Source organism: Pecten maximus, chromosome 9 (genome assembly GCF_902652985.1).
Source record: "Pecten maximus chromosome 9, xPecMax1.1, whole genome shotgun sequence".
Lineage (NCBI taxonomy): Eukaryota > Metazoa > Mollusca > Bivalvia > Pectinida > Pectinidae > Pecten > Pecten maximus.
Window position 1 is genome coordinate 24,661,484 of NC_047023.1, and position 60,948 is coordinate 24,722,431.

The following is a 60,948-nucleotide window of genomic DNA, read 5'->3' on the forward strand; positions in this document are numbered from 1 at the left end:
AGACCGATGGACATACAGACATTTTCTCTTTTACAAGACATTATGTCTATCAAACAACATCAACATTTAAGTAATGAGCAAAATTCTCTCATCATTTCCTGGAGATTCACTGACATAATATTTACCATTAAATTTTCCGATTTATGATCCCCAAATTGCACAATAGATTCTGTGAATGTTAATATCCTACAAATAAATGAAAGGGAAATACTGAGCTGAGTACACCGTTAACGGGAGCTAGTACCGAGTGTTAACATTGTTGTCAGGTAAGTGGGTTTCCTATATACGGGTAACGTTACAGATAACGAAAATGGTTTCTTATTTCGTATCCCCGATCATAACATTCATATCTTAATGTGTTTACGCGTGACCGCTGGTCAATATCCGTCTATAAAGACACGACCAGCGCTGGTCAATGTCCGTCTATAAAGACACGACCACCGCTGGTCAATATCCGTCTGTAAAGACACGACCACCGCTGGTCAATATCCGTCGATAAAGACACGGACACCGCTGGTCAATATCCGTCTATAAAGAAACGGACACCGCTGGTCAATATCCGTCTGTAAAGACACGACCACCGCTGGTCAATATCCGTCTGTAAAGACACGGACACCGCTGGTCAATATCCGTCTATAAAGACACCACCACCGCTGGTCAATATCCGTCTGTAAAGACACGACCACCGCTGGTCAATATCCGTCTAAAAAGACACGACCACCGCTGGTCAATATCTGTCTATAAAGACACGACCACCGCTGGTCAACCGTCTATAAAGACACGACCACCGCTGGTCAATATCCGTCTAAAAAGACACGACCACCGCTGGTCAATATCCGTCTATAAAGACACGACCACCGCTGGTCAATATCCGTCTATAAAGACACGACCACCGCTGGCCAATATCCGTCTAAAAAGACACGACCACCGCTGGTCAATATCCGTCTATAAAGACACGACCACCGCTGGTCAATATCCGTCTATAAAGACACTACCACCGCTGGTCAATATCCGTCTATAAAGACGCGGACACCGCTGGTCAATATAAGTCATATTTCAGGTTGCAACATCGCAATTTTGCAATTAATTGTCTATATTTATAAGTCATAAAAGAGAAGACGTAGTGTTCAGTTTTCACACAGTATTCAAAACTTACGTAGACCTGTACGTGGTTTTTTTTCACGTTGACACGTCCCGAATCGTTCCACAGTTCTAGGTACCACGTTTTATTGTCTTCTGGAATTATTGCTTGTTTTGCCACAGGTCCTAGCCTCGTCTGTCAATACATCCAATATATAATCATTATATATTGGATGTATTGACAGACGAGGCTAGGAGTCCTTGAGACATCAGTGTATAACAAGAAATATCTTTAAAAAGATAAACTTCATAGTTTGAATGCTGGTGGTTATAATATAAAACTGCTGGTGAAATAAATGAACGAACTAATGTGTTTCCGCACAGATAACAAAGTTATATCAGTTTGAATCATTTTTGGTGATAATAAGGCTGCATTTGAATTAGGAATATAATTTTATTAGTGTGTCATTTGAAAAGATACATCCACTTATTCAGATTGCATTCAATCTTAACTTTGTTTCGTTTTTAACTGCATATCTGCATTTTGCATTGACCGCTACATTGACCAATCACATATTTCATCTTGACCAGTAACGCCACCTGTCGCGTCATATCCGGACAAAAAGAATATTATACGGGTATGCCGAAAAATAACTCGGCGCATTTATATTTATAGCGAGAATTGTCACGGAGCCGAGAACGAGGCTATACCAACGTGCACTGCACATAAACTACACACATGGCCATTGTTTACATATCGAGCATACGTGAACTTTGTCTAAGAATGCTTTCATTTAAACATATTAACAGAATATTCGCGTAATACCCAGGTAACTGAACAAAATAAACAAACATAGTTTACATTTAAATACTTAATTTTAAAATGTAGCAATATGCATACAACAAAACATCGATAAAATCTTAAATCGGTGAAGTTGACAATGTCCAAAAGCTAACCAGCAATCCAATAGACGTCCGGAAAAATCTGAATTCGAGTCTATTCCTTTTTTTCTTCTCTCGTTATAAGTTCCAACGAATCATTTCCTTTCCTAAGGAAATACTCGGATTTTGCCGATTCCACACACTTTCTGGCAGAATCTGTCTGTGTTTCCGCAGTTCCACGCTTGCGCCGGCGTTCCGCCATTTTTTATGAACTGTGAAACCCGCCGTTGCATTGTGGGACTAATTTTCAGAGAAACTTGGTCCGGCAGCCACAGTTATTATTTTTGGGAATTCCCCGCATACTTTCATAAATACACATTTTCTTTCTGTTTCTGATTCACGATAATCTGTCAGGTATGTATCAAGTCCGAAAACTGTAAAAAGCTCAAAATGTAAACATTGATACATGTATATGTTTCTTCGTGAGTATGTGGCTTTAAAGATGACCAGCCCATGGTCCTGGAGTAGGCTTTTATCTGCCAATATGCTTATCAACTTCTTGGACTGCAGGCATGTTATCATTTTTTTAATTGAACCGAAGTCATATTCGTTTATGCGGAAAACCCTATTCGTCACTTTTTGAAGTGTAACCTTTCAGGGATATACGTGGTGTGGAAGCCTTTGTCAAGGCTCGTCTGAAATAACATAAACTCACTAGGTCCCTCCTGATCTCATCAACACAAATGTAAATTCACAAGACATCAGAAATGACCAGGACATCCTGGTCCACTGAATAAGCATAAGGATGACATAAAAACGACACGAGTTATCCTTCTTCTGCTAGCGTAGAGTTTAAATCTTTATTGAAAAGTCAACCCCAATCTAAAACATTGTCTTTTTCATCGTCACTTCAACTGTGAAAAAAAATTAAACCAACTTTGAATGTTGATTTTTTTCTATCGTTAAACAAGTTAAGAACTCCTCTAAGATCTGCAACGCTATTATATCCAACTGTATTTTAAAACATGTTGATAGTAAATTAGTTTATATTATGTAGCCACCTACATACATATTTTTATATTTTTTAGGATGCGTTCAATAGTTCAACGCAAATTACATTCCAAATCGGCGATGGGTCAATAATGGTTGCGTTCATTACGAGGGCTATCTTAGTATCGTGTATGTCCTCCATCCATTACGAGGGCTGTCTTAGTATCGTGTATGTCCTCCATCCATTACGAGGGCTGTCTTAGTATCGTGTATGTCCTCCATCCATTACGAGGGCTATCTTAGTATCGTGTATATCCTCCGTTCATTACCAGGGCTATCTTAGTATCGTGTATGTCCTCCGTCCATTACGAGGGCTGTCTTAGTATCGTGTATGTCCTCCGTCCATTACGAGGGCTATCTTAGTATCGTGTATGTCCTCCGTTCATTACGAGGGCTATCTTAGTATCGTGTATGTCCTCCGTCCATTACGAGGGCTATCTTAGTATCGTGTATGTCCTCCGTCCATTACGAGGGCTATCTTAGTATCGTGTATGTCCTCCGTCCATTACGAGGGCTATCTTAGTATCGTGTATGTCCTCCGTCCATTACGAGGGCTGTCTTAGTATCGTGTATGTCCTCCGTCCATTACGAGGGCTATCTTAGTATCGTGTATGTCCTCCGTCCATTACGAGGGCTATCTTAGTATCGTGTATGTCCTCCGTCCATTACGAGGGCTATCTTAGTATCGTGTATGTCCTCCGTTCGCGTTGATCACAGCGTTGATTCTCTTCCTCATGGACCTTTTGGTCCGTTGGATGATGTTCCTTGGAATGTTCCGCCACTCATCGTGGAGAGCCCTTTCCAGTTCTGCAGGTGTTCTCGGTGGGTTTTGACGATGACGTACACGGCGGTTTAAGTTATCCCAGATGTGTTATTGGGTTTAATTTCAGGGATTTCAATGGTCACGGCAACACATTAATGTTATTGGTTCTGAGAAAGTTCTGTGTTACTCGCGCAGTGTGTGGGGGTAGCATTGTCTTGCAGTCACGTCAAATTAAACCATGACGTGTGAAATATGGTATAACCTCTTGGTTCAGCACCTCATCACATTACCTTGCTACAGTTAGATTTCCTCGAATTGTTATCAGACCTGTTTTGTCGTTGTGTCTGAGGCCTCCCCAAGCCATAGCATTTCCCCTTCCCCAACGGTAGAACTGCTGAAAAAAATCTAAATCATTTTCGTGGTTTTTTTGTTGATAATCATCTTATAAACGTAATACAAGTATCTTTTTTTTCATTTTGGACAAAACTACATTTTTTTCATATGTATACTTACTTTTGTACCTCCGTATATATTAAACACAAATGCAGTTTATAAAAAGGTCCAACTAACAGGAAACTATAAACTATCTACCATATGTATGTCCGTCCGTGAACTCGTTTTCGGAGCATAGCTTGTACGTCTCGTAGATTACTGTGAACTTTTTATTCAGAGAAACTTGACCTTCATAAACTTGTCGTTTTTTTCACCTCCATCAGACGAAACTTTTCAACGTTGTGTGCATCACATAGTTTACGACTTTAAAGATGTTTGTGTTGGAACACATTAAGAAGAGAATTTGTTACTTTAAGGGGCAAATTATAATGATCTATATTTTGACCCTTGACCTTCATTCTTCCAGAATTAAGTTAACTTTAATTCTATGGACTTTGGCGTTTGAGTCCATCCTCGTTTGGACTGAAGCTCAACAGTCGTACCAAAGCATTGAATTACCACTTAGTAAGTAAACTGGACAGGAACCAGTAGCTTGAGAGAAGAAAAAGCAAAACTCTAAACGAGATCAGTACATGTACAAAAAATATAGCGGCCACGTATTGTCTCCAACTAGAGGTCACAGAAACATATTCTCAACTCTGCAGAGGGTCTCAAATTAGTTGCCTCCGACGTGGGTAACAACAGGGATTAACATTGTATTGTCTTGCCGTTGCCACAATCGGTATGAGTCCACCATCTGGGAGGGACCGCGATGGTCAAGTGGTTAAGGTGTCACCCTTTATCACTAGCCCTCCACCTCTGGGTTGCGAGTTCGAAACCCACGTGAGGCAGTTGCATAGTACTGACCGTAGGCCGGTGTTTTTTCTCCGGATACTCCGGCTTTCCTCCACCTGCAAAACCCAACACTTCCTTAGATAACCCTGGCTGTTAATGGGACGTTAAATTTAATAAATCAAACCAAACCAAACCGACATCTTGGAATTCACATTAGTCGCCTCCGACGTGGATTGCAGAAGTTATGTCCATTGTTGTGTCATTCTGGTACAATATTCGGTCTTCTGTCTTCAGTCAGTCACTGTCAACTGCGATTAAAAATGGAGAATATCATTAAGGACAGTAATGTTTCGGATATGTCTGACGCATTTTCATCTTTTAATCGGCAAGTCTCAAAATTGCATGGAAGCTATTTTGTTCTTGTAGTTCTGCAAGTAAACAACGAACTAACCTATCAAATGTGAGAAACATACCTCTACAAATTGAATTTAAAAATGTTAAATCCAGGAGGATAAACCAGTCTTAAATCTGAATGTGTATAAACATATTAGCATCAATAAAAAAAAGGTCGGAAAAAAAATCAAAATGTCCAAATCCAAGATGGCCAATATGAACTAACCAGATGCAGATGCCTGTGATCCGATCAATAGGCCTTCACATACTGGTAAAAGCTGAGAGATAAGATGGAGGACTTAACGAGAAATAGCCATAACAAACAGCCAAAATCAAACATGGCCATCTGTCGAACGAATTGTTTATCTGACCAATCTTAAAACTGAACCTTCATATAAATTTTGAGAAAGCGATAACAAGAAGGGCGATTTAAACAGCCCCACGTTTGATGCCAAATCTTTAAACTATGTATGCTTATAAAAAGTATACAGTGCAACCATTAGAAATGAGTTTTCGAAGCGAATGTGACATCAATTCAGTTTTTTTTGTATACAATTTACTTCTCATCCAAGAAGAGCCATGCCAGTTCTTTATACATCAAGTTCCATTTGCAAATGGATTTTAGACATAACATCTCTTTACAATTTCTGGAGTGTAGAAAGGAAATCCCAAACGGATCTGGGCGCCCAACAGTATATATGTTGAATGGGTGGATGTAAGTTTAACATTTCTGTACTTTTCTCCTCTTTACTCCCAATACTTATCTAGCTGTTCTGACGTCATTTGATATGAAATATGATCTGATACATGTATTTGCAGAAAAAAAGTTTTTATCACGATAATCAACTTTAACTGTCAAAATCCAAGATGACACCCTGTTTCCCATTTTGTTTTTTCCCATCAGTCTCTAAATCGATCACGCACAACTAGGGTACCAGGAGAATCTAGAAATGAAGTATGATAATTATTATTCCACTACTTTTTGGGAAAAAGCGATGACAACTTCAACTGTCTCAATAGTAGACGTCTCTCAGCATTTTTTTCCCATAAAAGTCTCAAAATCAAGGAATCAAGGGTTTGAGTGGATATGACATCAAAATTCTATACAAACTTTTAGTCAAAATCGAAGATGGCCATCAATCGGCCATTTTTTAACCAGGCTATAAATGAAACGGGTGCATGTGGGGTTCGGGGAAAGCTAGATATAATGCTTGAGAAATATTTCTCCATTACTTCTCAAGAAACAAGAGGCCTGTATTGCTCACATGGTTGTTTCAGAGATTGTGGCAAAACATTTTTCTTTAATATTTAGCTTTATGGTTCCAAAGATGATTAAATGCAATTAAGTTGAAAAGCATTCAGTATTGATAACCAATTTTGACTTCCTTTATTAGATTTAGATTAGATTTTATTACATTTAAAGATGAACCATATCCAGTTCAATGTCCTCAATTTTTTATTCTAACAGAAAAAAAAAAATTAAAGTTTCCTCTTTAGCCCCTATGGTCAGCCCCGTCATTGGACAACTTTGAATCCCCCACAACATAGGGATGCTTCCAGTTAAATATGAGCAATACCAGTACATAGTTCTAGAGCAGTTATTAATAGTAACAAAGGCAACAGACAGCCATCTGTTGACATCCGACCAAATATCTCAGTAAATCCCTAACTCTATGACCCTGGATAAAGAGGCTATTTTTGGCCATACCCAGCAAACCATATCACCTAATTCCCCACTCTTTTTTTAATCGCTTCGTCCATATGGAAGGATATTTAAATGAAAGAGAGACGATGGATCTTGTCCAATGGTATGATATGGCAAAATTCAAGTTCTGAACGGCTGAGAAAATGAGAGAGAAACAAGTTCTATATTCACTGAATCAATTTTGCTTCTTTATTCAATGATACATGTGTACAGTTTCATATAAAGCATACTTTGTCAAAAGCATGCTAGCTGATATATTCTCAAGAAATCTCATATCACAGTTATGTAAAATATTTAGAATTAACGAATCAATGAAACAAAATCAACCATATACCTAGATTGTGAACCCTTTCAGTATATTTTGTACGAGATCACACAGGCATGGCACCAATGCTTCATACCAAAATAATATTTTTGTGGCAATACTATCCAAGTTTTACTCCTGTGGGGGACACTGCTATGTCTGTGGACAGGACAGACTCGCCACTACATGCTCCTACACTGGAGTAGGAATTTGATCAGGACAAATGGGCTAATAATCACACTGTTTAAAAACACAATGTTGAATATTTAGACAAAATGAATATTTGAGTATGTCTTGTACATACAGACTGCTTCATGGAAGTGAGGATAACAGTTTAAGGGAATGTAAGGCATAAATTAAAATATAGGGGCATGTCATGTATGTGTGTAACCTTGCATCAGGTATGTGGTTAAGGTTAAGTTTAACGTCCCATCAACATCTAAGTTCATTTAAAGATGGTAGGTATGTGGGAACTACAACATGTATATACATACGAAGACCTGACATTATTTTTCCCTATTTCTACTTGAAATCTGAAGGGTAATTTAATGTATTCAATGTATGTCAAATAAACATGCAAACACAAGAGTCTAAAGTAACTATGGGCAATCAAAACCATTCAAAGTGAAAGACCTTTCTTTATCTTGCAAAATTGTTTTGCAGGAGAAAATCATAATGAAAGCAGGAAATATTTGCATAATGTTGGAGAAATAGAATATTTGCCACGTTGTTCTATTAACTATTTTTCTTCTGCAACATATGTATTTCTTTTCTATTAAGCATATTTGCAGACCAGTAATCCTATTATATATATGTACTACGTATATATATCTTGTTTCAGCTTCTTGTTGCTTTAATTTACCGGACATTCTCTGTGTGTACACATTTCCAATAGCTCAATACTTTTAAACTGATGATTTTTTAACTACATTATAGTGTAATAAGATTTCTTGTAATAACTTCAGCAAGTCTACATATAAACGTATTTCTTTTTTTTCTGACAATGAGTCTACATAATTCGAAGGTCACAGCACACCAATTGCATATGGAATATGCATCATCATGCAGCTGGGCATTAAAAAGTTAACACTCAAATTATTACAGTTCAGTGTAATTATCACTTTCCTCTAATTATTTTTGCAAAATATATATGTACTGTTTTATTTAATCAAGTATATTTTCAGACCAGTAATCTCAAAGTACTAGTAAATTAAGCATGTTTCTCTAATGATCTACTATAGTAATGACTCTGGTGATATGCTTTCGATAGCTTTGGAATGATTTTTTTAGATATGGCATATTTTGGCATTACCATGTATATTTCAATAAACATGGTGTTCTGAAGAATACATGTTTCCAAGAATACTGCACTATAAAAATAGAACTGAGTTTTTGATAAAGGGGCGTTAACTCTTCCCTGAAACCAATAACATCGGTGGCAAGACCTATTACTACGTATAAAACACTTTCTGTCTTTTCAACATTTCAATAAGTACATGCAACAGAACTTATGAGAGAACCAAATATTCTATCATTAATATATAACTCTGGTGTACATTGATGTCCAATAATCATAAAAACAGAGGCATCTTTTCTCAGTTTAGATATCACTGAAGTAAAATATCCTACATATTGATGTCAAAACAAAATACGAATTCTACAAATACATCCGAAACGGGGATAAAATTTGGTATAATTACCAATACAAACACAACCTGTAAGAAGACTGGCAGAAAGTTATTGCCTTTACCCTTAAAATAGCTCAAGAATCAACAAAATGTAGAAATATATGTGGTTTGTTATAGTACCATGTTTACTTATATCATTAATTACTACCAGACATGAAATATTTTCTATCAGATAAATATGTAGTATATTTCCTACACTTGTTAATGGAATCTGCTGCAGATTGGAGAAACTAGTGTCAAATAAGGGTAAATTATCATTCTTTCCAAAATCAGGCATGTAGTAATGTACTTTATGGCACAAGTCTCAAAAGAAAACAGACTGAAAACCTTAAAACAAACCAAAACAACAAAATCTTGAAGGATATTTTTGACAACTTTACTTTATATTTTGAGATTTCAAGGAAAGATTCCTTCTTAGCTAGGTCAAGAGCTGTTGTGTGCAGCTTTGTGTGTCATACAGTACATTTATTCTAATGAAGCAAACTGAATTTGTTTACCTATCAATCAATTTCCTCCAAACAATTATATCCGTGTATGTTTGGTTGCACTAGTGACCAACTACCTCAACTCCTATTTGATTAATGATGAAAAAATTTGTCTGTGTAATAACAAAACAAATACTTCTGTAATCTTCAGTGAGTAGTCTATACAAAAAATGTCCCAACTGAAATATTTGCTGGTTGATACTTATACTTTTATGAGATTGGACATTGAAACAGACAATAGATTTTAAGAGTAACCTGTATGCCCGGTTTTTTTTTTTATAGATTTTCAGCATATGCTGGTTCAATATATATGTGTATCATATTGTTTTTGGAAGAATAACTTTCAATTTCTTTCAACTTAAAACACAAAACATGTTATAGTTTTAGGTGGTTTTGGTTACTTTGGTCAGAGATTGGGATCACTAGACAAATAGATAGGGCAGTACTTTTCAAGGTATGCTGGTGTCACTAGAGGGTACGTCAGTCTGTCCGATTCCAAGACAAATTTGACAATCGAAAACATTATACCATTATATAGGCCATTGTGTCCTGGTTAAACAGTCACAGTATTGTGGACGGTGTATCCTGGTTACACAGTCACAGTATTGTGGACGGTGTATCCTGGTTACACAGTCACAGTATTGTGGACGGTGTATCCTGGTTACACAGTCACAGTATTGTGGACGGTGTATCCTGGTTACACAGACACAGTATTGTGGACAATGTATCCTGGTTACACAGTCACAGTATTGTGGACAGTGTATCCTGGTTACAGTCACAGTATTGTGGACAGTGTATCCTGGTTACACAGACAAAGTATTGTGGACGGTGTATCCTGGTTACAGTCACAGTATTGTGGACAGTGTATCCTGGTTACAGTCACAGTATTGTGGACGATGTATCCTGGTTACACAGACAAAGTATTGTGGACGGTGTATCCTGGTTACACAGACACAGTATTGTGGACAATGTATCCTGGTTACACAGTCACAGTGTTGTGGACGGTGTATCCTGGTTACAGTCACAGTATTGTGGACAGTGTATCCTGGTTACAGTCACAGTATTGTGTACGGTGTATCCTGGTTAAACAGTCACAGTATTGTGAACGGTGTATCCTGGTTACAGTCACAGTATTGTGGGCGGTGTATCCTGGTTACAGTCACAGTATTGTGGACGATGTATCCTGGTTACACAGACAAAGTATTGTGGACGGTGTATCCTGGTTACAGTCACAGTATTGTGGACGGTGTATCCTGGTTACACAGTCAACAGTATTGTGGACGATGTATCCTGGTTACAGTCACAGTATTGTGGACGGTGTATCCTGGTTACACTTTCATAGTTTTTTTGACTGACCAATCAAATATGGTACATCCTATTTCAAATAATAAAGAAATTAAAGGTGACAGGAGAATTTCATATTGCAAAGAAAGTATATTGCTTTGGAATTAAATTCATATTAGCTCTTGAACCAGAATGGTTAACTTTTGCTCCAGTTAATTAAAGGCCCTTGTCAAACTTGTTTTCTACTGAAGTTAGTAACTAATGTATTCAAAATGACCATGCAATTGCATTTATAATTATATAATGTGTAATAATAGAATGATAGAAAAAATCACAGATAAGGTACCAATGCTCAGATACTGTCTCCATATATAATAATAAATCTTATTTTGTTGCTTACATTGCAAAGTACAATGTACAAAGTGTATATTCTATTCAATAAATTCATAGTTTTAAGATCAAATTATTCAGTTTTAACAGAATAGACATCATGCCTTTTCCTTTATTATCAGACAGATCAGCATGTTTATTTTATTCATCAAATATATATATATATATCTTTAATAGTGTTCAATCTCTAATTAATGACATTGTTTTGTTTTGCAGAATACATAGAACACTGACCTATCAGTAGTACAAGAGCCTGCCCGAGTTCCCTTTATACCTCACACACATGATCATATATATAGAACCCTAATTACATTGTTAGTAACAGAAATGCATGACCTAAGGAACAGTTATTGCACATCTTTATATCTTTGTAACAGGACATGACATCACAAATGAATTAAGTGTCAGACTTCCAGAAAATCTGCAGACAGTACGGAGAGACCAGAAAGACAAAAATTGTAGACTTCCAGACAATCTTCAGACACAATGGACAGACCAGGCAAAGTTCTAGACTCCCAGACAATCTCCAGACACAATGGACAGACCAGACAAAGTTCTAGACTTCCAGACAATCTCCAGACAGTATGGACAGACCAGACAAAGTTCTAGACTTCCAAAATATCTCCAGAAAATATTGACAGACAATGTTTCAGACTTTCAGATAATCTCCAGGCAGATAAAGTTTCAGACTTTCAGGCAATCTTCACACAGTGTGGACAGACAGATAAGTTTCAGACTTTCTTCAGGCAGATAAAGTTTCAGACTTTCCTACAATCTCCATATCGTATGGTCAGACAGATAAAAGTTTCAGACTTTCTGACAATCTCCATACAGTATGGACAGATTGATAAAGTTTCAGACTTTCTGACAATCTCCATACAGTATGGACAGACAGATAAAGTTTCAGACTTTCCGACAATCTCCATATAGTATGGTCAGACAGATAAAAGTTTCAGACTTTCCTACAATCTCCATACAGTGTTGACAGATAGATAAAGTTTCAGACTTTCAGACAATCTCTGGACAGTATGGACAGACACACAATCTCTGGACAGTGTATGGACAGACAGATTAAGTTCAGACTTTCCGACAACCTCCAGACACAGTATGGACAGACAAACTGGACTGACAGACATTATGCAGTGATTTTCTTAACATTAAACACAAATGAATCAGCCATCGTTCCATCTTTGAAAATATTTTCCTTATAAACTGTATTGATATCACCACATATGTATACATTCATTCCAGTTGATTTCTCATCCTATCAGTAGGACATTCAAGTGATCATCAAATAAAAACTTCCTATCAACTGAATAACTGGAAAGATTAAGAAATCATCTAACAAAACAAAGTCCTATACCAGTGTACTTAGTTATGACAATGAGCTCACAATTATTAGGGAATCCTATACAGACCGAAATGATCAAGAAAACATATAAGGGAACAGACATCTGTATTTGGTATGTATGTGTGCAAACAGTTGTAATTCAGCTCATAATTATATCAAAAAACAAATACATACATACACACATTTTGATGTACATCAAAATGTGTATATATATGTAAACTTAAATGTGTCATTATTATACAATAATCAAGCATTCTGTGCAAATCTACAAAACATGTTTGTGTGAATCTCGTATTCTCTTGATCTGGTTAGTCGCTAGGGTAGGTTTATCATAACTTCAGCATGTCCTTTAAAACCTGGACCCAAACTAGGATTAATCCTAGAAATATTAAAATCTGTTTAGCAAGAGGGTGGAGTGTATAATCCAAGCAGTTGCATGTGAAGACAATTGTGCAAAGCTTTATTATCACCCAATCCATCATGTAGCTCAACAGAACTACTTGGTTATAACTGGTGAATATATACCTAACATATGTGTGGAGTATCCAGACACGTACATTGTATATTAACATGTCAGCTGTGTATCAATTTTTAAATGCAAGATAAAAATGTACAATTTAAATTTGAATACCAACTTTTAGCTTTTATTCAACTCATTATCCAGTTCTATACAAAAAGCTATATCTTTAATGAGTTTGTAATTTTGCCAATAATTACTAGTTTTCAGGTTTTTTTCTAAAGATCATTAATATCACTATATGTATAGTCTAGATATCAGTAAGTTTCAAAATCATATTACAAATATGTTAATAAGTTCACCATTATTAAACCAACATTTTCCTATCTGCATCTTAATGAAATAATTATATATAAGAGGCATATATAAATATTCATATATGGACAAGGATTTTAAGCATGATTGCTTATCAAAAATTCACATGCATAATAGTTTGTGTAATGACTTCAAATTGATCTTTAACAAGCATGCTAACACCTTTTATAAGGTGGTACAGGTATACTGCATTGTGACTAAATGGCAGCTGTGTTGTTTGATTTCATTCTAATACCCTGGTATATATTTATAGAGTTTTTGAGAATTAATGCAATCACTTTCAGATTTAAAACTGTCTTTGCACTTTTCATATTTGCTATATAAATTATCAAACTTCTCTGCATTAACAAACAATAATCACAGATCTCTTGACATCATGAAACTAAGCATAAATCTGACTTAGATCTATAGGTTTTTTCTGTTAGTAAGATATGGTTTCCATGAAGTGCATGCACTCTTTAATTAAAGTTGAAAAGATATCCCAACAAGCAAATCAAAATTAACATTCACAATATAATAAAGGACTGCTTCACAAAAGAGGCACCTACAGCATACACTGTCCTGTATGTACTTTACATATAACAAATTTATTAAATTATCAAATATTTTCCATGGACAAATTGTAAGTACAGAATGCATATCAAATGCCCAAAATCATTTAACCCAAATTATTCTGAAAAAATTATCTATATAGATGTTATAATTTCAGGTTTTCATAATCAGTAAATTAACAAAATATCAATTACTACATTATTATTAATTTTAAGTTGTGTCATTAATTTACATACAAGGCATTTCTAAACAAACATTTTATTTGATTCTTATATTAATTATATAAAAGCGTGAAATGTAATGATTCCATATTTAATCAGTTGTTTGCACTATGATATTGCATTCATGTAAATAATCCTGCTTTCAAATATTAACTATATATATACGTTTGACCGGAGGTGTAGCTTATATAGTTGCATGTCCTTTATAGCACTCGCCGCACTGGAGACAATGCAACTCAGTACCTTTTTTGTGAAACATAATCCCAAATTGGTTATCAACCATCAACATTCATAAAACATGCATAAATAATATATATCTATATATATTTTCATAACTAAACTTAAACAACACTCCACATCATCAATGCATCTCGATGAAAGACTCCAACTTAAGGGGAATATGTCCTTTGTAAGGTATGCTACATTTCACAATCTTCCGAGCAGCTAAACATTGTAAAGTCAAGAAATTGAGAGGCGAAACTATGTCATTTATAGACATGCCGCGTATCAACTGCATAGGTGTCTTTCTGTCCAGGTTACAGGCATCCAGATGCGCTCCTTTTCTCAACAAGGTGCGGATCACTTCGGACTTACATGGCCGATTACTGGCAGCAACATGCAATGGCGAGTTTCTTTCCACGTCCACAGCATCCACATTTGCACCAACCTCAATCAGTAGCTGTGAAACGTCGGAGCTAGGGAAAGAACACACAGGGTATCGCCCAACATTGGTTGTCTCCCTTGAGCAGGCCAAATGAAGAGGCGTGTAGCCTTTGGAGCCTCTGGGTTCCATACGTACTAGTCTGTATACAAGTTCCTTGAATTTGTGTTCATCTTCACGATCCATTTCCTTCTTCAATCTACACATAAGACACAGAAGATGCATGATAATGACCAGCAGTCTGTTGAAGTGACTTGTATCTCTCTCGCTGACCGCGACCTTATTGAGCTGGTCTCGTCCCTTCTCTAGTTCATTGACAGCACGCAGCAGAACAGCCATGATGTCTACAAAACTGACAGGATGAGCTGGTCTGTTTCTCCACTCGGTGGTCATGAATGAGAAAAGTTCTGCAAAAGACAAGAAACTACTCTGTGTCATTGGACTGAGAGCTTCCAAGACATTCTGTTGCATGTCAAGAGCATACATCCACAACATTATGCACCGGTCAAAATTCCCCATATCTGCGTACAAGGCCCCTCTGTATCTGATGTAGTAGGAAGTATCAGGGTGGGCAGGACCTAATATCCGTTCACGTACCAGTAAAGCTTGCATTCTCATGTCATCTGGATCTGATATCAGATCATCCAATTGATCTAAAGACGTAACCTCTTTTGCATTTTCATATGCTGCTATATCAAATTTCAATCTAGGTTTTGGCAACGGAGCATTGGTGTCCGAGAAACGAACTTCCATAGCTTGTCTCCAAAACTCTATGGCACCCAACATGTCTCTCTTCTTATCAACATATGTAGCTCCTAGCAGTTCTAATGCATTTATTTTTTCTTGTTTATCACATATAGGCCTGGTTATCAAAAACTCTACAATCTTTGAAAACCCTGCCACACTCGCTGCTAGCAGAGGCGTCATCCCATAGGCATCCTTCTCCATGGTAGCATTGTACTTGAGAAGTAATTTCATGATGTCAAGACTTCCAGACTCGGCACAGTCATGCAAAGCTGTATTACCTGGAAGTGTAAAGAAATATCTTTGATAGTTGACTAAATAAATGAACATAACAAATTACTATGTATCAGGTACTGTTCTACAGCTCTAGCACATGTACCATGTAGATTTCAACCTATCAATATCACATCGTTCCTGTTAAATATCATATGATAAGCCCAGGTTTTCCTGGTTTTAATCACACAATCATGACTGTTAATACTGATAATACCAGGTACTTGGGTTGGGGTGGGGTGGTGAGAAATACAGAGAAACAACTTTTACAATATAGATTAAATTATAATATAATTAGGTAAAGGGATCGTGTTATACAGGAACTGGAGGAGGTCATGTACTGTCAAAGACATATTATAATGATCACCCTTCATATTAAATTCTTTTAATTTTACTTAAAATGGCCTTTTTAGTCATCATTTATAGTCTTAGTAATTTATGCTACATAAGTTAAGAATGTCACAACATGTACAATACATGAGTGAAGTTATAATTATAATCCAATGTAGACTTAATTTTATTAGTATCACAGACAGAAAATATTTCTGATACAGTGGGCTGTAGGTCTTTGATACTATATAAATAAAGATTAGTATTACTATGATATAAGTCAGGCTGCAGTTGATGATTATACTGTCGGCACGTTTTAGCACTCTGCTGGGGGAGAGTAGGTACACTGGAATTGGCACCTTACCAATGTATCTACGTACAGTACAATTAAATCATGACTCGTGAAGTTTATCTAACCTGGAAGTGTAGATCATCATAACAAACTAGTTTTTATTGGAAAGTATATATATAACTCATTATTAATATGTTCAAATGATGGTGTCCATGTTCCTTTCCAATTAGCCTTGGAGTCCAGACTGAGAAACGAATAGACTGCATATATACTTGGAATGTGTTTCATAACAGCAGACTTGGCACATTTTTTAACATGTATATGTTTGTATGTGTCAATTAATGCTTTCAGTTGACCTTTTGATTCACATTTAGCAGTTTCCAAAGTCAAAATCCCTATTTCAGTAAAAGCAACGTCAATGCATTTTGTATAAAATATTTATGATGCCAAGTGTCTATGTTCCTGAAAACTTTGTTAATTACTAGCAAATCTATTTATATGATTTACAAGATTATAACAAGTTCAATAAATCTACTTTGACATAACCACGAGTTGAAGATTCTGTTTCTCACACGAACAGGTCACAATAGTTTTATCACATGCATATATATATATGTCTTACAATATTTTAGACATGGCTGTTTTGTTTTTAATTTATGTGATTAAAAAAGGTTTCAAAACTGTTACATGAATCTACCTGCACCAAGACAAAATTATATACTAGTACTAGTAGGAGCAGAAACTTGCAGTGTGCAAGGCCTGTATATTACAATATCTATTTTGTCTGCATTCAAAACTTATTGAGAAAAAATTTCGTCTGACAATTTCACATGATTTTCTTATTGGAATACTAATGTCCTTCGGCCAAACGACTCACACCTGATCATAACCTGACATTTGTCCACTAAAATGTCAAATGTCCAGATCATGCTCAAGTTTTCAGCGTCCTTTTTAACTGGTGTAACTTTATGTAATTACACATCTATTTTTTATTACACTATTAGTATCAGGATGTTAGAACTTAATTTACCTTTCACACTCTTTCTATTCACATCAGCACCCAATTCAAGTAAATACTGAGCAATTTCTTTGTGCCCTTTATAACAGGAAATCATCAAGCATGTGTGGCCATGTCTGTTTGCGATTTCGATGTTGGCTTTATGCTCAACCAGAAATTTCACTATCTCAAAATGACCATCGAAACAAGCAGCCCTGAGTGGTGTTGAGTTTGTAAACGTTGTTTTGTTAACTCCTGCTTTTTTCTCCACCAAATGTTCTACAATTTGGAGATGGCCTGCCGCAGCAGCACACCATAGAGGGGGTGCACCCTCGATCGTTTCCCCATCGAACGTCACAGACCCCACTTGTTCGTTGTCAACCTTACACGTATTGATGAGATACTTCACGACATCCAGATGACCATTTCTACACGCCATGATCAGAGGAGTAGCTCCATTTGTCTTAGCATGGACAAGTTTTGCCACCTCTTCTTTCGACTTATGGTCGAGAAATATTTTAAGTCTGTTGAGCTTGCCGTCCCTGGCGGCGTTATATACAACACTTCGGTACTCCATAGCCTTCGTGGGAAGGCAGTGAATGTTTCTACATCATTGTCTTGGCTTCGTGGATCACAATAACTGTAAAGTTTGGGGAAAATATATACGTGAAATCATCGTTATTCATTCCAATATGGCGTCTGACGTCTGCGGTGGCGCTTCTAATACACACGTAAGAACGACAACTCTCAGATCTAAATTTAGGTCTGACACACAACTAATATAATATAAGTACCAGGACTCTTTTTGGTCTCTTTCATCGAATATTACAACATGTCTTTTATACCGCATTCATTGTTATTCGTAATAAAAAGTGTTTGACGTGTTGCATGGAGGCCGATAATTCACTCAGAAAACTTCGGATTAGGACACATATTATTTGTCTGTATTCTTAAGAACTTTTTTTTGCTTTTAAATTAAGTAGTTTAGTTTAAACATATTTTATTGTATCAAATATATACAATAGGATTGGGCACAAGTTTTCCAACTTATATCAAGCCCTTTCCATACAATATTTTATAACACATACAAAATATACAAGATGACATTAACAATAAAATAATTATTTAGTGTGGAAGTGTGGATAAGGGAAGGGTAAGGATGGGGTGTAAGAAGGTGCAAGTATGTGAAAAGAATGTGACAATCTCCTTCATCTTAATTCTTTTATGAAATAATTTAGACATTTCCACTAGTAATTGAAACATTTTTTTTTTATTTAAGACTGCGTGAATGATTTTTCTCGACCCAGATGGCACAAGTACACAATCCACTACTCGTAACTTTCGGCTTATCAATGTTCATCATATCCCCTGCCACGGTTTTCTTTCGCTTTGGTCTTTCCTTTCCTTCCGATAGAAGGTAAAATAAGTAAAGTTAAGTTAAGTTAAGTTAAATTATGTTAAGTTAAGTTAAGTTAAGTTTATTTCCAGTAAAGGATTAAATAATCCTCATCATTGGACAAAAAATCACACAATACAAGTACATGTACTATACACAATATATAATATATGTAATATATAACATAAATTGTGTAATATATATTGTTCAGTTTCAATTACCATTGCACATATTTGAAAATAGGATCTGATTAAGGGTAGGGATGGAGAGACAATGATTGAATATCAGTTTTAATTCCATTCAAATAAAATTATATAAAAGTCATAACCCCGAATTGTATACCACTTGAACTGAAAGTTAATGAGCCTAACGGTGATTTCTATTATATAATACATAGCGTATATATAATTAATTATTACTCCAGTAAGTGTTTCTAATAAAACGTCCAATGGCAAACGGTATAATTTCACAAGAAATTTCACGTTAATTCATAACTGTTTCTTATACATAACGCAGCTAAACTCAGTGGAGAAATGTTTTGAAATATTTTGTGTCGGTTTTGCGCTGTGAAAAAATAAACATCTTTCTCTCTTTACAATTTTCAGTGTCATTCCAAATTAATTAGTTTTACAAGTTCCTATGACCCAGAATGTCATAGAAACGCGCCAATTAAGCCCCTGTTGGGCATCGTCTGAGACACACGCAGTTGGGATGTATTTCGTGTATCGATCCACTGACTAAACTATCTACATATGGTTTCCTTCGTTACCTTTAATGCCATTCATTGAGTGATTCAAACATATTTTATTGTCAAAAAGTACAAAGGGATTGGGCACAAGTTTTTGCAACTTATCAACGCCCTTTCACAAAACAATAGGCAAAATTACAATATTTGACAAAATAAAGACTAAAGGTCACCAATTCAATATTTTTGTAACATCTTTGTAACATTGCTCGCCGATTTGTCAAAAGGCAGGAAGTACAGAACAAACAAATAGCATGCATTTTAGAATCTATTACTTGTTTTTATAAACTGATGCACATTTCTGAATATGATTAAATTAATGTCTACAGGCAGATGAACATTTCCACATAGGAGTAACTGTAAGTTTATAGCTGCATCGATATCTACATTTCGAAGACTAAGAAAAAGTAATTGCCTCTGTATATCATAATTTGGACACACAAAGAAAAAATGAAAGGCATTTTCACAGGGGTTACCTCAAATACATTCAGCATTTTCTACCAGGTTAAAACGAAATAAGTCATATTTGAGAGAACTGTTTTGATACCTTAATTTAGTATGAATTACATACATTTTCCTATCACCAAAACCATAATAACTGGGAGGTTTTAATTTATTTATATCTGGTGTAATAGCATTTTTGAAAATGCTCAAGCTAGGAGAAGATATAATATTATGATCTAGTTCGTTCCATAGACGAAGAGTTGAAGGTAAAAAGAATGAATTTGTATTAGAAAGCCTATAGTTAGAAATAACAAAATTATTTCTATTTCTCAATGCATAAGGGGTGTTTTGACCAACTGATTGGGGCACTAGAATATTTAAAAAATCTGGAGTTATATTAATTATTGCGATAAAATATAAGGTTCACCCGAACCACACAATAAAATCAAAACTCAGTCGGAGTAAAACAAATTTATTGAAATAAAATAATTAAACAGTTCGGTCAGAACCATTTCAGCAACTTTAAAATATATTTTATTCAGTATTCAATCATATTGCACATACATATGAATTAAATGGGAAAGAAAGCTTAGGTGTAGTATGAATTCCTTTTTATTCATGTTTAGTACATGGTTTAACGAACTTGAATTTCTGTCCCCACTAAAAGCCAAACTACTTAGGTTTGTTGTGGTATTACATAACACAGTACATGTAGGTATACCTTTGTCGTATGTCAGTTGATCTAGGTACAGGCTTCCACTTTACTTTAATCTGTCTCTCTACATATAACCAATTTCTTATAATCATTTTGCATAATATGTATTTGTCTCATACACATGATATTTGCCGAATATTGATAACTAATTTCTCCTAGACCTTCATTATTATTACATACATTTGGAGGTGTTGGTTTTGTACAAAAGACGCAATAAAACCTGCTCAAGAGAAGAAAACGTTGGGTTTTTTTTCCTGCTCACAGACAGTGAATGTGAAGTACGCTAAACAATCTGTTGGAGAAAAGACTTTAAGATTTTGTTATGGTCCGCATTCAGTTCACGTTATGGTCCGCATTCAGTTCACGTTTCCATATTATGGAACACCCGAAATTCTGATCACGTGGTATGATTTGACATTCCTTTATGAACTGTATATGTGTATATATTATAGTAACTATATAATATAAATAAATATATATAAACCGATTTTTTTAACGCGATCTGTACCGAGGCGGACAACCCGGACACAGTCTACATACTACGTCAGACGGATGTCAGACTTCCTAAACAGTATCAGTTTATCATAATGAGGAAGTTTCATGTATGGACAGTTATTACACGGTCAAAACATTTGATTTTATTATGGTAGTTATCGATCAAGGCTAGAGGATAAAAAAAACAGACGGTACTGACACAGAAACGGAACCGTAATTCTAACTAAAAACAACAGCGAGTACTGATACAAAAACTGAACCGTAATTGATACAAAAACGGAGCAGTAATTCTAACTAAAACAAAAGCGAAAACTGACAAAAAAAAAAAAAAACGGAACCGTAATTCTAACTAACAAACAACAGAGGGTACTCACACAGAAACGAAACCGTACATGTAGTTCTAAATAAAAATCGATATAAAGAGCACGAAACACGGAAGTTAAGGTACAGATTTGTATTGAGACCACTGAATAAGTATTGGAACAACAAGACCAGGCGTTCCGGAAGAGTAAACGATTCATTAACGATACCCACCATACAAATCTAGGTCAAAACCTGGTAAATGCCACATTCTCAAGGAATATTAGGACTGATTTCGTATCACACAAGGACTGTCTGTTCTTTTCACAATATCAGGTGTGGTGTAAGGATAAGACCTAATTTGAAATGCCACAAATTAATATGCAAAGCTGACAAAGTCGGAAATGTATTGAAATATTACAATTTATTACAAATCATAACAAAATACTAAGTAGGTTTATTCTTTCAAAGCAATAAATTGTTAAAAATCTTTTTGTATTTTCAAGAATATAGCAAAACTCTGCAAACTACTTCTTATATATGCGTTATCATTTCCAGGACATCGTGGAGCGGCCTTCAAGTGTGAACCAATCAAATTGCATTGAACCACGTGATTAAAAATAGTCCCGGTCAAAGGTCACCGTGTCAACCAATCAAGACGCATTAAGAGTTTATTCCGCGTCTGGTATAAACTGAATGTTATTCAACGTTGTTATGATTATTTCATGCCTTGAGAGTTAAATAACACCCATCTAGTGTGATAAAAAGAATATTTCCGAATGAAATCATGACGTTGACAATAAAATATTAACGTGGTTTTTCATCGACTTACAACTCTCAAAACCATGTACACGTAGTCAACATTTGTCAAGGAAATCTATCTCGAAACGGAAAGTTCACGCTTTTCATACAGCTGACTTGTGACCTGTCCCTACTGGTTACGTTTGATGTACGACAAATAAAAGAAATGTTATGAAACTTATGTTATCGGACTAGCTGTTGTAATGAGATCGAGGTCAGTGGCTGATTTCAAGTTCTACAGGGTTTGGTTTGGTTTGTTTTTGTTTAACGTCCTATTAACAGCCAAAGTCATTTAAGGACGTGCCAGGTTTAGGAGGTGGAGGAAAGCCACCGGCCTACGGTCAGTACCTGGCAACTGTCCCACGTAGGTTTCGAACTCGCAACCCAGAGGTGGAGGGCTAGGGATAAAGTGTCAGGACACTTTAACCACTCGCCCACCGTGGCCCCTGTTCTACAGGGTATATCCTATCAACATAATTGTCCACTGTGGAAAACATATTTTTAGAATTATGCATGATCACGTTAAATCATTAACTTATGGTGGAGATGGGGATGGGGGGTGGGATTGTAGGTATTGGGTGGGTATGGGGATCGGAGTGTAGGTGTCGGTGGGGTTGGGTGGGAAATGGGTTTGGAGTGTAGGTGTCGATGGGATTGAGTGGGTATGGGGATCGGAGTGTAGGTTTCGGTGAAGTTGGGTGGGTATATGGGGATCGGAGTGTAGGAGTGGGTGGGGTTTGGTGGTGATGGGGATCGGAGTGTAGGTGTCGGTGGGGTTGGGTGGGTACATGTATATGGGGATCGTAGTGTAGGAGTGGGTGGGGTTGGGTGGGTATGGGGATCGGAGTGTAGGAGTGGGTGGGGTTGGGTGGGTATGGGGATCGGAGTGTAGGTGTCGGTGGGGTTTGGTGGTGATGGGGATCGGAGTGTAGGTGTCGGTGGGGTTAGGTGGGTATGGGGATCGGAGTGTAGGAGTGGGTCGGTTGGGTGGGGACGGAGATTGTAGTGTGGGTATGGGAGGGGTTGGGTGGGGATGGGGATGAGAGTGTGGGTGGGGTGGGGATGGGGATGAGAGCGTAGGATGGGTGGGGTTTTGGTGGGGTGGGGATGGGGAATGGATTGTAAGTGTCGGTGGGATTTGATGGGTATGGGGATTGGAGTGTAGGTGTGGGTGGGGTTGAGGATTGGAGTGTGTGTGTGGGTGGGGATGAGCGGGAATGGGGATGAGAGCGTAGATATGGGTGGGGTGGGTGGGGGTGGGGATGAGAGCGTAGGTGTTGGTAGGGTCGTTGGTGATGGGGAATGGATTGTAAGTGTCGGTGGGGTTGGACGGGTATGGAGATTGGAGTGTAGGTATGGATGGGGTGGTTGGGGGTGGTGATTGGAGTGTGGGTGGGGTTGGGTAGGGATGAGGATAGGAACGTAGGAGTGGGTGTAGGTGTCAGTGGGGCAGGGTGCGGATGGGAATCGGAGTGTAGGTATTGGTGGAGTTGGTTGGGATGGAGTGTAGGAGTGGGTGGAGTAGGCGGGTATTGGGATTTGAGTGTAAGTGTGGGTTGGATTGGTGGGGGTGGGGATCGGAGCGTAGGTAGGGTTGGGTGGGGATGAGGATCGAAGCGTAGGTGTGGGTGGGGATGGGGAATGGATTGTAAGTGTCGGTTGGTTGGATGGGTATGGGGATGGGAGTGTAGGTGTCGGTGGGGTTGGGTGGGTACATGTATATGGGGATCGTAGTGTAGGTATTGGTGGGGTTGGTTGGGGTGGAGATTGGGAGTGGGTGGGGTTAGGTGTGGATTTGGGATTTTAGTGTAGATGTGGGTTGAGGATAGGGTTGGATAGAGTGGGTTTGGGATAAGTTTGAGGGTGGATGGGTGGGGTGGGGTAGAGTGGGGTGGGGATGGGTTGGAGTGTGGATGGGTGGGGTTGGGTAGAGTCGGGTTGGGGTTGGATAGAGTGGGGTGGGGATGGGTTGGAGGGTGGATGGGTGGGTTATATCTATTATGTCGAGCCGGTTCTCGTTTTACTTGTATTGCCAGTAAACATGAGTGGTTATATAACGAATATCGTACATACCATTAAACATTATTGTTAATATACATACAATACGGCATTTAAATGCACAAACACAATTGTGCTCAAAATGTCTCTCGCACAGGTCAAGTCTTGTTTAAGGGGGATTAAACTTGTAAATGACTGTTATTACCTCAGGGACGGTGCATACAGTACTAAAAGTGGATGTTACATGCGAGGATCTCGATTTGTTTCACACGTGTCTAACCTCGAGGATCGACGAACCTACCATCAACCTAGCAATTAATTAGTTACCGCATTAATTAACATTCCTTTATTACGAGTTCAGTTTGTTTAACTAGGGATTGAAATTAATATAACACAAACAAAGCTTTGTCGAATCTCGTTATCTCGAGGTCAGTGAGGGTATTGGGAGGAAATCCCAAAAAAACTTCGAGATTTCCGGAGTATTCGAGGTAACCGAACGTATTTTATATCGAATTGTACTGCAGGAATTGAATCTTTACTTCGACTCAAACAGGATGTTCCAGTTACCAGAGTTCAAGATAACGATACTTGACTGTATGACCTAACCCAAATACTGGGACAAGTTTTAAATCGCAGAGACAGTCCCATTGTATGTAACCTCGATATGATGTCAAACCGGCACACCATCTGGAATGAATAACTCGATCAAGGATACAATATACTAGACTGTGTAGTGTACGGGGCCGAATGTTAAAGTGCTTAGGACATCGCCTAGTACATACTAGGTATACCACACGTGCCTTAACCTATTCCGTGTCAGGATCTATTAATGAGACTTACAGGAGGATAAACCGTAACGAACGTAATTAACTCCCTGGTCAAATCACGTAAGATGTATCTACAAAAACGCACGATATATTTTCATCGACCAACAATCTAAACAATAGCTGACCGTACGAGTAAACAAAACAGGACGATATGAGCTTCCCCACCACCTCCTCACTGATATGAGATCGAGTACGAACCCAAAGTCAGTGCGATTCTGGTACGTATATATACTTAATGTCTATTTGTGTTGTTGTTTACAAAGAGAAAATTGATATCTACACTTGTTCACTGTCTACATATACAAACAGCGAGTGATGATGATCTAGTCATGACAGAGGCTAGGCCAACTCACGTGCGTAAGTACATAGTATATATACATGTACTGAAGTGTATTCCCAGAGTGATATTTTGATACAAAACACGTTTATTTATAATTTAAGAGTGAGTGTATAACAACAAATATCTGTTTACTTGTCGCACCATGTATACTGTACGAAAAAAAGAAACCCAAAACATTCTAGACAAAAAAAACTATGAACAACAATAAGTATTGTGTGTACTTACACACAGCTATTAATAGAAACGATCACTATTTTCTAGTACATGTGCATGCAAGATATGTACTAAACACAGATGCCCCATTATCTACAGAGTAATAGTCTAGACTTTGATGTAATATCGTGGCATGTATTTGCCAAATATGCTTATTACAATATCTATCCGAAAGACGACTCTTTATATTATCAGAAACATGCTCTACGTTATTATTTTAGGGCGTATATAATTTTAAAACACCATCCTCTGCTCATTACAAAGTTTACATACATGCTATGGCGTCTGCATATATATATTCATACAAAGAAACTCTTTTTATCTGATTATAGTATGCACTTTTATTGTCGGAAAGACTGATGAAAAAAAGAGAAATTTCAGAAAAATAGAGAGTAAATATATGCTAACATGGTCGGTGGTTGGTTGTTTGATCTCGTGGTCCCGTGTGTCAGGCAACGTATACGATGTACATGTACTACAGTTATAGATTAAGGGCTGCAAAAGTTCAACGGTCGGGGTAATTGTATAATTCCTCGGGCTAACGTCGTACAGCGTTGCCAGGCTGTGATATTTGTAGGGGATACGATACCATTGACCTGTGAAATATGACAACAGTGCATGATAATATTGACCTTTCTCTCTAAGTCCCGGGACCGTCACAGGATATCAACCTAACCGCCTGTTTAGTGCCTAAAATATCATTATCCCGTATCCATGACCTTTGCCAGCAGATTCGATTTCATATCGACATACAGTACAGTGTTGGACAATAAACCAAACCCTCATCCATTTTCTGTGTTTTATGCTGCTAATTTGGTTAGACGTACTTGAGTACACGAAGTATTGATTTCGAATTTGTGATTAGGTGTAATACGACTCTATAATTTGTGTAAAACGCCTAATTTGTTATTAAGGTGTATAACGTCTAATTTGTGTAAAACGCCTAATTTGTTATTAAGGTGTATAACGTCTAATTTGTGATTAAGGTGTTAAGGTGTATAACGTCTAATTTGTGATTAAGGTGTGTAATGCCTTTAGTGTTAAGGTGTATAACGTCTAATTTGTGTAAAACGCCTAATTTGTTATTAAGGTGTATAACGTCTAATTTGTGATTAAGGTGTTAAGGTGTATAACGTCTAATTTGTTATTAAGGTGTATAACGCCTAATTTGTTATCAAGGTGTATAACGTCTAATTTGTTATTAAGGTGTATAACGTCTAATTTGTGATTAAGGTGTATAACGCCTAATTTGTTATTAAGGTGTATAACGCCTAATTTGTCATTAAGGTGTATAACGCCTAATTTGTCATTAAGGTGTATAACGCCTAATTTGTGATTAAGGTGTAAAACGTCTAATTTGTCATTAAGGTGTGTAACGTCTAATTTGTGATTAAGGTGTACAGTCAAACCCGATTATGACAAATTTCTAGGGACCCCTCAAATGCATTCGTCCTATACGGTTTTCCTATTATGTGGTGTTGTATACACAAGTTACATTTTTAACGTCTAATTTCACTCTATTGTAATATATACGACAGTTCGAGAAATGGCGACCGAGTTAGAAGGTTGACTGTAATTACAATTGAAAGTTCAAGGACCTGGATTAGTGTACGGCTGCGGAGCTGGATATTAGAGTCATTTCCTTCCTGTGAAATTATGTCAAGTTACACACACTAAGATGGTGAAATTATTCTAATTGTTTGGTTGTAGGGAATGCCCTGTTTGAAATATGATCGGATGTCGTTGGTCAATTTGAGCTCATAATACAGTATACTACATATATACCTTTATAATTACATCAGAATCTACGATAGCCGACGTAAGTAGCAGTCTACATGTACAAAATTGTAGGTTTATATACAGGGGTTCGTTAAAATGATATGATGTATGAGATGGCTTGTAGGGATATATATATATATATATGTGTGTTCGACCCATCTAATACATCAAATCCTTTGTGACGAACCCCTGTGGCCCATATTAACTCGTTTTATATCGAGACAAAATAAAAACCGACGAATACTAGATACCAGTCAGTATGTGACTTAAAAGATAGCTACTTCCGGGTGACGGATTTTAAGGAAAGTCCAGGAGTGCAACCTTGTGACCGGGACAGCCCTTTTCCCGCTGGAAAGGCATGGGGATAACTGCTGCGACACAATTAGTCAGCTAAAATCAGCTGTAATAGCCGACTTCAGAAATGACCGGTCACTGACAGATAATCGGAAGGGATATAGGAGATACCTGGTCACTATTCTAGGAGATTAAATCTTGTTACGTTTTGATTATATTACAACTCTTATTGAGAAAATCCATCAAATAGCACACTGTTGTTCGGGTAGAGATCATGGCGATACCAATACAGGTAACAACGCGAATGGTTCAATCATTGACATTTATAGCTATAAATTGAGTACAATTCAAGTACAAACCCCACCCTGTATTAATAACAATAAAGTGCCCAAGATAAGTCTTTTTAATCTTTATCTTATCATTATTATTATTGCCATCAGAGCTAACTCCGTACACCCCGTATATTCCCACTCAACCAACGACATTGCACATGTGCTTGGAGTAAAAAAATCCTGTATTGCATATGTGTACTATATGAGTCTCGTATTACTATGTAAAATAATGTAGATGTAATACGAGGCTGATATATATATGTATGCATGTAGTACACATCATTTTTTACCCCAAGCACCTGTGATACATTGTACGCATTCCATATATTATAGATATAGAACTGAAAGGCTGTACATATTTCGTTACTTATTTATAACATTTGATATAATATGATGGCGTCATTTTATACATGTATTACACTACTAAGTACAGTACTGTATGCTGACGCCACCCCAGTAACAAATCATTGCCGACCTTGTACTTCCATAATTTTTATATTGTCTGCAGCGGAAACGCAATTTCAATATCGCGCTGTATTCTATGTTCATGAACTGGTCCTTTGACAACTTTCAATTCCGAAAATTTAACTTGCTGTATGATGGTTTCCGTGTACATGATAGGGCGTATCTGTAAAATCGTACATCTATAGAGAGACTGATGGAGATCGGGCCCCACATCTATAGAGAGAGTGATGGAGATCAGGCCCCACATCTATAGAGAGACTGATGGAGATCGGGCTCCACATCTATAGAGAGACTGATGGAGATCGGGTCCCACATCTATATAGACTGATGGAGATCGGGCCCCACATCTATAGAGACTGATGGAGATCGGGCCCCACATCTATATAGAGACTGATGGAGATCCGGCCCCACATCTATAGAGACTGATGGAGATCGGGCCCTACATCTATATAGAGACTGATGGAGATCGGGCCCCACATCTATAGAGACTGACGGAGATCGGGCCCCACATCTATAGAGAGACTGATGGAGATCGGGCCCCACATCTACAGAGAGACTGATGGAGATCGGGCCCAACATCTATAGAGAGACTGATGGAGATCAGGCCCCACATCTACAGAGAGACTGATGGAGATCGGGCCCCACATCTATAGAGAGACTGATGGATATCGGGCCCCACATCTATAGAGAGACTGATGGAGATCGGGCCCCACATCTATAGAGAGACTGATGGAGATCGGGCCCCACATCTATAGAGAGACTGATGGAGATCAGGCCCCACATCTATAGAGAGACTGATGGAGATCGGGCCCCACATCTATATAGAGAGACTGGTGGAGATCGGGCCCACATCTATAGAGAGACTGATGGATATCGGGCCCACATCTATAGAGAGACTGATGGAGATCGGGCCCACATCTATAGAGAGACTGATGGAGATCGGGCCCAACATCTATAGAGAGAGACTGGTGGAGATTGGGCCCCACATCTATAGAGACTGATGGAGATCGGGCCCCACATCTATAGAGAGACTTATGGAGATCGGGCCCCAAATCTATATAGAGACTGATGGAGATCGGACCCCATATCTATAGAGAGACTGATGGAGATCGGGCCCACATCTATATAGAGACTGATGGAGATCGGGCCCCACATCTATAGAGAGACTGATGGAGATCGGGCCCCACATCTATAGAGAGACTTATGGAGATCGGGCCCCACATCTATAGAGAGACTGATGGAGATCGGGCCCCACATCTATAGAGAGACTGATGGAGATCGGGCCCCACATCTATAGAGAGACTGATGGAGATCAGGCCCCACATCTATAGAGAGACTGATGGAGATCGGGCCCCACATCTATAGAGAAACTGACGGAGATCAGGCCCCATATTTATAGAGATACTGATGGAGATCAGGCCCCATATCTATAGAGAGAGTGATGGAGATCGGGCCCCACATCTATAGAGAGACTGATGGAGATCGGGCCCCACATCTATAGAGAGACTGATGGAGATCGGGCCCTACATCTATATAGAGAGACTGGTGGAGATCGGGCCCCACATCTATAGAGACTGATGGAGATCATGCCACACATCTATAGAGAGACTGATGGAGATCGGGCCCCACATCTATAGAGAGACTGATGGAGATCGGGCCCCACATCTATATAGAGAGACTGGTGGAGATCGGGCCCCACATCTATAGAGACTGATGGAGATCATGCCACACATCTATAGAGAGACTGATGGAGATCGGGCCCCACATCTATAGAGAGACTGATGGAGATCGGGCCCCACATCTATAGAGAGACTGATGGAGATCGGGCCCCACATCTATAGACAGAGACTGGTGGAGATCGGGCCCCACATCTATAGAGACTGATGGAGATCGGGCCCACATCTATAGATAGACTGATGGAGATCGGGCCCCACATCTATAGAGACTGATGGAGATCGGGCCCCACATCTATAGAGAGACTGATGGAGATCGGGCCCCACATCTATAGAGAGACTGATGGAGATCGGGCCCACATCTATAGAGACTGATGGAGATCATGCCACACATCTATAGAGAGACTGATGGAGATCGGGCCCCACATCTATAGAGACTGATGGAGATCATGCCACACATCTATAGAGAGACTTATGGAGATCGGGCCCCACATCTATAGAGAGACTGAATGAGATCTGGCCCCACATCTATAGAGAGACTGATGGAGATCAGGCCCCACATCTATAGAAAGACTGATGGAGATCGGGCCCCACATCTATATAGAGAGACTGATGGAGATCGGGCCCCACATCTATAGAGAGACTGATGGAGATCGGGCCCCACATCTATAGAGAGACTGAATGAGATCTGGCCCCACATCTATAGAGAGACTGATGGAGATCGGGCCCACATCTATAGAGACTGATGGAGATCATGCCACACATCTATATAGAGACTGATGGAGATCGGGCCCCACATCTATAGAGAGACTGATGGAGATCGGGCCCCACATCTATAGAGAGACTGATGGAGATCGGTCCCCACATCTATAGAGACTGATGGAGATCGGGCCCCACATCTATAGAGACTGATGGAGATCAGGCCCCACATCTATATAGAGACTGATGGAGATCGGGCCCCAGGCTCCTGTGCTGTAATCGATTAGTAAACAGTCCTGTATCAAACATAGAAGGCCATCTTACGACGTAAAGCCGTGGGGATACATAAAGTGGATTTAGACTCTGTACAGTATTCCAACATCGTATCCCTTATATATATTTTACTATGAGTTGTCTTTACCGATATATGTGGGGGGGGAAAGTAGTCAGTCAACGGGGAAAAAATCTAGACAGTATCCTGTAATATTTACTGTATTCGGGTTTCGGTGCTATAACTGCCCCGCCACTGGTACCGAGTACAAAGTTATGAAATCCCTGATGTCTGATCATATCTCGTAATGACTGCTGACTATAACCAATATCCGCTTTTAGTCGTTATATATACTGTGCAAAGGCGCCTGCATCTGGTTTTAGTATTACTCCTACAACTACTGTATCAAAGTGTGACAAAAGTTTGAAGGTTGAGTTAGGTTTACAATCCTTAGATATCCATGTATGTTATTCTTTTTACATATAACAAGGATTTAATGGCTAGAAAATGGACCAAAAGCGGCGTATTTGCCGACAATGCATAGACAATGGAACGGAAGTAGGTTATATATTTTAGAACGGGTTCGAAACGGGATATCTGATTGGTCGACAGCTCTGTAATTAATACTCAGCCATTATTGTCGACCAATCAGACCGTCCGTTTTAAAACAGCTCTAAGATAAATAGCCTACTTCCATTCCACAGTCGATTCTTGTCCTTCGAAAGGGACATTAATTCGGGGTCCGGTGTACGGTTGGTCACGCCGTGCGCGTTTAAGATCCTCTGCTGGTATTCGAACAAGAGTAGGCTATACTAATTGCTAGCCGCCACAGAGTATAGGTACATATAGGTCTAGATTAGGATAATGTAGGCATTAAGGCAATTCAGTGACAGTCCTAATTTTTTTAATTTTATATATATATATATATATATTTAAGACATAGAGATAATCGTCTGTCCCTCCCATATTAGATCATTTGGCGATGACGAAATGCGGAACATTGCTCCCTAGTAGTGCCCCGACCCACCCCTTTCCCCCTTAGTGTCCTAGGCACGGTTATAACCGGAACAAGGACGTTAAGCCCCATCAATCAATCAATCAATCACAGTCGATTCATCGTCCGATTTTCAAGTGTTACACCTGGTTGAAATACTAACCAGCTGCTGTCGCTTGTGGTTTATGTAATCCCACTAGTAGCTGATGACTACATTTGTATATCCGCTTTTAGTCGTTAATTATGATATTTGTTGCCCCTCTAGTGGATGCTGACTATCTGGTTTTTGTGTTCGCTATGATTGTTATCCCATCGGTAGGGCTATATATATAGCTACCTATGAGCACGTTTCGCTATTCCAATGCGATGACTTCGTCCAAAAGGGGATGGAACCCCATCTATGAGCTGTTAATAGTACTGAAAGAAATCCGGGGGATGTTTTCTTTCCCAACGGACGGAGAACAGAGGATCCCCCGTTCGTTCCACAAGGAGATTATTCGGAGAGTTAGATACAGATCTCGGGAGACAGAAACCTTTTCATGATAGTGCGGTCTGGGTACAAATTATCAACCGACGATCCATATATATATATATATATGTAATGTATCCTTTGATCGGAACAACGATGGATGACATATTGTCTGAGAGGACAACTAAAATGGTGAATGGAAATGGTTTGAATGTATGGTTTACAGTATTATAGAAGTATATTCATAAGGCAATAGGCAAATACATCAGCAATAACTATACAGGTACATGTATATTACTCACTGGACTAACAATGACAATGGTACAGTAGTGGACTAACATTATAACAATGGTACAGTAGTGGACTAACAATGACAATGGTACAGTAATGGACTAACATTATAACAATGGTACAGTAGTGGACTAACATTATGACAATGGTACAGTAGTGGACTAACATTATAACAATGGTACAGTAGTGGACTAACAATGACAATGGTACAGTAGTGGACTAACATTATAACAATGGTACAGACGTGGACTAACATTATGACAATGGTACAGTAGTGGACTAACATTATAACAATGGTACAGTAGTGGACTAACATTATGCCAATGGTACAGTAGTGGACTAACATTATAACAATGGTACAGTAGTGGACTAACATTATAACAATGGTACAGTAGTGGACTAACAGTATAACAATGGTACAGTAGTGGACTAACATTATAACAATGGTACAGACGTGGACTAACATTATGACAATGGTACAGTAGTGGACTAACAATCACAATGGTACAGTAGTGGACTAACAATGACAATGGTACAGTAGTGGACTAACAATGACAATGGTACAGTAGTGGACTAACATTATAACAATGGTACAGTAGTGGACTAACATTATAACAATGGTACAGTAGTGGACTAACATTATAACAATGGTACAGTAGTGGACTAACAATGACAATGGTACAGTAGTGGACTAACATTATGAGAATGGTACAGTAGTGGACTAATATTATAACAATGGTACAGTAGTGGACTAACATTATAACAATGATACAGTAGTGGACTAACATTATAACAATGGTACAGTAGTGGACTAACACACAATGGTACAGTAGTGGACTAACATTATAACAATGGTACAGTAGTGGACTAACATTATGACAATGGTACAGTAGTGGACTAACATTATAACAATGATACAGTAGTGGACTAACATTATAACAATGGTACAGTAGTGGACTAACATTATGAGAATGGTACAGTAGTGTATTGTATTTAGATATATATTATGCTGATAACATACACAAAAGTCAACCATCATCATCAGTCTTTATTTTCCCCTTTACAGAGATATATTTTACATGAAAATTGGCAATAAATACTTTATTGGAAAAAAAGAGAGAATTTTAAACATAACAATCAATTAGCAATTAGATATTTTTGGTAGCACAGTCTGTATAATTACAAATTCAACACAAGCGATATTGTATTTAGATATTTATTATGCTGATAATATACGTATACAAAAGTCAGTGACAATGTGCTGTTCGTTTGTGTTTCCCTCATACTTCATCGACATATGGAGTTCGGGAGTTTTACTTTTCAGAGCATTTTATTCTATTCTCATCCGGGAAGTTTCGTCCGATTGGTCTGTAAAATCATATACGTTTAGGGGAAAAACCTACTAGCATTATGAGAACAAGCAACGCTGACAAAGAACCCTGTGTCGATATTCATAAAAGAGCTTCTATGTGTTGTTGGTTCGATATTGTGCGACACAAAAACAGGAGTATCATTGTTCAGACACAACATCAAAATGACATTTAGTTTGGCAGAATAATTGAATTACTGTGAAATGTAAGTCCATATATTGGTGATCTAATTTATATTATATCGATGGACAGTCCAACTTTGTCAAATGTACAGAGAACTAAACATAGCGGACGATTATCACAGCATTCTAATATACACGTGAGACACGCTGTTACTGTGCTGGGCCGGACAGGTCTCTAAAATTATAAGATAAACTGACCATTGTCCGTGTCAACAAGTATACGTGTAGATTATTGTCTATGTTTAAAAAAAAAAGCAGGAAAAAATATGTATATGAAACGCGCGAAGGGACCTTCTGTCTTTTGTATGTCGATCTATTGTTTCATTTTGTGACGTCATTTCATCATTATTTCATGACGACACGGTATCATTTACAGACTAAAACTGTGAATGCATGACGGGAAAATACTTAAATCTACGTATATTTACTAAGCTAACAATTCATTTTTATAATAGTCGATTTGAGCTGGATGTTAATCCAAATTCAAATTCATTTTTTCTCTTTTCACATACTGATATGATGTATAAAGAAAAAACATATTTACAATATAATATATATACAATTATAGTAGTGTTCGTAGTTGATACACAGCACTGTTCAAAACAAAACATTTTCATTTTTATCAAGGAGGAGAGAATCACGTTATTAATTAGACGGAATACAACGTATCGTTACCTGAAGGCGAACTATTTTGCTAAGAAATATCATTACATTGTATCATTGTTTATATAACATCGGTTAATTTGCTAAAACGAAACAAAACATACATGTCTGGTTTTTATTGTGTGCCCATTTTAGTGTCACCACAATAGAATATGGCTCATTGGGAATTTTGACTGAAGAGTGAACGCTTTGATTTGAACGTATTTTATAATGTGCACGTTAAAAACCTATACGTACGTCTTCTTCCGTAGAGTATTATAAGGGTAATGTACAAATAACCTGCAAATACGATACGTAAATTAGTTTATTAGTATTAAACTGTCTTCTTTAGAAATTTGTCCAACAATTCTCATAGGATTGCAGACAGATTAATCATAATTATTTATAAAGCGCGTTGTTCAATTTGTCTGCAGTCCTATGAGAATTATAGGACAATTTTTTTCCTTAGAAAGGCACTTTAATACTTAAATTTCCTTTCAAAGTTTTAAAAGTTTTTGTTATATCTAGTCTGTAAGAATGTTTTCCAATTCCAAAGTCAAATTTCGCGCTGTCAATGGGACCTGTTCTTGTGACGTCAGGAGTACACGCGACTCTTCCACAGAAGAAAAAAAATATAGTTCACGGAATTGAAAACAAAATCGTCAATTTGATTTAAACACTTTATCAATTCCACTGTGAGTATATTTATCTTTTATGAAGCATTACTGCATAAAGTGTTGCTAGCTACATTGCTTATTCGGGTTTTTAATCCAGTATAGTGCCAATTTTCGTGACGTTCGAAATGCACGTCAGACAAAACATCGGCATTTAGTGACGACGTCACAAACGCTGTTTTTCATATTACTACACCGATATGGGATTGATGTGAGAATTACGATCCGATAACTTTCAAATTCGTTTGATCAGATTATATAAAATGTAGTGAGAATGCAGAGAAAATTGAAATATATATACACTGTATAAAAAAAAAGAAAAAAAAAAGATCACATCATTAGATTGTTACACATTGGCTTGACCAGTCAGAAATCGATTGTGACGTCATGATAATTGAAAATGGCGCAAAAATACCTGACTCAGTTTTTACTTAAAAACCTGTCGAAATGGATTTTTGAGCTATGTGATAAAAAAGTATCTTCAGTTTGTATTTAGAAATTAAAACTCATTTAAATGATAGAATTTCAATAGGGTTTCTGACCTTCGCATTTAGTTGTCAATTATATTCATTTCATCGTGCATTTTTTTTAGTATGACAGGATTTGCTGTTGTTGCACGGAACCAAATATGCTTAATTCAAACACGCGGTAATATTTTTTTATACAATTTTCTTTAAAAACTGTTCCAATTTGGGTATCGTCACGTTAGATCTATCTAGGATTTTATTTAGTGGCCTAGATTCTATAGTATATAGGTCTCTGATTCTATATAGATATCTATTTTAGTTTTTAACTGCAATAATATTTTGCACCTGCTAGCAACAAACAAGTCTAAGGAGGACACAAACAATTTCTCAATATATTTAAATATACGAAAAGTGTTCGGGTAGATCTATCGCCCTATTAGATTGTGAAAACTCGATTGATCCAGCAGCATCTAGGCCTAGGTACCAAATTTAAACCGATGCTGCTGTTACTGAACACGTAAGCTTCTCGACGACTCAGATCTTATATTGATACAGATGGCGCTCAGCGAATATGGAAACAAATGGTGAAACTGGACAAACCAGCGGAAGGTACGGTCTATTTTAGTTCTGTTCTTATTTTTAGTTTCATCAATATTGTCTGCTTGCAATAGATTTGACCATTCCGAAGATGAAAGTGAATGTAATGTATGTTGATCATGAGATGGCAGGATATGTAGATGGGAGATCGGGCCACTAGCACAGTAGACTAGATGGGTCTTATAATAATAGATAGCACAGATTTGACAGACTCTATATACCGATGTTGGACATATGTACTAAAACTCAACATTACCTTGGTTATTAAAACACGTGGTTGTGTGAGATAAACAGGTTTGATAAAAGAATAAGATCTCAGAAAGTCCGTATGCAAGAAACTAGCACTTGAAATATTTTGACAGGTCAAGGGGGATAACTCTCATTGTCTTCCCGAGGGAATTGTGTGTACATGTTGTTTTAGAACGATATCACAGAGACGGACTTGTGTTTAACAAAACGTGTTTTAATGCCACAGGATATTGTAAAATAACACTGCGCAATGACAATGTGAAAAAAAAGTGGAACATTAACCTCCCCTGTATTGTGAATACAAGTGAAGTGTACATATATGCATGTAATCTGAACGTAAATGGCTATTGGCTAGGAATTGGTACAATGACATATAGCTACTGTCCTCACAAGAGCAATGGCATATTTTCAGGATAGTGTTGAAAAGTAAGTTTTACACCTACAGTTGACATGACCACCATGTGTGAGTTATTTATATAACTGGAATGGTTTGTGGGTGCAGATTTCTAGCCAAGTAATATTGGCTGTTGTTTTTGTGTATATACTGTAACATGTATATAGTAGCATACACATATGTATGTTCATGCATGGACATACATGTCACAACTCACAAGTATTTGTGTGATATTATTTACTCGTAGAACTAATTATTTTCTTATGTTTAATGATGTTCAGATCTGCACCAGTAAGGGGTGTTCGGTAAGTGATATTTAGATATATAATTATAACACTTTGTCTTGATGACAGGCTGTCAGATGTTTACACATATTATATATAATTATTAATCATATTAAATTAACATCATTTGTGATACATTTTTACATAAGATGTATATAGGTGGTAGGGTGCATGTATTATTGCCATTTATTGTCTTCATATTATTGTCATAAGTTATATATATGCAGCATGCTTGAGAATCTCAGAACTTATATATCTGTCAGTTATAAAAACCCGACTCTAAAAAGTTAAGATGGTAACAGAGGAGCCTTCAGGATAACGATTGGACAACACTGCCAGTCGTAAGACAAGGGAAATAGAGGATGGCCATAGTTGTCTTATCTCCATATTTACTAGGAACATTCTTATTTTGGACTCTCGAATTAGAAAATATCAGTTCTAATGCAGTTACGGTAGTCCAGAAGAATAATGTTCAATGTTTATTCAAACTTTACCCTTACGACTCATAAGCATATTAAAGATTACATCATACAATTTACAATCCTTAATACAGGTATGTAATACAAATTAACGGAAGATGGACAGCATTAATATGATTAACTAGCTTCAAACACAGACGAATATATCAAACACATCTGGATATTGTTTTAAGGTACACTGAAACCTGACTTTACCGACACTGTGGGACCGAGTCTATGTGTCCGATACAACTGTGTGTTGGTAAGGTCAGTGTCAGCAATGACAGTGGATCCAAGAAAGCATGTGGTCGTACAGCTGGTGGATATGGTCAGGATGTCGTTAAGTCAGTGGTCAGTTAAGTCATGTTTCATGATTTGAACATGCATGATATTCCCATGGAAACTTCTCAAAAGTTGTCATTAGTGGTGTAACAATTCACTGTACATCATTGTATTGGATTGCAAAGTGGTGCATCGATGCATCGTCTATCCTTGATTTGTATCGTGATACTTGAACATTTGTAGTTATCTCCCTTCACCAACGTTAGCTTACATTTTGTAGTAAACAACATGGCTGACAAAGCCGTTCTGGCGGCCTATATAAAGCTGCCTGTTGGAGTTTCAAATCCAAATTATCTAAATTCAAGAACATTTTGTAGAAAACAGGCAAAACACATGTTTTTTGTAACAATTGTAGACAAAGACTCAAATATTCCGGAAATACCTCAAAAACAAACATGACTACTGTACGATGGAATACCAGATATCTGATAGTTCATTAGCTTCTCATATATCGTGATACGTATCATGTAGTGACCCCCGTATCGCGATACGAATTGTATCGCTATACCCACTTTGCGATACACAGCTCTAGTTGTCATAGATGCTTACTGCAACATATATACTTGCATCATTCAACGTGCAGTTATTTATTGTGTAAGAAATAGAAATCCTTTGGTTGGAGCAAACTCTAGCAGCTGTACATGTCTGATACAGAAACTTAATTCTAGAATGCAATCCACGTTATATCAATGTACCAGATTATTAGACCAATTGTTTTTGGAGATCTTTAATTTGTTCAGGAACTTTACACATTGAACTTTACAAAGAATATTCATGCTGAATATTTATGTACTAGTTATGTTCAGATAAATGCCCATTTGTTCACTGTTCAAGTTACAGTAGTCCTGGGGAATAATGACGGTGAATTGTCTTGTAATGACATTCTTATACCACACTCAAAGTTATGTTGTTTTTGTGTGGTATAATGAATATAGTTTGTTTTAAATTATTTTTTTTTTTTTTTTTTTTTTTTTTTTATATTTCTTTTATTTTTTAAACATTTTGCATGATAAACATCAAACAGGTTACATTTCACAAGTACATTTATATAATTACTTGCTCACAAATTTTCTTCATTCTCTCATTTGAACAGTTTAACTGATCACACTAATACTTACGTTAGATCCAACCCACCTTACATTCACACTCGCATACAACATGAAGACATACAGAATCAGACAAAGCACAAAGAAACAGCAGAACAAAAATATAACACATATAAAAGAGCTATAGTAAAGAAAGAGACAGAAAAGAGGGGGGGGGGGGGGGGGGGGGTTGATGGTGATGGAAAAGATAGAGAAGATAGGGGGATATTAGGGTGAGAGGTGGTCAGACTTTTGGTTTATATATAAAAAATATTAGATTTAACGTTTTTGATCAGGCAAGTTCAACAAGTTTTAACCATTTTTTCCATTCATTATTTAAAACATTGAGGCACTGTTCACCTTTTCCCTGAGCAATATACTTTTGGACTTTGTAATAATCTTTTATCAAATTTACCAATGCCATAACATTTAATGATTTATGAGCGCACCTGGTTTGGTACAGGTATTGTTTAAAAATTAAAATAATTTCATTATCAACTTTATTATAAATGCCTTTATGTTCAAATAATCCAAAAATCATAGCTTGTTTATTAATTGCAAAAGGAATAGTAATGATCTCTAAAAGTGATTCAAAAGTGAACAAAAATTGTTGAACTTCATTACTTTCCCATAAAATATGGGTGATTGTCTCCCTGTCACCATTACAGAATGTACAGTTAGGATTATTTGTTAGGCCAATCTTGTAAATAAAAGCATTAGTGGTTAATATGTGATGATTTATTCTAAACTGTAGCCATTGTAGTTTTGTATTTTTTGTTATTCTAAATGGGAGAGAGTATATCTTTTTCCATGCATCATTATTAAAATCAAATATATTTCCCCACTGATTTTGAGCTAAAACAATGTTTTCTTGTTTTATAAGTAGTTTGTAAAAATCTTGAGACCCCTTTTTCTGTTTAAAAATAATTTCTAAATCTAAAGGGATGATCGGGTATTGTGGGGTTCTATTTAGGATAGGATAGTTATTAAGGAACTCTTTTATGCTTCTAATTACTCCATGATATTGTAAATAGTTAGCTATGTTCCCATATATATTGCAAAATTCTTCAAATGAAAAGAAAGAACCATCACTTTTATCCTTAATTAGATCATTAATTATTATTATTCCTTTCTTAAACCAGTTTGGAAAAAAGATTACTTTTTTACCCACAATTATATTTTTATTATACCATAACGGTGATTTAAGAATAGAATAACCATCTTTCTTATATATTTCTTCTCTTACTCTAAGATTATTCCAGGCTTTAAAAACATCCACCCAAAACACATTTTTACAACAAGTCAATATTTTGTCAAGATATTTCCTTCCAGAAACAGCCAAAAGGTTAAGGTTTATTCGGGTCTTAAGAATTTCTAACCATTTCCCTTTTGAATTGAAAATCCTTCTTATCCATCCTATCTTTAAAGACTCAATAAAAGCTATCAAATTAACCATTTTAAGGCCACCATCACTATAATTTTGAATAATTACATCCCTCTTTACTTTATCTGTTTTACTGTTCCATAGAAAATTAAACAGAAGTGAATTCAGTTCTTTTACAAACTTTCCATCTGGATTTGGTAGGGAAATAAACAAATGATTTAACTGTGATATTAATAGTGATTTAATTATTGTGATTCTTCCTATTGGAGTAAGTAACCTTTTACTCCAATTGTTTTAAATTATGATCTTTCTAAATTGTAATATGTTTTATAACAATTCATATTAAGATTTCAGAGCTATTCATGGGGATTTAATAATGAAAGAAAAGGTAGCATCATCGATCATACAACTCAGAGCTACATTTGATATATTTTATATGATACAGCCTTTATGTTGAGCTGTGCACAATGTGTGACATACCTTCCATGAAGGGTTTTTCTGAATTTGAACTTTTTTTTGGAGACCATCTTACCATCCATCGTCAAGAAAATTCAGTGAAGGATGAAAATGATTTCAATAAATCAAGACAGTAAAGAATTAATACAGAATAGATCTGTATATATATATATCAACTTGTCTGCACAGTAGTTGCCCTACATATATTGATTGCCTATGATGTATAATGTCAATGTTCCAAAAGAAGTGACACTATTGAAGGACTGTATTAAATGAAAATGGTTTCTGACCTGATGAAAATTATCAGAATTTTTTCAATTTGTTGGCTGACTAAGACGTTGTTTGGGAATAATTTGGATGATGGATAATTTATGATTTGATGATCATGACACAAGTTGTGTATTGCGACTAATTATGCATGTATCATTAACTAACAATTATGTTATCTTAAGCAGCCATAATATAGAGAAAAATTGATAACTTCTATACCCATATACATTATATTGAATTGCATATACATGATTTATATATATATATTCAGTTCAATGTGCATAGGTATATATTTAAAACATGTATACATTAAGTGTAATTTTGTAACCTTTTTTTGTACCTTTTGGGTGAAAACTTTCAGTGTTAATGCTGATTTCAGTACATGTACTTTGAAAATAGTTTCCCTAGTTAATGATGAATTTGAGTAAGAATCGGAAACTTTCACCCATATATTTTTTGGTACATTACTGTATTCAATTATTTATCAAATAATAAGCCCATCAAAGCCTGTTGTAATAGATCCTATATGTGTTACCCCAATGATCATAAGCTCGTACATTACATCCCATCTCAGAATTTATACATTTACATGAAATGTTAGTTCCTCCAATAAGCCCACCCCCTATTTTGAGTTGAAGTTTAGATGTTAACCCTCTGAGTCTGTTACATGATGGTATGGTAAAAGTGTTGGACTATTATATTGTGTTTTGGGGTGGAAAATGTCTGTTTAGATTAGATTACAGTGAATTATTAACCTTCTATAGGTTGATGGTTATTCAGCTGTAATTTGAGAACATAGAATAAAATGATAAATCATTCATGTTGTAACTCTGGTCGATGATATGACACAAACAGCTAGCGACTAGCTAAAAGTATGTCCAATAATTAATTATTGTACACATGTAACAAACATTGAATCTGGGTATTATTCTTCTGTATAATATAATACTTCACAATGGTTTCATTATTTCTGGTATTGATCCTATTTGAATTACAAAAGGAATCATTGACTTGATGGAGAACATGAGGAATGTTATTTCAGCTTTTACAATTACAGATATATAGGACGAGATCGGTAATATTATCAGTTACATTTTGCCAGAGTAAATACATACTCCAACAAATTTTTTAAATGAATAATTGATAATGCCAAGTATATAATTACAGCTGACGTAATTAATCATCTGATAAAATGCCAAATAAAATTGTATATATTATACTTGACTTATAGACATTTTGAAAATCCACTAGGCCTATGTTTAGAATATATTCAGTGACAGTTTATAATGTTAATTAACAGCTTGTTACATTGTCATCATTAGGGTGATCAAGTTGTTTAAAAGAATGACCTTGAACCATATATCATGTGACAGTATAAAAAAGAATCAAGATTTGATCCAAATACCAGAATCAAGATTGGATCCAAATACGTTGGTGTTCATGTTTAGCCTCTCAATAGCTTCCCTGTCTACCCCTCTACCCTTGTTTTTTGGCCCTAAATGTGACTGCTGAAGGACCAAAAGAATTCACATCCTCTTGTTAACATCTTTAAGTCCTGGTGTGATTTATAATGTACAATTGTACTGTGTGTGTTTCAGTGAAAAAGAGTGGGACAAGTTGCTATCTGGAGGCCAAGAGGAAGCTCAGAATGGCCAGAAATATAGCAACAATACCGGTCCGGCGCGGTCATCTCAGCCCTCCAGCGTGGCCACGTCCAGCACTCATAGCAATGTCCAAGGGGATAACATGAACCCTAACCACCATCATCCTCCAATCAAACTTACAGAGTTTGAACAAATGAAATTAGCCGCAGAGGTAATGTTTACTAATCACATTTCTTTATTTGTGCATGTATACTTTGTGTGTTCATAGATATCAGGTTGATGTTTGATATCTTTTTAAATGCATGCAGATATACAGGTCCATGAAATTAACTGATGTTTAGGCCTATGACCATTGTTAGGTTGGGACTCTATCTGAAATATCACATATGTGATATCTGAAATATCATATGGCATTTCTGATTGGTCCATGCCTTAGTCTTGACGTCTTGACGCAGGGCCAATTTCAAATGTGGGCGTGACAAATGAACAAAGACAGGAAATACATTTTAAACAAAATTTAATGAAATACGAGTACCGTTTAGAAATGTTCTTTCTTGTCTTCTTTCTTCACCTTGTATGCACGTACAGCCATGCTGCAATGTTCCATCCTGTCCATATTGAGTTGTTCATCAAAACCTGACGAAACAGAATATAAAACCCTGTTCAGTATATTTTAACAGATCAGTAAAAAAAACGCATTCATGATTACATATAAAATTTCAGTCATTTAAAAAAAATGGTGATACAGATTATGCCAAATGTAACCATATATTTTTGTTGCACAAAAATCTTATCATAAACAAAATAGTGATGAAAATGTTAACAGGACGAGTGGATAAAAATATCGATTAACCGATTCATCAATGTATTTAAACAATTTCATGGACTTTGAAAAGATTCGTGACATCGACATGACCAAGAGGCCAAGGTTCATGATTTTGGGCCAGTGGCATGCTGGGATAATGGGCTACAAAGTTTGTTCAAATTAATAACCTTGAACTTCTTTCAAGGTCACAGGGCTGAGGTGTGTTAAATGTTATTACATTACATTATTTACAAATTATACAATTTGACTAGTGTAAAGCGAGGGTCTAAACGGGTCTTTTGGGGTAAATAAATATCTCATTTATCCATATATGTAAGGTAGATGATATGTCACGCCTGATTTTATTGTGTTTGCACCAAAATCTTAGCGACACCAAACGGTGTCGGAGAATTCCACATTTTCATATATTAGTGCACTCTGGCCCTATACCAGACATGGTGTCAGGGCCAGAGGAAACTCTGGCTAGCTTTGTATATGCATCTAATATATATTGATGTCCCAGGCTGTTGCTTGTTATAAAATACAATTAAATTAAATCTTTCCTGTGGGGGGACATTCCTGTTATTATTGGCAAATCACATCTAGTTTTAAAAACCCAATAAGTCCAGGAGAAAGAACAGCTTTAAACATATAGTTTTAAAAAATGAGTTTCTCTGAAGGAGGTTTATAAATGTACTTTTCCTTTATATGCTGAACATGGACATCTTCCCCTGGAAATTTCAAAAAGTTGGCTAGCATGCTATGCTACTGTAAACCATCTGTATGACTGTCAGTGTACATCACCTTGCCCTGGGCATGTCTCATCAGCTCCTGTCCTACCTATCACTGCCAACCTCTAAATTATCTCAATCCTGTCTGTACTTTACCTTGTATATAATTATATATACCCTTAGTCGTGTACTTTACCCTGTATATAATTATATATACCCTTAGTCGTGTAGTTTACCTTCTACATAATTATGTATATATACCCTTAGTCGTGTAGTTTACCTTCTACATAATTATGTATACTCTAAGTCGTGTACTTTACCCTATATATAATTATATATACCCTTAGTCGTGTACCAATACTTTACCCTGTATATAATTATGTATACCCTAAGTCGTGTACTTTACCTTGTATATAATTATGTATACCCTTAGTCGTGTAGTTTACCCTGTACATAATTATGTATACCCTTAGTCGTGTACTTTACCTTGTATATAATTATGTATACCCTTAGTCGTGTACTTTACCTTGTATATAATTATGTATACCCTTAGTCGTGTACTTTACCTTGTACATAATTATGTATACCCTTAGTCGTGTACTTTACCTTCTACATAATTATGTATATATACCTTAAGTTGTGTAGTTTACCTTATATATGTAATTATGTATACCCTTATTCGTGTTGTTTAACTACCCTGTACATAATTATGTGCTTCAGTTAATTTTGTCACAAATTCATTTGCACAGCAAACAAAACTGATATTAGACGATTACTGTCTGAATAATTATTTAAAATATGAAAATTAACATGATTTGGTGGAGTATATGAGATAAAGAGTCATTACATACATATTTATTAAAATCTCCCTGTAAAGTTTGCTGCATAAAATCATAGATATGATTGGAAATTATTTGAGACCCTGTGTCAGATTTTCATTGGAAACGATAAAAAATATTGGCAATATTGTTAACGAGCTACAACATTCAAGTCAATGGTTACCACAAGCATAAATATATATACATGAGTTCAGATTTGAATAATATATGTCTCCATACTGTTGTGTATCCTGTCCCCGGATAATTATACATTATGATGTCATCATTCGTATAGAGTTTCATCTCACAGAATACACGTACACTGTACCTTAATTAGCTTATATTGATCCAACTCATCAAACCATTGCTTATTTTAACTTGTATCTAACAGGTACAAGTGTTTTGTAAAACAGAAAACAATTCAATTCTAATCTTCTTAATTTGATGAAGAAAGTATTGACCTAAATGAGCATTGTTTTAAAACCAATGAGCACCGTACGAGAGGTTTAATTAGTGAGATGATGTTGAAGTGGTACGTCAGCGTGATTGTGTTTGTAATTCAATAAGTGTGGCCTGTGATATATGGGATATTGACAATTGTTCAACGCCATGTTGGCAAGTCCTACATGGAAAACTACAACCAACATTTGATAACCATTTTAAGGGTGTATGCTATATATATTTATTCACAAAAACCTCCTTCCTGAAGAGTTTCAATTTAATTAAGACATTTTAAGGCAGAAACATATAAAAGAATCATGATCAGCTGTCTTGTATTTCAAATTTGCACTTGTTATTTCCCCACTTCCTTATGTGACTTGTATCAACCATAATACAGTGGAACATCCCAAAACTGATCCTTCTCAAAATCGATCTACACTTGACACTGGTCGAAATATCAATGTACAGAATTGATCCTTCGTTGTTATAGTAATAGAACACTTGGCAATACAACTCCTCTGAATTCCATAAATATACCCATAATTACTTCTGTAAACCCATTTTATTTGCGCGAACATGACAGTGTCCAGTTATACAGTATGTCGTTATGTAGGGGCCGTGGTGGCTGAGTGGTTATATATAATTAAGGTGTCCAGACACTTTGTCACTAGCCCTCCACCTCTGGGTCGCAAGTTCGAAACCCATGTTGGGGCAGTTGCCTGGTACTGACCATATATATAAACCGATGGTTTTTCTCAAGGAATTCCGGCTTTCCTCCTCCTCGAAGACCTGGCATGTCCTTAAATGACCTTGGCTGTTCATAGAACGTTAAAGAAAATAAACCAAAACCATGTAGTTATATTGTCATTTAGATACAATTCGTATCCATGTATATAAATACATTGCGATCCAGGTATTCATATCATCTTATAGACGACTTCCACAATGATCATGTCAGAGTATCGGGCCGACCATCACTGTGCCATTGAAACGTTCTTTTTTAAGAACGCCGATGTGGTGAGTGGTATAAGCTGCGGGTATTTCTGGCTAGGCGATTGGGTTCCGTAGATTGTGAGTTCAAGGCCCGGTCAGGGCACGAGTCAAAAAGTTGGATTTAATAGGACAAGACTTTTTGGATGTACATGTACTTATGTTACTGACACTATTTGCTAGGATTATTTAGGTCGGAATTTCTGAATATTTACTTCTGCCATTTGCTGGGATTATGTAGATCTGAATTAGTCGACACATACTGCCACCATTTGTCTTTATTATCTAGATAGAATTTGTGGACACATACTGCCACCATTTGTCTTTATTATCTAGATAGAATTTGTGGACACTTGCTGTGACCATTTATCAGTATTATCTAGATTAGAATTTGCAGACACTTATACTGCCACCATTCACCAGTATTATAGAGATCAGAATTTACCAGGCCATTGCCAGAAAATAACATGGAAGAGTAGTAGAGTACTACTGAGCAGGAGTGGCCAAAGCTGGGACGGAGAAGTTTGAAGGAAGGGCTTCAATCAGAGATTGAGGCAGGTGGGGGTAGTGTATCAGGGCCTCATGTACCAGTGGCCATATAGAGATTATGAATTTGTGCACACTTACTGCCACCATTCACCAGGATTATGTAGATCAGAATTAGTGCACACTTACTGCCACCATTAACCAGGATTATGTAGATCAGAATTAGTGCACACTTACTGCCACCATTTGCCAGGATTATGTAGATCAGAATTAGTGCACACTTACTGCCACCATTCACCAGGATTATTTAGATCAGAATTAGTGCACACTTACTGCCACCATTCACCAGGATTATGTAGATCAGAATTAGTGCACACTTACTGCCACCATTCACCAGGATTATGTAGATCAGAATTAGTGCACACTTACTGCCACCATTCACCAGGATTATGTAGATCAGAATTAGTGCACACTTACTGCCACCATTTGCCAGGATTATGTAGATCAGAATTTGTGGATACTTACTTCTGCTGTCAGTTTCTGTGATTGACATCCTTACATTATACCTATCTACTGCTGCCCATCAGATACAAGGAGATAATGAAACTTAGTCAAACATAATTTTGATCTGGAAAAGATGAGGTCAACTATTCCTTTGTATGGATTCAAACTTGGATGTATCATAATATATACCTCACATTTTGTGCAGAAATTGGACTATAGTACTTGGTGTATTAAAGAATGCAGTATTGCCTATGTGAGCATTTCATTTCTGTTGGCGAGTTTTATACAGTATCTCAGAATTGAACGTTTAAGAAGACCATTGCTATCTACATGTATAAGTCATGTTCCAGCCCGGTATAATGAGCTCTTTTATATTTTATGAGCATCGTGCATATGTACAGATTTCCACTACAGACTAACCAAGACATTGGAGAGAGATGGACCCACGATGCATTGTAGCATGAATCGTGTGATTTTATAGATTATTTTGTGGTCATGTTTTCCTGGAGTAGATGTAGTGTATACCGACTTGTGCTGGACATATGGTGTTGATTACTGATTGAGTATGAGGAAATCTTTGAGGACTCCCTTTGTCTCTTGGACAAACAAATGATGCTTTACAAATCCATGTGCCATTTTCTGGCTACAACAGCAGTAAGAGGAAGTAAAGATTCCGCTGTTTACAAGTTCCCATAGATCTCTTTTCTGGTGTGTAAATACATTGCGGATAATTATGGAGTACAAGTGATCGGTGGATACGTATTTGGTAGTGTATGAGGAGTACCAGCCTTTGCCATATACATATATATACTTATTCTTGTGATATTATCTAGTCATTTTCTTTGATGAGTCCAGATCCAGAAATTGTGAAATTTTGATATCTGTTGAGGAAAAACGTGTAACTTTATATTTTGTAGTTTTAAATTAGGTATATATAATTGAATCCAGCTTGTCGGATATAACTGTGGAAAAAAATCTATGATACTACGGTATCTGTTATATAATAAGAATAAAGGAAATTATATAATTATCTGTTTTGTCAATAAGATGTAATATATTTGTAAGTATCACTGCCTTATTTCTATGAGAATTTTTTTTTACATTTTTACGTGACTAGATTTCCTATATTGTACCTATAGTTATGTACCATATGTTATATAATGAACCTAGGACCTGACCTCACGGTCGATCAACAACAGCAAGAACAAAGTTAATGTAGTACCAGCCATACATGTGGTACACGTGGTACGAACTGGCCACAAACACCTGTTGATCGTGTATTGTGTCAACTATTGTAAAGACTTAATTGATGGAAGGAATTTTTACTGCTACAAGTAAGATACCTTGCCAATCTTGTGATTGTAAACTCCCTGATGAGTTATTGAACAGAGTGAATCTGGACAGTGGTTAGTACAGGGGAGGAACCGGTACAACATAAACACAGCAGCTGGTGAAAGGAACGAATCAGCTGATCGTGGATTAGGCCATTGGATGGGAGATTCCTTGGATTCATTAGATTATCTTTTAGATTTTTTTTTTTTTTTTGAACTTTTATCCGCAAGTGCACTAGTTCTTCTTGGAGGTGGAGTTTTTGTGAAGTGAACTTAGATTTCTCCATCCATGATGGTAAATGCATTTAATTTACCTTGTATATAATATATTAAGCATTAACATTTACAAACTAGAATGTATTAATTTGTCTTTAGAAGCCAATGGAAAATTGATGGGACCTTATATATGGGAATATTGATCTCCTTCTTATCTTTTTAAAATTGTTAGAAATTTTTACCAGACCATGTAACATTAACTGTACATGGCAGGTCCGACAGGATCTACCAAGGCTTCACTGGTAACCGTTAATGGGATGGTAGTGCAGCTTGTTGTTGGATATCTTTATATTTTATACTTTTTCTTCAGAAAATATGGATTCCTAATGTTGCTCTGTAGTATCAACCAGTGTCTCAAGAATCAAAGTACAGCAATTATGTACCACAATAGGATCGATCACTACACTGAGTTCTGGACAGATAAGACAGCCCAGGAAAGACTTTACAATCAATAAGTTGTCAGACAATGGTTAAATGTAAAACTTGTGAAGTAGGAGTAAAATGTAAAACTAGTGATATAGGGGTAAAATGTAAAACTAGTGATGTAGGGGTTAAATATAAAACTAGTGATGTAGGGGTAAAATGTAAAGCTTGTGAAGATGGGGTAAAATGTAAAACTAGTGATGTAGGGGTAAAATGTAAAACTAGTGATGTAGGGGTAAAATGTAAAACTAGTGATGTAGGGGTAAAATGTAAAACTAGTGATGTAGGGATAAAATGTAAAACTATTGATATAGGGGAAAATGTAAAAGTTGTGATGTAGGGGTTAAATGTAAAACTAGTGAAGTAGGGGTTAAATGTAAAACTAGTGATGTAGGGGTTAAATATAAAACTAGTGATGTAGGGGTTAAATATAAAACTAGTGATGTAGGGGTTAGATATAAAACTGGTGATGTAGGGTATGTAGGCCGGGGTTAAGTCTGTAAAACAAGTGAGTTAGGGGTAACAAGTGTGTTATGTAAAATGTGCTTATAAAATTGTTTTAATTGCACACGACACATGTATGAAGTTTATTTTGGAATCGCATTGAATTTCAAGCTACACAGATATACATAGTATCCTTATAAATATGTGTACAGAGATGAATATCTTTATAAACTGTAGCCCCAGGATTTGTGATGTATTACTACAGGTCAGTAACACATGTACATTGGGTAAACTGGGATGGGCTACTTCATACCTCTGTTTACAGTATTTATAACATGAAGGCTCAGTGAACAACCCCACACGTAATTTAAAATGCCAACAGTAAGTTTCTACTTTTTTTGTCCAGATTTGATAAAATATTCACATCTCACCATTAGGATGTTGGAATTTGTACCTGACCGTGAGATGGGATCTTGAAATATTTAGATAGATATGCATATATCTGAGCAGTCCTTTTATCTGGTGGAAGGAAATGAAAAAGCAGATAGAGAAGTGTCTATATATATGAGGATACTACTGTTCTTTAATTGAAAACCCCGACTAATTTTAGGGCTACTAGGGTATACATAAAGTTACAAGTGATAATGAGGTGTTTAACTCCTACTGATGTACAGTTGTTTGGGCTTTGATATGTACTTCATCCTATGGATCATGTTATTTACTCTGGTGACACATTAATTTAGTATATGCTTTCATATACAAGTGTACTTGATACTTGATACTTATTGATACTGAAATTATCATGTTTTACAGATTAGCATGTAATATGCCTTGGAAACCTTTGGTAATATTTCAGAACTCAGGGTGGTAATGTTTCAGAACTCAGGGTGGTAGTGTTTCAGAACTCAGGGTGGTTACATAGTGTTTCAGAACTCAGGGTGGTAATGTTTCAGAACTCTTTAAAATGATGACATCAAGGAATCAAAAGTTTAACATAATATAAAATGACTAGAAAAGTAGTCATGATTTAACATATATGTATACAATCTGTCCACTTTAACAGGGGCCGCGGTGGCCGAGTGGTTAAGGTGTCCCGACACTTTAACGCTAGCCTTCCACCTCTGGGTTGCGAGTTCGAAACCTACGTTGGGCAGTTGCCAGGTACTGACCGTAGGCCGGTGGTTTTTCTCCGGGTACTCCGGCTTTCCTCCACCTCCAAAACCTGGCATGTCCTTAAATGACCCTGGCTGTTAATAGGACGTTAAACAAAAACAAACAGAAACCACTTTAACATTTGTACCTATATTTTTTGGTGGTAGTTCTGTTAATTGCTGCCTATTTTTTAGCTATACAGTCTTGTCAATGTATTGGTCCCTCCACCCACCCACGCTAGGTACTGGGGGGGAGTGGGACTATAGTTTTTTGTTTTGTCTGTCGTCTTTCCATCCCTTTGCACATTATCTTGTCGGGGCTCTATCTTCTACATAGCTTGACACTAGAACTTCATACTTCAGGTATGGATTCACCTAGATGAGGCAATGTGTTATGTGTCCAAAGTAGGTCACTTTGACCTACATTTTGACCTTTGACCTGCATCAAACGAAATGATGGTGTGAGAAATATCTCCTATGTTACATGTCATTATAACTTCAAATCTTGGTAGGATTTCAAATTATTTATTTCAAATTATCATTCATGCATTCTTGGCATATAATTTCACACCTGGTGGGGGACTGTCATTCCCTAATTGTCTTGTTTTGTTTTTGCAGGAGCCTCCAAACGATGGTAAGAAGTCAAACATAAAGAGAAGAATTCTCAAGGTGATTGTGACGAGCATGTTCATATTTATGGCTGTTGGTGTCATAGTCATTTGGAGTCTTCACGATGCAAGTGGCAAAGACTATTCAGATCTTCAATTTGAAATTGATGGAGAGTTTCTGACTGTTGTTGGTAAACGTTTAGACGAGGTAACCATCACAGCACATTTAGGTGGAGAAATATTCGCAGGACGTTTGACTGAAAAATGTCCTAACCGAGATAAAAACAAGAAAGGGCGGTGCATATCATGGGACGATGGAAACATGGTGGATATGACGCCATTTAATATTGATGATATTGTCTGTTACAATGTTTCTTGGATTAATCCTATAAATGTCTACCCCAAGGACTGCTTCGAAATGGACATTGGTCACTGGTACAACATGCTGCCAGGGCCCTGGCCAATCACAGCTCAGAGGAAAACAGCTCTCAGTAGGTTTGGCCATAACGAGAAGAACGGTATGAATGTTATAGATTATTACTTCCTGTCATCAGAAGGTGTCGCAATATACCTTCCTGGAGATGGGCCATATCAGCTGAGCTGGAATGAAAGTGCCAATCATATGATGTGTATAGCTCCAGCTCTCAATGGAATGGAGGAAAGAAAAAATCTCAATTATTTTACCTGTCAGGGTTATGATGTCAAGGCCACTCATCTCGCCATGAGTAAAAAATTCCACTTGCATGCCCCCCGAAATCTGTCGGAGCAGGTTAAGTACACAGACAACTTCCTGTGGTCTGCTGAAACAGAGGGTTCCCAAGAATTTTATGGTGATCAACTCATCACATTTAAAAACTTTCTGCAATCATCCAATTTTGAGTGCAATGTTTTGGAACTTGATACTCATTGGCAACAGGAGTTAGGTGATCTCAAGTTTAATAAAGCAATATTTTCAGGTATCGGTTCAGCCATTTCTATGCTTTCCACTGACTGTGATTTTATGTTGAATCTCAGTCCACTCTGCTCTTTGAATTCACCTTCTTTCAGTATTGGAATCAAGAACAATTACTTTTTGATTGACGCATTATCTCTGGGTGCCAAAGTGCTCACACACAGTAATACTCAGGTGGCTCTCTGGGACATCAATAATGACGATTTCTCAGCCTGGTTTTCTGATGCAATTTCAAACATTTCTACAACATATGGTATAAGAAATTTCAAATTTTTGCCAATACCTCAGACGTTTATGGTGAGACATTCCAATGGATCTGATTTGTTAGACCATGACATGTATGGAAAGTGGCTAGATCTGTTAGGTATTGTGAGTGAAAATCTCATCACAAAGGGAACGTTCAGATCACAAGACAAACATGCATTCCTAGAAGTATCGGCTGACTTTGTGACAAATGAAAACAATGCCAGCTGTATCAAGGAATCTCTGTCTGAAGCGCTGACTTTGGGCCTGTATGGATATCCGTACATATTGTCATCAGCAAAAGGCAATATTAATTTAGACAATGACACAACTGATTCCTTTATCAGATGGCTTCAGTTATCCATCTTCTTTCCAGCAATTAAAGTTCCATCAAACATCCAGTTCTCAGGAGAAGATGTCATCTCGCATGCTCAAAATCTTTCTCAGTTTAGACAAAACTTTGTAATACCCATCCTGGAGGAGCTACGAACAAAGGTGTCGGAGGTGATGCCATTTCTACGGCCGCTATGGTGGTTGGATCCACAGGATCAGGACACATACAGTATAGGGAATGAGTTCCTTTTAGGGGACAGGGTTCTGGTGGCCCCTGTCTTGTGTTCTGGGGTCAGGAAAAGGAATATTTACCTGCCAAAGGGTAGTTGGTTAGACCCTATGCATGGAATTGAATACTCTGGGGGAGAGTGGCTAACAAACTTCCCTGTCAACCAATTCCAAATTCCTTACTTTGTGTTGCAGGAGAACAACGAATCTGTGTAAGCGTCCTGATTTTAAGTCGCTTTATCCTGAACAAACCTCAGTAGAATCCAATCCATCAGAATGTAGTATGACATCATATAATTTGCATTCTTGAAAAAATTCCTTTAAAATACACTTTCTGTGATCTTTTGTTACTTATATCTTGTTTCTTATAAACTATGTAGCAAGCATCGTATATGTGATATATGTACATCAATCATTCAAGCTTGTCCATACTAAGTTTGCAATGAGAAACCTGTTAAAATATTAGCTGTTTCCTATTTACTCTGATAGGCAAAATAATCTCTTAGGCTCATTCAGTAGAGCATAGTCTAACAAGCCTCGGTTCTCAGGTTGGATCCCGAGTGGAGACACTAAAAACAGTTTACCTCTGTCTAATTCTGTAAATCCGATCATATTTAAATATGAAAGATATAGTTTGTGAATATAAAGTCAACGGACAGATTCTAAAAATATCTACTTGTCCAATCTATAATTTCCCAGCAATATATTGCTCTCAGCCCGACATAGAATGTACTGACCTTGGTGTCAGACTTTTGAGTATTAGATGTATACAACCCTACATTTAAGCAACTCTTAAGTGATTGGCTCTGCATTGTTAAGTCATCTTAAAACATGACTAGTTTCACGCACAGGGACTTGGTACAAATTCCTAATCACAAAGTCTGTAATTGTGTATTAAATAAAACACATAATATGGACGTGGAGGTTGTGCCAAGTCCCTGTGATTTCACAAACATACTGTTTTTATCCTGAGCACCCTGGGGGCCAACAACCTCTGACTCCAAGTAGGGGGTGGGCTTATTACAGTTAGCATTAATTGGTAGTTCTGTTGGACAGTAATATGTATGGATGGGCATTTTACTAGAAGTGGTGGGCCCATTGAAATTGTAATAGAAATAACATTAATCCTGTAATCTGTGTTTGGGATAGTAAACTTTTTTCTTTCTCTTTTAATTATTAATTTTTACTTTAAAATTATAATATGTAAGTTATTATGTAGGAATGAATTGGTGTTAAAACATTCAATAAGATTTACATATAGATAGGTTGAAAGTATATGTTTTATTATCTTTTTGATCCAACTAGGAATTTTTAGATTTTTTTCATCCATTTATTCACCAGCTGATGTACTGGGTATGTTTTGTGCGTTATTGATATACTGGTATATATATATGCATTATGAGATAGTACACACATTTATTTTGTGGATTTGTTGTAAAATTCAGATTTATCATGGTTGGTGACACAATGACATGAACATGTTACATATTTATTAAACCATCTGTTGTATTGTTATTATTCTACTTAAATCATGAATAATTAATGTCTTCAAAAAGACTTTTTCCTCAGAAGACATACATGTATATAGGTATGTAGATACTGAGAATGTACATATCTATTGACACATTTAGTGCACAGATTCCTTAGCAACTCTGAGTTCAGTGTTTTATATATTAATTATAATTATCTGTCTTCATAGTATACAATGTTTGTATGTTATAGAGTATATAACACAGGGGCTTGGCACAGATCACCGATCCCTTGTTGCAAACATGCATGTTTTTAAGTACCTGTGATGGTTCAAGAACTGCCAAGTGCCTGTGATATATAATATGTTTGGCAGGGAGAAGTGAAGGCATTTAGAACAGATATATTCTGAGGAAATGTTTGCTATGTTATTTAGATAATACTATCCATTTTGAAAACTGAATCATGTTGTAGACCTAGGCTGAGATTTTTACAGTTGTGTTAAATTAGATTGATATTGATGAGTTATAACAATGTCTATTGGATATGATCTACATCTGTACAATGCTCTTCTTTCTACTGTACATGGGGTACGGTGGTTCATTACTGACCCAAGTTTGGGTATTAAAAAGATAGATGTAGCATGTCTGTTTATTAATTAGTCCCTTACTGGTATAACCGGGGGGACTGTAGTTTTAATTCCTCACCATCTGTTTTTGGTTTGATTTGTTGCTTCATTCCTTGAGCAGTTTTGATCAAACTTCACAATGATCAAGGACCATAATATCTTTCATATTTGAATATTATGTTCTGTATCAATGAAAGAAAATGTTAAAATGTTTAATTTTTCTTTTAATTTATAGGCAAAGACCTATTCAGAGGTCTGTTACCTTATGTCATCACCTTTCTGTTCAATCATGCTCAACCAGACTCTTCTAGTTCTGCCTCCTTTTGTTCGCATATGCGTCAAACGCAATTGTGACCCTATATTTGATTTGTGTAATTCATTTGCTTCCAGAATGTATGATTATTGTCATGCAGGTATTCTCACTGCTACAATTTTATTGTACAATGTAATTGGACTGTGCACAGGGATTTTCCAGTAAGAAAATGTACAAAATTGACCTGTCAACCACACATAAATGATAGTAGATTATGAATTCATACTGTTAATGGACAGATTAGGTGCCAAATATTGAGACTTTTATTGATGGAATTCGATTTTCCTATTGTTAATGTTTGTTGAAATGTATGATCATTTAGTTTTTGTGATGATGATCACGATGTTTAAACACATGCAGTGACAAATTCCTGACCCCAGCGTCCATTAAATGTGTTATCACACCTATTAGCCCAAGTTTCCTCTGACCCAGATAGATTGCTGCCTGGGCTAAACACAAATATGTTGAAAATGAAATTTCCTTGTCAGTGCTGTACTGGGCTCAGAAATGTCTTGATCTCAAGTTCTAGAGCTGACCATTGTTGTGTTGACATGGTACCTTAACTGATTTGCTGAATAATTTCAATGATATTCGTTATTCATTATTTAATTACTATACCTGTACATTAGAATCAATATTGAGCCCATCTGGAGTTCTTTGTACAGAGTAATAAGATATTGTACCTATAAGTTACTTAGCGTGTAGGTACCACTGGTGCTTGCATATAAAATGTTACCTGGTGATAGTACAAGTACTTTCCACAGTAACCAAACCCCTGCTATTTCTAAAAGGTTTTAAAATTAACCTTATATGTGCAAGCTAGTGCCTGATGTAGGTACCAGAGGTAGGTAAATCCTAAAGATAATTTTTTTCAAGAGATTCTAATTGATTTGCATTTTCAAGAATAGATTAAAATGTTGAAAATAACATTTATAGAAAAAAATGATGATTTGTTACAAAATATCCATGAAAAAAAGTATCCTTTTTGAAGCAAAACTTTTAGTAAAACCCTGAAAATTTGAAGCATCTGAAAAATCCTACCTCCCCTTGGCTACTGTATGTTAACTGTACAATTTGGTTTGTTTGGTTTGTTTTTGTTTAACGTCCTATTAACAGCCAGGGTCATTTAAGGACATGCCAGGTTTTGGAGGTGGAGGAAAGCCGGAGTACCCGGAGAAAAACCACTGGCCTACGGTCAGTACCTGGCAACTGCCCCATGTAGGTTTCGAACTCCCAACCCAGAGGTGGAGGGCTAGTGTTAAAGTGTCAGGACACCTTAACCACTCGGCCACCGCGGTCCCAGGTGCGGCCCCTTAACTGTACAAGATCAGGCTTTCATATCTTATGTGTGTTATTTGGGACAACACCTTTCCATTGGTACTGCATTAACGGACCTGCTGACCTTCACTGTGACCTTTGACCTACATTAAAAAACTAATTCTGAATTTCAACCCACTAGGCGAGCTGTCTTCTGACAACTCTTGTTTTGCAACATGTTGAAAATGATTTTATAATATGACTTAGGTTCTGCTCACTCTGCATAACAAAGTGCACTAAAAGGTAAAGATATAGAGATGTCCAATATATAGAGGATATTGAATGGTTTCCCGTTTAATATATCATATATTTCACGAGTATGACAGAATATCAAAAACGGAAAACTTATATTTTCACTCCAAAATCTTATATTTTCACTGCTCATAGCTGCAGTGAAAATATAAGTTTTATTATTTTAATAAATTTCTATATTTCACTGGCAAAAATGCAATAAATGCCAATAAAATAGTGGCCATGTGTGTATTGAATTTTTATCTCTGAAAGATTAAAATTAAATCAGCTGGAAATACGGTTTTGAAATAAAGATCTTTGCAGTACTTATAAAATTGAATATTAATTATGATATTAAGTATTAAATTAATATTTATACCTTTTCATGTACACAAGTTATTTGGAGATTTTTCATTGTGCTCATCAGAATGAACTTTTACAATCAATATACCGTACACAAACTTATTGGAAACCTCTTAGTACTCTCCCATAAATAAAGCTTATCTGGAGGCCAACATTGATTTTTTTTACATAGAAAAATTGCAACCAGGAATAGAATGTTTTTATTTGAGGTCATGTACACCTGGACAAATGGTCTCTGTGTTACATTACAATGATTTTGTATACAGTAACTATCCTCTACCCAAGGACTGGTTTGGGGATCTGTGTTACATTACAATGATTTTGTATACAGTAACTATCCTTTACCCAAGGACTGGTTTGGGGATCTGTGTTACATTACAATGATTTTGTATACAGTAACTATCCTTTACCCAAGGACTGGTTTGGGGATCTGTGTTACATTACAATGATTTTGTATACAGTAACTATCCTCTACCCAAGGACTGGTTTGGGGATCTGTGTTACATTACAATGATTTTGTATACAGTAACTATCCTCTACCCAAGGACTGGTTTGGGGATCTGTGTTACATTACAATGATTTTGTATACAGTAACTATCCTTTACCCAAGGACTGGTTTGGGGATCTGTGTTACATTACAATGATTTTGTATACAGTAACTATCCTTTACCCAAGGACTGGTTTGGGGATCTGTGTTACATTACAATGATTTTGTATACAGTAACTATCCTTTACCCAAGGACTGGTTTGGAGATCTGTGTTACATTACAATGATTTTGTATACAGTAACTATACTTTACCCAAGGACTGGTTTGGAGATCTGTGTTACATTACAATGATTTTATATACAGTAACTATCCTTTACCCAAGGACTGGTTTGGGGATCTGTGTTACATTACAATGATTTTATATACAGTAACTATGCTCTACCCAAGGACTGGTTTGGGGATCTGTGTTACATTACAATGATTTTATATACAGTAACTATCCTTTACCCAAGGACTGGTTTGGGGATCTGTGTTACATTACAATGATTTTGTATACAGTAACTATCCTCTACCCAAGGACTGGTTTGGGGATCTGTGTTACATTACAATGATTTTGTATACAGTAACTATCCTTTACCCAAGGACTGGTTTGGGGATCTGTGTTACATTACAATGATTTTGTATACAGTAACTATACTTTACCCAAGGACTGGTTTGGGGATCTGTGTTACATTACAATGATTTTGTATACAGTAACTATCCTCTACCCAAGGACTGGTTTGGGGATCTGTGTTACATTACAATGATTTTGTATACAGTAACTATCCTCTACCCAAGGACTGGTTTGGGGATCTGTGTTACATTACAATGATTTTGTATACAGTATGTATCCTCTACCCAAGGACTGGTTTGGAGATCTGTGTTACATTACAATGATTTTATATACAGTAACTATCCTTTACCCAAGGACTGGTTTGGGGATCTGTGTTACATTACAATGATTTTGTATACAGTAACTATCCTCTACCCAAGGACTGGTTTGGGGATCTGTGTTACATTACAATGATTTTGTATACAGTATGTATCCTCTACCCAAGGACTGGTTTGGAGATCTGTGTTACATTACAATGATTTTATATACAGTAACTATCCTTTACCCAAGGACTGGTTTGGGGATCTGTGTTACATTACAATGATTTTGTATACAGTATGTATCCTCTACCCAAGGACTGGTTTGGAGATCTGTGTTACATTACAATGATTTTATATACAGTAACTATCCTCTACCCAAGGACTGGTTTGGAGATCTGTGTTACATTACAATGATTTTATATACAGTAACTATCCTTTACCCAAGGACTGGTTTGGGGATCTGTGTTACATTACAATGATTTTGTATACAGTAACTATCCTTTACCCAAGGACTGGTTTGGGGATCTGTGTTACATTACAATGATTTGTATACAGTAACTATCCTTTACCCAAGGACTGGTTTGGGGATCTGTGTTACATTACAATGATTTTGTATACAGTAACTATCCTTTACCCAAGGACTGGTTTGGGGATCTGTGTTACATTACAATGATTTTGTATACAGTAACTATCATCCACGTCCCAAGGACTGGTTTGGGGATCTGTGTTACATTACAATGATTTTGTATACAGTAACTATCCTTTACCCAAGGACTGGTTTGGGGATCTGTGTTACAGTACAATGATTTTATATACAGTAACTATCCTTTACCCAAGGACTGGTTTGGAGATCTGTGTTACATTACAATGATTTTGTATACAGTAACTATCCTCTACCCAAGGACTGGTTTGGGGATCTGTGTTACATTACAATGATTTTGTATACAGTAACTATCCTCTAC

The 60,948-nt window shown here is 36.6% G+C and overlaps 2 protein-coding genes across 4 annotated transcripts; one reads left to right on the plus strand and one right to left on the minus strand.

The window, feature by feature from the left end:
• Positions 1 to 12,690: 12,690 nt before the first annotated feature.
• Positions 12,691 to 18,211, minus strand: LOC117334196 (protein fem-1 homolog C-like). Its single transcript, XM_033893682.1, has 2 exons — positions 17,538 to 18,211; positions 12,691 to 15,893 (listed from the first exon to the last, which is right to left on the minus strand). The coding sequence occupies exons 1-2, from the start codon at positions 18,079 to 18,081 to the stop codon at positions 14,569 to 14,571; spliced, it is 1,869 nt and encodes a 622-aa protein (XP_033749573.1). The 5' UTR covers positions 18,082 to 18,211; the 3' UTR covers positions 12,691 to 14,568.
• Positions 18,212 to 25,115: 6,904 nt separating this feature from the next.
• Positions 25,116 to 57,836, plus strand: LOC117334958 (myogenesis-regulating glycosidase-like). 3 transcript variants are annotated; one of them, XM_033894823.1, is made up of 3 exons: positions 25,116 to 25,443; positions 43,498 to 43,714; positions 52,522 to 57,836. In XM_033894823.1, exons 1-3 carry the CDS (start codon positions 25,406 to 25,408, stop codon positions 54,481 to 54,483), a joined length of 2,217 nt encoding a protein of 738 aa, XP_033750714.1. In that variant the 5' UTR covers positions 25,116 to 25,405; the 3' UTR covers positions 54,484 to 57,836. The 3 variants fall into 3 exon arrangements, with proteins under 3 accessions (XP_033750714.1, XP_033750715.1, XP_033750716.1); XM_033894824.1 differs by lacking the exon at positions 25,116 to 25,443 and adding an exon at positions 36,950 to 36,989; XM_033894825.1 differs by lacking the exon at positions 25,116 to 25,443 and adding an exon at positions 37,397 to 37,652.
• Positions 57,837 to 60,948: the final 3,112 nt, after the last annotated feature.

Coding starts and splice junctions, on each gene's coding strand:
- LOC117334958 (XM_033894823.1), top strand. CDS start 25,406: ATGAGATCGAGTACGAACCCAAAGTCAGTGCGATTCTG. Junction 25,444..43,497: donor CCAAAGTCAGTGCGATTCTG/GTACGTATATAT, acceptor TGTGTGTTTCAG/TGAAAAAGAGTGGGACAAGT. Junction 43,715..52,521: donor AAATGAAATTAGCCGCAGAG/GTAATGTTTACT, acceptor TTGTTTTTGCAG/GAGCCTCCAAACGATGGTAA.
- LOC117334196 (XM_033893682.1), bottom strand. CDS start 18,081: ATGGAGTACCGAAGTGTTGTATATAACGCCGCCAGGGACGGCAAGCTC. Junction 15,894..17,537: donor GAATAGAAAGAGTGTGAAAG/GTAAATTAAGTT, acceptor TTACACTTCCAG/GTAATACAGCTTTGCATGAC.